Here is a 72089-nt window from a genome sequence, read left to right as displayed (position 1 = left end):
AACAGTGAGATGTTCACACAGTTCTCATTGGCATGCTGGGGCAGGGATCTAAAGCTACAATGTTAAAAGTGAGATGTTCACATGTTTCTCAGGGCATATGATGGCATGGATCTAACGCTACAATGTTAACAGTGAGATGTTCACACACTTCTCAGGGCATGTGATGGCACGGATCTAAAGCTACAATGTTAACAGTGAGATGTTAATACACTTCTCAGGGCATGTGATGGCATGCATTTAAAGCTACAATGTTAACAGTGAGATGTTCACACACTTCTCAGGGCATGTGATGGCACAGATCTAAATGTACAATGTTAACAGTGAGATGTTCACACAGTTCTCATGGCATGCTGAGGCATGGATCTAATGCTACAATGTTAACAGTGAGATGTTTACACACTTCTCAGGGCATGTGATGGCATGGACCTAAGGCTACAATGTTAACAGTGAGATTTTCACACACTTCTCAGGGCATGTGATGGCAAGGATCTAAAGCTACAATGTTAACAGTGAGATGTTCACACACTTCTCAGGGCATGTGATAGCACGTATCTAAAGCTACAATGTTAACAGTGAGATGTTTACATGCTTCTCAGGGCATGTGAAGGCATGGATCTAATGCTACAATGTTAACAGTGAGATGTTTACATGCTTCTCAGGGCATGTGAAGGCATGGACCTAAAGCTACAATGTTAACAGTGAGATGTTCACACACTTCTCAGGGCATGTGATGGCATGGACCTAAGGCTACAATGTTAACAGTGAGATGTTCACACACTTCTCAGGGCATGTGATGGCACGGATATAAAGCTACAATGTTAACAGTGAGATGTTCACACATTTCTCAGGGCATGTGATAGCACGTATCTAAAGCTACAATGTTAACAGTGAGATGTTTACATGCTTCTCAGGGCATGTGATGGCACGGATCTAAAGCTACAATGTTAACAGTGAGATGTTCACACACTTTTCAGGGCATGTGATGGCACGGATCTAAAGCTACAATGTTAACAGTGAGATGTTCACCCACTTCTCAGGGCATGTAATGGCACGGATCTAAAGCTACAATGTTAACAGTGAGATGTTTACACACTTCTCAGGGCATGTGATGGCACAGATCTAAATGTACAATGTTAACAGTGAGATGTTCACACAGTTCTCATGGCATGCTGGGGCAGGGATCTAAAGCTACAATGTTAAAAGTGAGATGTTCACATGTTTCTCAGGGCATATGATGGCATGGATCTAACGCTACAATGTTAACAGTGAGATGTTCACACACTTCTCAGGGCATGTGATGGCACGGATCTAAAGCTACAATGTTAACAGTGAGATGTTAACACACTTCTCAGGGCATGTGATGGCATGGATCTAAAGCTACAATGTTAACAGTGAGATGTTCACACACTTCTCAGGGCATGTGATGGCACAGATCTAAATGTACAATGTTAACAGTGAGATGTTCACACACTTCTCATGGCATGCTGAGGCATGGATCTAATGCTACAATGTTAACAGTGAGATGTTCACACACTTCTCAGGGCATGTGATAGCACGTATCTAAAGCTACAATGTTAAAAGTGAGATGTTTACATGCTTCTCAGGGCATGTGAAGGCATGGATCTAAAGCTACAATGTTAACAGTGAGATGTTTACATGCTTCTCAGGGCATGTGAAGGCATGGATATAAAGCTACAATGTTAACAGTGAGATGTTCACACACTTCTCATGGCATGTGATGGCACAGATCTAAATGTACAATGTTAACAGTGAGATGTTCACACAGTTCTCATGGCATGCTGGGGCAGGGATCTAAAGCTACAATGTTAAAAGTGAGATGTTCACATGTTTATCAGGGCATATGATGGCATGGATCTAACGCTACAATGTTAACAGTGAGATGTTCACACACTTCTCAGGGCATGTGATGGCACGGATCTAAAGCTACAATGTTAACAGTGAGATGTTCACACACTTCTCAGGGCATGTGATGGCACAGATCTAAATGTACAATGTTAACAGTGAGATGTTCACACAGTTCTCATGGCATGCTGGGGCAGGGATCTAAAGCTACAATGTTAAAAGTGAGATGTTTACACACTTCTCAGGGCATGTGATGGCACGGATCTAAAGCTACAATGTTAACAGCGAGATGTTTACACACTTCTCAGGGCATGTGATGGCATGGACCTAAGGCTACAATGTTAACAGTGAGATGTTCACACACTTCTCAGGGCATGTGATGGCACGGATATAAAGCTACAATGTTAACAGTGAGATGTTCACACATTTCTCAGGGCATGTGATTGCACGTATCTAAAGCTACAATGTTAACAGTGAGATGTTTACATGCTTCTCAGGGCATGTGAAGGCATGGATCTAAAGCTCCAATGTTAACAGTGAGATGTTTACATGCTTCTCAGGGCACGTGAAGGCATGGATCTAAAGCTACAATGTTAAGAGTGAGATGTTCACACACTTCTCAGGGCATGTGATGGCACAGATCTAAATGGACAATGTTAACAGTGAGATGTTCACACAGTTCTCATGGCATGCTGGGGCAGGGATCTAAAGCTACAATGTTAAAAGTGAGATGTTCACATGTTTCTCAGGGCATATGATGGCATGGATCTAACGCTACAATGTTAACAGTGAGATGTTCACACACTTCTCAGGGCATGTGATGGCACGGATCTAAAGCTACAATGTTAACAGTGAGATGTTCACACACTTTTCAGGGCATGTGATGGCATGGATCTAAAGCTACCATGTTAACAGTGAGATGTTCACACACTTCTCAGGGCATGTGATGGCACAGATCTAAATGTACAATGTTAACAGTGAGATGTTCACACAGTTCTCATGGCATGCTGAGGCATGGATCTAATGCTACAATGTTAACAGTGAGATGTTCACACACTTCTCAGGGCATGTGATGGCACAGATCTAAATGTACAATGTTAACAGTGAGATGTTCACACAGTTCTCATGGCATGCTGGGGCAGAGATCTAAAGCTAAAATGTTAACAGTGAGATTTTCACACGCTTCTCAGGGCATGCTGGGGCACAGACTTAAAGCAACACTGTTAGCAGTGAGATGTTAACAGGCTTCTCAGGGCATGCAGTGGGACGGATCAAAAGGTACAATGTTAACAGTGAGATGTTCACAAGTTTCTTGGGACATGTAATGGCACTGGTCTAAAGCAACAATGTGAGCAGTGAGATGTTCACACACTTCTCAGAACATGTGATAGCACAGAGCGAAAGCTACAATGTTACTAGTGAGATGTTCACATAATTCTCAGGGCATGTGAAGGCATGGATCTAAAGCTACAATGTTAACAGTGAGATGTTCACACACTTCTCAGGGCATAAGATGGCACAGATCTAAAGCTACAATGCTAACAGTGAGATGATCACACACTTCTCAGCTTATGTGATGGCACGGATCTAAAGCTACTATGTTAACAGTGAGATGTTCACACACTTCTCAGGGCATGTGATGGCACAGATCTAAAGCTACAATGCTAACAGTGAGATGTTCACACACTTCTCAGGGCATGTGATGGCACGGATCTAAAGCTACAATGTTAACAGTGAGATGTTTACATGCTTCTCAGGGCATGTGATGGCACAGATCTAAATGTACAATGTTAACAGTGAGATGTTCACACAGTTCTCAGGGCATGTGATGGCACGGATCTAAAGCTACAATGTTAACAGTGAGATGTTCACACACTTCTCAGGGCATGTGATGGCACAGATCTACATGTACAATGTTAACAGTGAGATGTTCACACAGTTTTCATGGCATGCTGGAGCAGGCATCTAAAGCTAAATTGTTAACAGTGAGATTTTCACACGCTTTTCAGGGCATGCTGGGGCACAGACCTAAAGCAACACTGTTAACAGTGAGATGTTAACAGGCTTCTCGGCATGCAGTCGGACGGATCTAAAGATACAATGTTAACAGGGAGATGTTCACATGTTTCTTGGGACATGTAATGGCACTGCTCTAAAGCAATAATTTGAGCAGTGAGATGTTTACACGCTTCTCAGAACATGTGATAGCACAGAGCGAAAGCTACAATGTTAACAGTGAGATGTTCACACACTTCTCAGGGCATGTGAAGGCATGGATCTAAAGCTACAATGTTAACAGTGAGATGTTCACACACTGTCAGGGCATGTGAATGCATGGATCTAAAGCTACAATGCTAACAGCGAGATGTTCACACACTTCACAGGGCATGTGACGGCACGGATCTAAAGCTACTATGTTGACAGTGAGATGTTCACACACTTCTGAGGGCATGCTAGGGCACAGATCTAAAGCTATAATGTTAACAGTGAGATGTTCACACACTTCTCATGGCATGGATCTAAAGCTACAAGGGTTACAATGAGATGCTCACGAGCCATAGGTTTTTGATAGAGTTCAGTATAGATTTGACCATCTTTAGGATAAAGAAGTAAATCCAAGAACGGTAGGGATTCTTTACTCGATTCATAAGTGAACTTCAGATAAATATTCAATGAATTCAGCCAGATGGAAAATCCATCCAGAGTATCTTGATCACCCAGCCGGATTAACAAAAGAGGAAGGTGGGGCCGGCATCGGCCCCGCTGCCATTATGGTGGTCGGCCGTGCCCCCGTCTCTCGGCCATCCCGATTGGCCCCCGCATTGCCGGGGGCCGTGCCCCGGAAGCGACTGTTCCCCATCTGGGTGGCATTGTTAGTCTGGCCGGAGCAACTGGGAAACAAAGCAGTTGTGTTCTGGTCCGACAACATGACAGTGGTGGAATGCATAAATAGCCAATCAGCAAAGTGTAAAATGATCTTACGTTTAATCAAGGAGATAGTTTTGAAATGCATGCAGTTAAATTTACAGTTTAGGGCAAGGCATTTCCCGGGGGTTTTGAACCACGCCGCTGACGCACTGTCTCGTTTCAAGATGGAGGTTTTCAGATCTCATCTCCCGGGAGCAGCACCACACCCAACGCCTTTCCCCGAGCATCTATGGCAGATTGGTGCCCCCACTTACCGGACTTGGTGGCAGCTAGCCTAGCGCCAGGAACAAGGAAGGCATATGAAGGGGCGTTTGGGGCATACTGCAATTTCTTGAGGGACATGGGGGGGGGGCACTGGGCGGGCTCGTCCGGAGTGTGCGCGTACTTGCAAACCTTGCGGGATGAAGGGCGGACAGTGGGGTCAGCTAGGAGACACAGGCAGCCATTTCATTCTTCGCTCAAATGAGCGGTAGGCGGGACCCCACCCAGGCATTTGTAGTGCGCAAGGCATTGAAAGGTTGGCAGCGTTTACAGGGTCCGCGCCCAACACTAGGCGCCCGATAGGTCTTGCTACCCTGGCATCAATTTTAGGTGCGCTAGAGCAGACTTGCACTACCAGGACGGAATGTCTATTATTCAAGGCAGCTTTCACTTTAGCTTTCTATGGTGCCTTTAGGATAGGGGAATTGGTGGCTAGGAATAAAGGGGACCTGGGGGGGGGGCCTGCAGCTCAGTGACATACGCGCCCATAACGATGCCCTGCAGGTTACCGTTCGGCGATCCAAGACGGACCAGGAAGGGAGGGGGCAGGTAGTGATCCTGCGACGGGCTGTGGGGAACCCATGCTGCCCGGTGTCCCATATGGAAGCTTTTCTGCCATACAGACCTAATATCAAGGGGGGCCCATTGTTAATGCACGCGGGGGGGAACCACTGACCAAATTTCAATTTAAACGGGTCTTGGATATGGCGGTAGGCAGGGCGGGGCTGGACCCTAGTGATTTAGGAACACATTCGTTCAGAATAGGGGCCGCCACCGAGGCAGTCACACGAGGCCTTGGGGACAGGGAGGTGCAGAAGATTGGGCGGTGGGCCTCCAACTGTTTTAAGCGCTACATGCGGGTGGATATGTTGTGACATTCCATGGCAATGGTACTGATGGCACTGTTTTCTTGTTTTATTGTCAGTTCCCTCGGCCTGTCACGCAGGAAGAGAGACAGCGACACCTCCCCAAGAAGAAGACACAACCAGGACAAAAGTGATTTCTCCGGCTGCAAAGAGGGAACGTCATGCTTGTGTTTTCGGTCTTTCGTATGTTTCCCGTCTAAATAACTTTTTTATTGCAGGTAACGGGGCAGCGCGCGCAAGGCGGTTAGGTTTCAGGGTCTCCTTTTTTGGGCACGGGGGGCTGCGTTTCGACAGGTTCAGGGAACAGATAGATCGTATGCTGGCTTCTTTGGGCACTCCCCCTGACGCTATCATTTTGCATCTCGTGGCAATGATCTGGTGCACCTAAATAGGAGGGTCCTGATTGAAACAGTGCTGTCGGAGTCAGCATGGCTGGCCAAGCGCTGCCCAGGTGCGGTTATTGTGTGGTCACACATGATACCAAGGCTACAGTGGCGGGGAGGGGAATCAGTGAAGGCCCTCAATCACTCGATTCAGAGGGTCAACAATAAGATAGACAAGCTGTTTAGGACCCCCAGATTACAAGTTATTGCTCATGGGTGCATAAAAGGGGATGTCTGCTACTTGCGAGATGGGGTGCATCTTTCACGTTTGGGGAACAAATTATTCCTGGGTGACATTTTAGCTTGGCTGGACCAATTTCAATGGTGAGTATGACCTGTTTTGGGGGGGGCCTGATAGTCTGTCTACTATGCAGGCCTGTGCGGTAAGGTCATCAGTTGGACAGACTAAATTTGACTAATCTTTCGGGGCGCCTTGTTAAGTGGGGCGCCCAGAGGGGAGGGACATGTGGCTCTTACCAGACTCCAGGGGCAGTTACAACCGGTTGGTTGGAACTGTGCGGGGCCAAAGGGGGGTTACGCTTTCCATTGGCTGGTTGGCCACCCCGCACGTGGGCGTAAGTAAGCTGTGCTGTCTGCATGGCCCCTTTATGGAGTAAGTCTTGAACGTATGAGGGTTGCCTGGTGGGAAGTACTTCCGGGTCAGCTGGGCCTCCTGCGCATGCGCACTCTGGTTAGGGTGCGCGGGACAATTTGGATTAAAGGGGGAGGGGCCAGCGTGTTGACCTTGCCGTAGGCCCAATGGAATACGCAGAAATGTGAACAGCAATATGCTTAGACTAGGATAGGAACATTATGTATTAGAGCTTTGTTAAAGCTAGGGATGAAAACAAATGTACCGGATCCTGTCTTGTCATTTCTGCGTAATTGTATATTTGTGTGCTAATATGTTATGTTGTTAATAAATACGATCGGGGGTCTACGACCCCCTAATCCAATCAAAAATGTTTAATTGGTTTCTGTCACAATTGAGGGGAGGAGGGGGCGGTAGGCCGTACCGGACCATATATCATCGATATACCTCTTCCACAGAACCACGTTTCTGTGGAAGGGGTTATTCGCATGATATATGAATGTCTCCTCGAACCAGCGGCATATAGAGATTCGCCATTGAAGGAGCACAGATACTGCCCATTGAAGTGCCAGACACCTGCCAATACAGTTGGTTCTCGAACGAAAAAAGATTCTCTCTCATGGCAAGGTTGGCACACTCCATAACAAATGATGTCGGCGTCTGATCCGATCGTGGATGTAAAGTCAGCAATTGTTCAATAGCCCTCAGGGTGTCTTCCTGAGGAATATTGGTATATAGTGCCTCAACATCAAAAGAGGCTAAAATGTGTTTGTCAGGATCAAATTGTATGGTCGTAAGAAAGGTAAGTACATGCTTCGTGTCCTGTAGGTATGATGGCATTTGTGCCGCTATTGGCCTCAGGAACCAGTCTACAAATTGGGACAAAGGCTCTAAAATAGAGCCAATGCCCGATACAATGGGCCTGCCCGGAGGGGGTTTTTGGTTCTTACGTATCTTGGGCAGGTTATAAAAGGCAGCAACTCTAGGCTGTTTCGTAATCAGAAATTCTGATTCCCCTTTTGTAAACCATCCGGATATGGCTGCTTTACTGACCATTGTACTAATCGTCCTTTGTAATCTCAAAGTTGGGTCTCGTGCAATGGGTTTATGGTATCTTCTGTCTTGTAGTTGGCGTAGGCATTCATTGCGGTACATAGTGGTATCCATCACCACTATGGCACCGGCTTTATCAGCTGGTTTCACAACAATATCAGGGTCTGAGTTTAATGCATGCACCGATTGAAATTCTTCTTTTGAAAAATTAAAGAAGGGGCGTTTGGCCGATTTCTTACTTTGAGTAAAATCTTTAATGACAGCCTGTCTTGTTGTTCCTGAGGCCAATAGTGGCACAAATGCTATCATACCTACTGGACACGAAGCATGTACTTACCTTTCTTACGACGATACAATTTGATTCTGACAAACACATTTTAGCCTCTTTTGATGTTGAGGCACTATATACCAATAATCCTCAGGAAGACACCCTGAGGGCTATTGAACAATTGCTGACTTTACATCCACGATCGGATCAGACGCCGACATCATTTGTTATGGAGTGTGCCAACCTTGCCATGAGAGAGAATCTTTTCTCTTTCGAGAACCAACTGTATTGGCAGGTGTCTGGCACTCCAATGGGCAGTATCTGTGCTCCTTCAGTGGCGAATCTCTATATACCGCTCGACAGACACAACAGTATCCTGCCTCATACGACGAGCTAACAAAAGGGCCAGAAATAATAACCGAGACGCTCTGTTAGAATCACGATCTAATCCCCCCTCAGACTAACTGGTCTGTGTGAGTACTTTTTGTCACTTGAGTGACATCATTAAGAAATCTGTCAATTCAAATTGGCAAATTCTTAATACAGGCAAAAAAAGCCGTAAGAAACCTTTATTTGCCTTTAAACGAGGCGCAAATCTAGGTGATATGTTAGTGCACACCAGACCCAGACAATCACGGAGCACAGATGTGCCTCGTGCTATCTGGACAGGACAAGCAGTACGTGGTCATTTTCCATGCGGTGCGTGTGTGGCAGACCATCTCACCACGCGCATGACTCAATTGGATCTAGGGCTGAAAACACCGTGGATTTTGTCTCGACATACAAACTGTAACTCAGAGGATTTAGTGTATCTTATCCAATGCCCGTGCATGTTAAAGTATGTTGGGATGACTACACGGAAAGTGAAAACACGAATGATAGAACATAAGAGCTCCATTAAACGCAAGAAATACAATACAAAACTGACAAGCCATTTCTTAGACACGGGTCATACAGAGGAAGACATGAGATGGGTTGTTTTAGATAAACCACATTACCATAGAGATATGGGACCTCTGGAAACAATCTCATTTCGTCGTGAACAACGATGGGTATTTAGACTGGCTAGTCACCATACTGGGTTGAATGATGAGATACCGTGGTGCAGTGTGTAACATATCTTTTGTCTTTAGAAACTAAAACAGGTTTGGAATAATAGAGATACACTTTGTTATCTGCTTTTTGACCAACTACTGTCTCCACGTTGTAGATAGACCAATACAACTATAATGGTTGTAAATACAGGCTGTACGCGTGCGTGGAAAGCACTCTTTTGTATATGGTGAATTATGATATCATCTTCGTGTACCACTGCTGAGTATTCTATACGCACATATTCGTGGAGATACTATAACATTTTGGTCATTTTGGACTATGACATCATCTCTATATACCACTGCCGAGTAGGCTATATCCACATATTCGTGGAGATACTATAACATACTATAACATTTTGGTCAGGAGAATCTGTACCTACCTGCGCCACACTAATATATTTTTATGGAGCATAGCCTACCTTTTTCTTGTTTGTATTTCTGACAAGAAGATACATTTGTTGATGAGTAATTTGCTCGGACTATATTTTTAGCGATATTTTTAGTGATGTTTGATGAAGTATTCTTTTTTCACCTCTCATAATTCATCTATGAAGTCATTGATTAGAAATCGCTATTCGCTGAAAATTACCATGGTTACTGTTCTAAACAATAATGACGATATATGCGTAACGTCTACCTTCTCTTCACGGTTCTGACGCATGCGCATGTCTAATATAAAACTCTATTTCCGTATTTAACGTCAGGGATCTTGTAGAAATCGCCACATTTTTTTAGAAATTACCATGGTTACCGTGTTTAATAGACAACAGTGACAACATATGCGCAGCGTCTACACGTTTTTTGACGTCTCTTGACGCATGCGCAGCGCTTGCATAGAACTCGACTTACGTAGTTAAATATCTGGCGTGGAGATCTGCATATTGCTCCCGTCCAGAGTCGAGGAAAGACGCGAGTTGCATTTACGCAGGTGAGCGAATTTGTTTAGACATCCTATACTGAAAAGCTATTAAAACTTTTAAAGTTGTCCTTTCCTAATCACTCTATTGAAGTATTGATTAGCACGTTTGTACGTCTATTGCTAGACGGGGAGGTAGCATTATGGTCTATACATTTTGGTCATAATGGTGACTAGCCAGTGCTGGATATTTGAAAATAGAGGTTGAAATAATGATTCTTAATCATGGGAATTGTTATAAATACTCAAATAAGTGGGGTACTACCTCAACTTTAATGAATCATTATATACATGGCTTGTATTATATGTCGTCTCAATAAACACCAGTAAAATATGTCTTTTTTACAAATAATTTTCTTACTTATTCATAAGATCGGCACACGATGCGACTCTGGATCTAGGTCGAGTCAATATACTAAACAGATACATTAGGTAAGAAATGATACCTTTGGGTGTAACACACTTGGTGGTGGTAGCCTTACATTGTATTGATTACACCTTTTGTTTTTGTTTCACTTTAGGATCTCTGACCTAACGAATTGAAGTACAATTGAAAAGTATGGTTGGTCCAGAATATTTTCCTAAATGTTTATATTTTGTTATTAGACACATGATTGAGCAGAGTGACTAGAGATTGGTCCTGATGAATGCCACTGAACATTGGATTGTCAACAAGGGCAGAAACATGTTGACCCACAGGGTAATATCCATAACCCTGTTTCACGTTGCCATTTTAATTTCTCCAAAAGGAAGGAAAAATTAAAAATGTGTTATTCCCATTGAGAGAATTTTATATTCCTGCACGTTTTCTTCTTTGTTTTTTTTTCTCACTCTGCCCCTCACTGACACTCATTGAGGCCATTATAACAAACGTGCTTATCTTGAGAACACTCCCGCTCCTTCCCGGCTGGGAAGTTGTAGCCCACATTGGGTACCTTGCGGACCCTTTGTGTTTGGAGGAACCCAATGATGAAGCATGTCACCCATGGGTGAGTGAGGGTTTTTATCCATATAAAGGCTATGCCCACCTATATATTTTTCTAGCAAAGCTGTCCTACACACAGTGTGAGTTAAATATTAGTGGATAAGTGTAGGTGAGCTGTAGTATCTGAGATGTATAGACTTCCCTTTTGACCCTTGTTGTGTGATATATTGCTGTACATGCTTAGACAGTGTGAAGTCTGGCATGTGTTATCAACAATCTCGGACATGCTTGGGCAGTGTGGCATCTGGCATGTTTTGTCAATGGTGCCTTTCAAACTTAGGCAGTGCGGAGTCTGGCATGCAATATTAATAGTCCTGTACATGGTTGGGTAATGTTTAGTCTGGCATGTATTATCAGTGTTGCTGTACATGCTTGGGCAGTGTCGAGTATAGCATCTGTTATCAATGATTGTGTACATGCTTGAGCATTGTTGGATCTGGCATGTGGTATAAATGCTGCCGTACATGCTTGGGTAGAGTGCATTTGTTATTCATTTTTCTGTTCATACTTAGGCGTGTGGGGTCTGGCTTGAGTTATCAATGGTACTGTACATGCTTGGGCAGTGTGGAGTCTAGCATGTGCTATCAACGGTGCCGTACATGCTTTGGCAGTGTGGAGTCTGGCATGAGGTATCAATGGTGGCTTACATGCTTGGGCAGTGTGGAGTCTGGCATGTGTTGTCAGTAGTGCTGTACGTGCTTGGGCACTGTGGAGTCTAGCATGTGTTATCCATACATGCTTGGGCAGCTTGGAGTCTGGCACGTTATCAATGGTGCTGTTCATTATTAGGCAGTGTGGGGTCTGGCATGTGTTATCAATGGTGCCATACATGCTTGGGTAGTGTGGGGTCTGGCATGTGTTATCAATGGTGTTGTACATGCTTTGGCAGTGTGGAGTCTGGCACATGTTATAAATGGTGCCGTACATGCTTAGACAGTGTTGAGTCTGGCATGTGTTATCAATGGTGCCGTACATGCTTGGGCAGTGTAGAGTCTAGCATGTTTCATCAATGGTTGCTCTACATGCTTGAGCAGTGTGCAGTCTGGCATGTGTTTTCAGTGGTGACGTACATGCTTGGGTAGTGTGGAGTCTGGCATGTGTTGTCAGTGGTGCCGTACATGCTTAGGCAGTGTGGAGTCTGGCATGTGTTTCCAATGGTAGTGTACATGCTTGGGCAGTGTGGAGTCTGGCATGTGTTTTCAATAGTACTGTACATGCTTAGACAGTGTGGAGTCTGGCATGTGTCATCAATGGTGCCGTACATGCTTGGGTAGTGTGGGGTCTGGCATGTGTTATCAATGGTGCTGTACGTGCTTAGACAGTGTTGAGTCTGGCATGTGTTATCAATGGTGCCGTTCATGCTTGGGCAGTGTGGAGTATGGAATGTTTCATCAATGGTGCTGTACATGCTTGAGCAGTGTGGAGTCTGGAATGTGTTTTCAGTGGTGACATACATGCTTGGGCAGTGTGGAGTCTGGCATGTGTTATTAATGGTGCCATACATGCTTGGGCAGTGTGGAGTCTGGCATGTGTTACCAATGATGCTGTATGTGCTTAGACAGTGTTGAGTCTGGCATGTGTTATCAATGGTGCCGTACATGCTTGTGCAGTGTCGAGTCTGGCATGTTTCATCAATGGTGCTGTACATGCTTCAGCAGTGTGGAGTCTGGCATGTGTTTTCAGTGGTGACGTACATGCTTGGGCAGTGTGGAGTCTGACATGTGTTATTAATGGTGCCATACATGCTTGAGCAGTGTGGAGTCTGGTATGTGTTATCAATGCTGCTGTACGTGCTTGGGCAGTGTGGAGTCTGGCATGTGTTGTCAGTGGTGCCGTACATGCTTGGGTAGTGTGGAGTCTGACATGTGTTGTCAATGGTGTTGTACATGCTTGGGCAGTGTCGTGTCTGGCATGTATTATCTATACTGCCGTACATGCTTGGTTAGTGTGGGGTCTGGCATGTGTTATCAATGTTGCCATACATGCTTGGGCAGTGTGGAGTCTGGCAAATGTTGTCATTGGTGCCATACATGCTTGGGCAGTGTGGAGTCTGCCATGTGTTGTCAGTGGTGCCATACATGCTTGGGAAGTGTGGAGTCTGGCATGTGTTATCAATGGTGCTGTAAATGCTTGGGCAGTGTGGAGTCTAGCATGTGTTATCAATGTTGCCATACATGCTTGGGCAGTGTGGAGTCTGGCAAATGCTGTCATTGGTGCCATACATGCTTGGGCAGTGTGGAGTCTGGCATGTGTTGTCAGTGGTGCCGTACATGCTTGGGAAGTGTGGAGTCTGGCATGTGTTATCAATGGTGCTGTAAATGCTTGGGCAGTGTGGAGTCTAGCATGTGTTATCAATGGTGCTGTACATGTTTAGACAGTGTGGAGTCTGGCATGTGTTATCGAAGGTGCTGTACATGGTTGGGCAGTGTGGAGTCTGGCATGAGTTATCAATGGTGCTATACATGCTTGGGCAGTGTAGAGTCTAGCATGTATTATCAATGGTGCTGTACATGCTTGGGCAGTGTGGTGTCTGGCATGTGTTAGCAGTGGTACCGTACATGCTTGGGCAGTGTGGGATCTGGCATGTGTTATCAATAGTGCCATTCATGCTTGAGCAGTGTTGGGTCTGTCATGTATTATCCATGCTGCCGTACATGCTTGGGCAGTGTGGAGTCTAGCATGTGTTGTCAGTGGTGCTGTACATGTTTGGGCAGTGTGGGGTCGGGCATGTGTTATCAATGCTGCCGTACATGCTTGGGCTGTGTGGGGTGTGGCATGTATTATCCGTACTGCCGTACATGCTTGGGCATTGTGGCATCTGGCATGTTTTATCAATGGTGCCGTACATGCTTGGGCAGTGTGGAGTCTGGCATGGGTCATGTATGGTGCCGTACTTGCTTGGACAGTGTGGAGTGTGGCATGTGTTATCAATGGTGCTGTACATGCTTGGGCAGTGTGGAGTCTGGCATGTGTTGTCAGTGGTGCCGTACATGCTTGGGCAATGTGGAGTCTGGCATGCTTTTATCAATGGTGCTGTACATGCTTGGGCAGTGTGGAGTCTAGCATGTGTTATCATTGGTGCTGTACATGCTGATAGACAGTGTGGAGTCTGGCATTTTTTATCAATGGTGCTGTACATGCTTGGGCAGTGTGAAGTCTGGCATGTGTTATCAAGCATGCTGTACATGCTTGGGCAGTGTGGAGTCTGGCATGTGTTTTCAGTGGTGCCGTACATGCTTGGGCAATGTGGAGTCTGGCATACTTTATCAATGGTGCTGTACATGCTTGGGCAGTGTGGAGTCTAGCATGTGTTATCAATGGTGCTGTACATGCTTGGGCAGTGTGGAGTCTGGCATGTGTTATCAAGCATGCTGTACATGCTTGGGCAGTGTGGTGTCTAGCATGTGTTATTAATGGTGCTGCACATGCTTGGGCAGTGTGGAGTCTGGCATATGTTATCAGCGGTACTGTACATGCTTGGGTAGTGTGGAGTCTGGCATGTGTTATCAACAATCCCGTACATGCTTGAGCAGTGAGGGATCTGGAATATATTATCCAAGCTGCCGTACATGCTTGGGCAGTGTGGAGTCTGGCATGTGTTATCAATCGTGCTGTACATGTTTGGGCAGTGTGGGGTCTGGCATGTGTTATCAATGGTGCTGTACATGCTTGGGCAGTGTGGGGTCTGGCATGTGTTGATAGTGGTGCCATACATGCTTGGGTAGTGTGGTGTCTGGCATGTGTTGTCAGTGGTGCCATACATGCTTGGGTAGTGTGGAGTCTGACATGTGTTGATAGTGGTGCCATACATGCTTGGGCAGTGTTGAGTCTGACATGTGTTGATAGTGGTGCCGTACATGCTTGGGTAGTGTGGAGTCTGACATGTGTTGTTAGTGATGCCTTCCGTGCTAGGGCAGTGTGAAGTCTGGCATGTGTTGATAGTGGTGCCATACATGCTTGGGCAGCATCGGGTCTGGCATGTGTTGATAGTGGTGCCATACATGCTTGGGTAGTGTGGAGTCTGGCATGTGTTGTCTGTGGTGCTGTACATGCTTGGGCAGTGTGGAGTCTGGATTGTGTTGATAGTGGTGCCATACATGTTTGGGTAGTGTGGCGTCTGGCATGTGTTGTCAGTGGTGCCGTACATGGTTGGGTAATGTGGCGCTGACATGTGTTGTCAGTGGTGCTGTACATGCTTGGGCAGTGTGGAGTCTGACATGTGTTGTCAGTGGTGCCATACATGCTTGGGTAGTGTGGAGTCTGACATGTGTTGATGGTGATGCCGGACATGCCTGAGCAGCGTGGGATCTGGCATGTGTTGATAGTGGTGCCGTACATGCTTGGGCAGCGTGGAGTCTGGCATGTGTTGATGGTGATGCCGTACATGCTTGGGCACCGTGGAGTCTGACATGTGTTGATGGTGATGCCGTACATGCTTGGGCAGCATGGAGTTTGACATGTGTTGATGGTGATGCCGTACATGCTTGGGCAGCGTGGAGTCTGACATATGTTGATGGTGATGCCGTACATGCTTGGGCAGTGTGGAGTCTGACATGTGTTGATGGTGATGCCGTACATGCTTGGGCAGTGTGGAGTCTGACATGTGTTGATGGTGATGCCGCACATACTTGGGCAGTGTGGAGTCTGTCATGTGTTGATGGTGATGCCGGTATGTATTAATATATGTAAAATGCCAATAAATGTAAATCTCAACGGTGCTTTTGAAGCCCTGGCAGCGCCAATGCTTGTTTGCAGTGGTGGTTTCCATTCTGGGTCGGTTTTAGTTTCTGGCATGACGTTGGCACAGTATAAACTGCACAGAGTAGCTTGCCCATCTCCAGACTGTGTTGTTCATCTCTGGTACTGTAGAAGCTGCCATGCAATGTGGGGGTTTTATATTGGACAATTAGGACATCATGGCGACAACATAACACCTGGGGTTTGAAGTAATAGGTGCCCTGCACCAGCCCTGTATCCAGAGCCTCACCTCTGGCCCTCCTAAAACCCCAGGGCCTGTGGGAGGCACCGTGCCATGCTGGACACAGCTGCCCTGCTGTACCCTCACCCATCACTCCTGACCTCTGAAGGGCTCAGGTGCCCTGCACCAGCCCTGTATCCAGAGCCTCACCTCTGGCCCTCCTAAAACCCCAGGGCCTGTGGGAGGCACCGTGCCATGCTGGACACAGCTGCCCTGCTGTACCCTCACCCATCACTCCTGACCTCTGAAGGGCTCAGGTGCCCTGCACCAGCCCTGTATCCAGAGCCTCACCTCTGGCCCTCCTAAAACCCCAGGGCCTGTGGGAGGCACCGTGCCATGCTGGACACAGCTGCCCTGCTGTAACATCACCCATCACTCCTGACCTCTGAAGGGCTCAGGTGCCCTGCACCAGCCCTGTATCTAGAGCCTCACCTCTGGCCCTCCTCAAACCCCAGGGCCTGTGGGAGGCACCGTGCCATGCTGGACACAGCTGCCCTGCTGTATCATCACCCATCACTCCTGACCTCTGAAGGGCTCCGGTGCCCTGCACCAGCCCTGTATCCATAGCCTCACCTCTGGCCCTCCTCAAACCCCAGGGCCTGTGGGAGGCACCGTGCCATGCTGGACACAGCTGCCCTGCTGTATCGTCACCCATCACTCCTGACCTCTGAAGGGCTCAGGTGCCCTGCACCAGCCCTGTATCCAGAGCCTCACCTCTGGCCCTCCTCAAACCCCAGGGCCTGTGGGAGGCACCGTGCCATGCTGGACACAGCTGCCCTGCTGTATCATCACCCATCACTCCTGACCTCTGAAGGGCTCAGGTGCCCTGCACCAGCCCTGTATCCAGAGCCTCACCTTTGCCCCCCCAAAACCCCAGGGCCTGTGGGAGGCACCGTGCCATGCTGGACACAGCTGCCCTGCTGTATCATCACCGATCACTCCTGACCTCTGAAGGGCTCAGGTGCCCTGCACCAGCCCTGTATCCAGAGCCTCACCTCTGGCCCTCCTAAAACCCCAGGGCCTGTGGGAGGCACCGTGCCATGCTGGACACAGCTGCCCTGCTGTATCATCACTCATCACTCCTGACCTCTGAAGGGCTCAGGTGCCCTGCACCAGCCCTGTATCCAGAGCCTCACCTCTGCCCCCCCAAAAACCCCAGGGCCTGTGGGAGGCACCGTGCCATGCTGGACACAGCTGCCCTGCTGTATCATCACCCATCACTCCTGACCTCTGAAGGAGCAGCCATGTGGCAGACTCGATTATTTAGCATCACATTCTTGGAACTGCAGCATACATGTTGGACAGTTTACTGGCAGCAGACTGGTGGTGAGCCTTATGTAAACTGGTGCTTTCTGTCGGCGTGTGGTTTTGTGTAAGCGTGTATTGATTGGGGTGCACTGTGTGTGGGGGGTCTGGTACAACACAAACATCTGCCTGCTGTGTATCCCTGTTGTTTGCACCTGGTGAATGCACATGTCCTAAACAAAGAAGTGGGTGGAGTAACCAAGTTAGGCAGTATGCAAGCGTCATCAAGGCACGTGACATCTGAATCCGTGACATCACTGTGTGTTACATTGCATGTGGCATCACAGGATGTGACATCACAGGAAGTGGCATCACGACTCATGACCTTACAGCAAGTGACATCACAAGAATTGACATCAGATCTTAAGACCTCACACATATCTAGAAGTTCTACGGTGAGTACATTTCAGCACATTACGAGATTTAACAAATGAGATTTTGCATCGGGGTTGTACCATAAAAGGCACGCAACCCCAACACAAAATCTGAGCCTCAACTTATATATTTAATTTTTTTTAACTGTGCCACAATGAAACTGGCAACAAGCAGGAGCGTGATAGTATATCTGTTCTGCTTAATTGGCTGAAAAAGTCTGCATTTTAAAATACCTCATGGGGCTAAGGCACCGCCTGCGGTGATCTTTGTATGCCAGCGAAATCTCAGGGAATAAAAAGAATGTAAGATAACTCCGGTGGTGTACACATTTGCTGGCGGGATCTGTGTTTTGTCTAGTCTCAGTTGTGAATCAAAGTAGCAGAGAGGGTTAATGAGTCCCCTGAAGAGCACATCATGTAACATGCAGATGGCAGATTTTCATTTTCTGTAGCTAGGGGAGTGAGTTACTGCTTTTAGCACAGAGATCCTTTAGTTACTCGCAGTTCATGAAATATGAAATAGGAAATCCTTCTATATAGCACAGTGAGCTATGAACGACATCTGACTGCCACACCTCGTGGCCCTCACTGTCTCATGTAGCACATCCTGTACATTGATTTACACACTTAGATGATTTATTGCCAATGTATAATGTGTACATGTGATGTAAAGCGCACTGATAGCCTGAGCTGGGATGAGTAGCGCTATAAAACAATGACAACTAAAGAGTGGCAGTTCGATCGGTATGTGTGTAAACAGGAGAAAGACCAACACGTCTGACATCCTTACAGAGCATGAGTATCTCTTATATACAAGGACTGACCAAAGTCTAAACCAGGCCTCTGGTAAGTACCTGTAAAGTCATAACAAGCCTTTGTTTCCCTTCATTGCATTTGCATCAAGGTGTGAGGCTCCAGATAGCAGATACAGAAACAAAAGGAGTCTTAATGGCCCCTTAAATCCGGCCTTTGTTTTGAGTCCAGCAGGAATTTAACCTAAGAAAGCCTCCATGTTTCTGCTGGGACCCAAAGAAGACTGCGTGCTGAATGTGTCCTGGTGTCTGGACATTACACCGGGAGGAGTTCAGAACATTTCAGTGGGGCCAAACTTCTTGGCAGGGTGGACAGCGCCCACCCCGTGAAAAATAGTGGATGGATGCGGTCTACCAGCATGTACCCCCGACTTGTGCCCTGTACTTGGCAGCTCATGTCATTGGAGGCACAAAGAGGATTTTCCACTTTGTAGGAATACTGCACTTGAACACTCCGGCAGATCTCAAAGTGTTGGAATATTTCAGTAGTATGGTGCTCACTACACAGATACTTTTCTAACACTTCTTTGGGGTGAAGCCCCTCTGAACGCGCTCTTGGAGAGGGTCACGTTTGCTGGCTGTGCTCACTTGCTCCGTACAAGGGCTAAGTCTGAGGTCCATCAGCCCTTGGAGGCGAAGCAGTCGCCGGACCACGACACAGGATGGACGACCACAAGAATAAGAGGGAATGGAGTGCACAACAAGGAAGGTAACACTACATCACCGGTGACGTGGAAGAGAATGACACATACAAAGACCAACAGCAGTACTACACAGAAGATGCAGAAGACGATGAGGTGGAAGAGACCGATACAGAAAAGAATGACAGATGAGCTGGACATTAGGTGGTGATGGGTAAGAAGGACATCATGGAAGATGAGGAGATGGAAGAAGACAAGGCAGAAGAGGGTACAGTGGAAGAAGACAACAGAGACAAAGACAACACAGAAGAGGACGCATACGAGGACAATACACTAGCCTTCGACATATATGAGGGCAGCACAATCGTGGAGACACATGAAAAGGTAACACAGACATTGATGATGAGGTCAACATAGAAGAGAACCACACAGAAGAGGGAAATATGGAAAAGGACAAAATGGTGGAAGTCCTTCTGGAAGGGGATCATTGGGCGAGGGATACGAACAGCAAAAAAGAGGAGAATAAAGGGGAGGACAATGTGGAAGAGGGTGAAAGAGAAGGGGACAACAGTGAGGAAGACAACATAAAGGATGACACGGAAGATGACCAACATGGAAGAGAAGGATCCAGGAGAGGACAGTGAGGAAGAGAACAAAATTGAAGAGGAGAACACAAACGAGGTGACATGAACAAGGATGACGAGTAAGACACAGAAGAGCAGGAAATCAAGAGGACAAGTCAGAAGAAGGTCACTAGACAGAAGATGAAGAAGGATGAACTAGGAGAGACGATGGATCACAGCATCACCATCATGTATGGTCTGGAAGAGAATGACGAGGACAAATTCACACAACAGGACAACACAGAAGAAAGCAGTGCAGAAGAGAACAATGCGGAGCTGGGTAACATGAAAAAGGATGATGAAAAAGAAGACAAATGAGGTGAACTTGGATAGAGAAGATATCATGGAAGAGAAGGCAGAAGAGAATGAAGTGAAAAAAGAACAACAGAGACGAAACAACACAAAAGATGATGGCACGGAAAAGGAAAACACCATAGAGGACACAGAAGAGCACAATGTAGAGGACAGCGCAGACCAGCCTTGGAAAAGACTCACAGAAGGAAGATGATATTGACGTAAAAGAGAACAGCACTGAAGCGGAAAACGTAGAAATGGAAGCAGATGTAAATGAAGAGTATGATGCAGGTGAGGATGGCATAGACAAGAATAGCAAAGAGGAGAATAACATGGGAGAGACTGATGCAGAGAAGTATGACGACGACAACCCAGAAGAAGAGGACAGAGAAGAGGACACAGCAAAACTAGATTAAACAGAGCAAGCAAGGTGATGCCAACAAGGATTTCAGAGACACCATGAAAGAGGAGAGCAAAGAGAAGAACTATTTAGTGGAAGCAGAAAACAGAGAAGAAAACAAAGAGGATGGCATGGAAGAAGACAGCATGGAAGAGAGGACACAGGAGAGGACACTGTGGAAGAGAACAAAATGCAAAAAGAGAACTCATGAGGTGGAAATGGAAAAGGTTGAGATGAACAAAGATGACAAGGATGACAAGAGTAAAACAAGTGGAAAAGCCAGACGAAGATGAAGTGAAGAAAATGACATGAAAAAAGTTGAAACAGAAAGGATGGCATGGGCAAGGACTAGATGGAAGAGAAGATGTGAGGAAGACATGGAAAAAGATGAGACATAAAGGACGCAACGAACAAGGGCAACAAGGAAGAGGAGAACACAAGAGGTGGACATGGAAGAGGATGAGACAGAAAGGACGGCATGGACGAGGACAAGATGGAAGAGGAGAAAACAAGAGACACAAGAGACAGACATGGAAGAGGATGAGACAGAAAGGACGGCATGGACGAGGACACGATGGAAGAGGAGAACACAAGAGACACAAGAGACAGATATGGTAGAGGATGAGACAGAACGGATGGCATGGACTAGAACAAAAATGAAGAGGAGAAGATATGAGGTGGATATGGAAGATGAAGAGACAGAAAGGACGGCATGGACGAGGACAAGATGGAAGAGGAGAACACAAGAGACACAAGAGACAGACATGGAAGAGGATGAGACAGAAAGGACGGCATGGACGAGGGCAAGATGGAAGAGGAGAACACAAGAGACACAAGAGACAGACATGGAAGGGGATGAGACAGAAAGGACGGCATGGACGAGGACAAGATGGAAGAGAACACAAGAGACAGACATGGAAGGGGATGAGACAGAAAGGATGGCATGGACGAGGACAAGATGGAAGAGAACACAAGAGACACAAGAGACAGACATGGAAGAGGATGAGACAGAACAGACGGCATGGACGAGGACAACAATGAAGAGGAGAAGATAAGAGGTGGACACGGAAGGGGATGAGACTGAAAGGACGGCATGGACGAGGACAAAATGGAAGAGAACACAAGAGACACAAGAGACAGACATGGAAGAGGATGAGACAGAAAGGACGGCATGGACGAGGACAAGATGGAAGAGGAGAACACAAGAGACACAAGAGACAGACATGGAAGAGGATGAGACAGAAAGGACGGCATGGACGAGGACAAGATGGAAGAGAACGCAAGAGACACAAGAGACAGACATGGAAGAGGAGGAGACAGAAAGGACGGCATGGACGAGGACAAGATGGAAGAGGAGAACACAAGAGACACAAGAGACAGACATGGAAGAGGATGAGACAGAAAGGACGGCATGGACGAGGACAAGATGGAAGAGAACGCAAGAGACACAAGAGACAGACATGGAAGAGGATGAGACAGAAAGGACGGCATGGACGAGGACAAGATGGAGGAGGAGAACACAAGAAACAGACATGGAAGAGGATGAGACAGAAAGGATGGCATGGACGAGGACAAGATGGAAGAGAACACAAGAGACACAAGAAACAGACATGGAAGAGGATGAGACAGAAAGGACGGCATGGACGAGGACAAGATGGAAGAGTAGAACACAAGAGACAGACATGGAAGAGGATGAGACAGAAAGGACGGCATGGACGAGGATAAGATGGAAGAGGAGAACACAAGAGACAGACATGGAAGAGGATGAGACAGAAAGAACGGCATGGACGAGGACAAGATGGAAGAGGAGAACACAAGAGACACAAGAGACAAACATGGAAGAGGATGAGACAGAAAGGACGGCATGGACGAGGACCACAATGAAGAGGAGAAGATAAGAGGTGGACATGGAAGGGGATGAGACAGAAAGGATGGCATGGACGAGGACAAGATGGAAGAGGAGAACCCAAGAGACACAAGAGACAGACATGGAAGAGGATGAGACAGAAAGGACGGCATGGACGAGGACAAGATGGAAGAGAACACAAGAGACAGACATGGAAGGGGATGAGACAGAAAGGACGGCATGGACGAGGACAAGATGGAAGAGGAGAACACAAGAGACAGACATGGAAGAGGATGAGACCGAAAGGACGGCATGGACGAGGAAAAGATGGAAGAGGAGAACACAAGAGACAGACATGGAAGAGGATGAGACAGAAAGGACGGCATGGACGAGGACAAGATGGAAGAGGAGAACACAAGAGACACAAGAGACAGACATGGAAGAGGATGAGACAGAAAGGACGGCATGGACGAGGACAACAATGAAGAGGAGAAGATAAGAGGTGGACATGGAAGGGGATGAGACAGAAAGGATGGCATGGACGAGGACAAGATGGAAGAGGAGAACACAAGAGACACAAGAGACAGACATGGAAGAGGATGAGACAGCAAGGACGGCATGGACGAGGACAAGATGGAAGAGGAGAACACAAGAGACAGACATTGAAGAGGATGAGACAGAAAGGACGGCATGGACTAGAACAAAAATGAAGAGGAGAAGATATGAGGTGGATATGGAAGAGGATGAGACAGAAAGGACGGCATGGACGAGGACAAGATGGAAGAGAACACAAGAGACAGACATGGAAGGGGATGAGACAGAAAGGATGGCCTGGACGAGGACAAGATGGAAGAGAACACAAGAGACACAAGTGACAGACATGGAAGAGGATGACACAGAAAGGACGGCATGGACGAGGACAAGATGGAAGAGGAGAACACAAGAGACAGACATGGAAGAGGATGAGACAGAAAGGACGGCATGGACGAGGACAAGATGGAAGAGGAGAACACAAGAGACAGACATGGAAGAGGATGAGACAGAAAGGACGGCATGGACGAGGATAAGATGGAAGAGGAGAACACAAGAGACAGACATGGAAGAGGATGAGACAGAAAGGACGGCATGGACGAGGACAAGATGGAAGAGGAGAACACAAGAGACACAAGAGACAAACATGGAAGAGGATGAGACAGAAAGGACGGCATGGAGGAGGACAACAATGAAGAGGAGAAGATAAGAGGTGGACATGGAAGGGGATGAGACAGAAAGGATGGCATGGATGAGGACAAGATGGAAGAGGAGAACCCAAGAGACACAAGAGACAGACATGGAAGAGGATGAGACAGAAAGGACGGCATGGACGAGGACAAGATGGAAGAGGAGAACACAAGAGACAGACATGGCAGAGGATGAGACAGAAAGGACGGCATGGACAAGGACAAGATGGAAGAGGAGAACACAAGAGACAGACATGGAAGAGGATGAGACAGAAAGGACGGCATGGACGAGGAAAAGATGGAAGAGGCGAACGCAAGAGACAGACATGGAAGAGGATGAGACAGAAAGGATGGTATGGACGAGGACAAGATGGAAGAGGAGAACACAAGAGACACAAGAGACAGACATGGAAGAGGATGAGACAGAAAGGACGGCATGGACGAGGACAAGATGGAAGAGAACGCAAGAGACACAAGAGACAGACATGGAAGAGGAGGAGACAGAAAGGACGGCATGGACGAGGACAAGATGGAAGAGGAGAACACAAGAGACACAAGAGACAGACATGGAAGAGGATGAGACAGAAAGGACGGCATGGACGAGGACAAGATGGAAGAGAACGCAAGAGACACAAGAGACAGACATGGAAGAGGATGAGACAGAAAGGACGGCATGGACGAGGACAAGATGGAGGAGGAGAACACAAGAAACAGACATGGAAGAGGATGAGACAGAAAGGATGGCATGGACGAGGACAAGATGGAAGAGAACACAAGAGACACAAGAAACAGACATGGAAGAGGATGAGACAGAAAGGACGGCATGGACGAGGACAAGATGGAAGAGTAGAACACAAGAGACAGACATGGAAGAGGATGAGACAGAAAGGACGGCATGGACGAGGATAAGATGGAAGAGGAGAACACAAGAGACAGACATGGAAGAGGATGAGACAGAAAGGACGGCATGGACGAGGACAAGATGGAAGAGGAGAACACAAGAGACACAAGAGACAAACATGGAAGAGGATGAGACAGAAAGGACGGCATGGACGAGGACCACAATGAAGAGGAGAAGATAAGAGGTGGACATGGAAGGGGATGAGACAGAAAGGATGGCATGGACGAGGACAAGATGGAAGAGGAGAACACAAGAGACACAAGAGACAGACATGGAAGAGGATGAGACAGCAAGGACGGCATGGACGAGGACAAGATGGAAGAGGAGAACACAAGAGACAGACATGGAAGAGGATGAGACAGAAAGGATGGCATGGACGAGGACAAGATGAAAGAGGAGAACACAAGAGACAGACATGGAAGAGGATGAGACAGAAAGGACGGCATGGACGAGGACAAGATGGAAGAGAACACAAGAGACAGACATGGAAGAGGATGAGACGGAAAGGACGGCATGGACGAGGACAAGATGGAAGACGAGAACACAAGAGACACAAGAGACAGACATGGAAGAGGATGAGACAGAAAGGACGGCATGGACGAGGACAACAATGTAGAGGAGAAGTTAAGAGGTGGACATGGAAGGGGATGAGACAGAAAGGATGGCATGGACGAGGACAAGATGGAAGAGGAGAACACAAGAGACACAAGAGACAGACATGGAAGAGGATGAGACAGAAAGGACGGCATGGACGAGGACAAGATGGAAGAGGAGAACACAAGAGACAGACATGGAAGAGGATGAGACAGAAAGGACGGCATGGACGAGGACAAGATGGAAGAGGAGAACAGAAGAGACAGACATGGAAGAGGATGAGATCGAAAGGACGGCATGGACGAGGGCAAGATGGAAGAGAACACAAGAGACAGACATGGAAGAGGATGAGACAGAAAGGACAGCATGGACAAGGACAAGATGGAAGAGGAGAACACAAGAGACAGACATGGAAGAGGATGAGACAGAAAGGACGGCATGGACTAGAACAAAAATAAAGAGGAGAAGATATGAGGTGGATATGGAAGAGGATGAGACAGAAAGGACGGCATGGACGAGGACAAGATGGAAGAGGAGAACACAAGAGACAGACATGGAAGTGGATGAGACAGAAAGGACGGCATGGACGAGGACAACAATGAAGAGGAGAAGATATGAGGTGGACATGGAAGGGGATGAGACAGAAAGGATGGCATGGACGAGGACAAGATGGAAGAGAACACAAGAGACACAAGAGACAGACATGGAAGAGGATGAGACACAAAGGATGGCATGGACGAGGACAAGATGGAAGAGGAGAACACAAGAGACACAAGAGACAGACATGGAAGAGGATGAGACAGAAAGGACGTCATGGACGAGGACAAGATGGAAGAGGAGAACACAAGAGACAGACATGGAAGAGGATGAGACAGAAAGGACGGCATGGACGAGGACAAGATGGAAGAGAACACACGAGACAGACATGGAAGAGGATGAGACAGAAAGGACGGCATGGACGAGGACAAGATGGAAGAGGAGAACACAAGAGACAGACATGGAAGAGGATGAGACAGAAAGGACGGCATGGACAAGGACAAGATGGAAGAGGAGAACACAAGAGACACAAGAGACAGACATGAAGACGATGAGACAGAAAGGATGGCATGGACAAGGACAAGATGGAAGAGGAGAACACAAGAGACAGACATGGAAGAGGATGAAACAGAAAGGACGGCATGGACAAGGACAAGATGGAAGAGGAGAACACAAGAGACACAAGAGACAGACATGGAAGAGGATGAGACAGAAAGGATGGCATGGACAAGGACAAGATGGAAGAGGAGAACACAAGAGACAGACATGGAAGAGGATGAGACAGAAAGGACGGCATGGACGAGGAGAAGATGGAAGAGGAGAACACAAGAGACACAAGAGACAGACATGGAAGAGGATGAGACAGAAAGGACGGCATGGACGAGGACAAGATGGAAGAGAACACAAGAGAACACAAGAGACAGACATGGAAGAGGATGAGACAGAAAGGACGGCATGGACAAGGACAAGATGGAAGAGGAGAACACAAGAGACAGACATGGAAGAGGATGAGACAGAAAGGACGGCATGGACAAGGACAAGATGGAAGAGGAGAACACAAGAGACACAAGAGACAGACATGGAAGAGGATGAGACAGAAAGGACGGCATGGACGAGGACAAGATGGAAGAGGAGAACACAAGAGACAGACATGGAAGAGGATGAGACAGAAAGGACGGCATGGACGAGGACAAGATGGAAGAGGAGAACACAAGAGACACAAGAGACAGACATGGAAGAGGATGAGACAGAAAGGACGGCATGGACGAGGACAAGATGGAAGAGAACACAAGAGACAGACATGGAAGAGGATGAGACAGAAAGGACAGCATGGACAAGGACAAGATGGAAGAGGAGAACACATGAGACACAAGAGACAGACATGGAAGAGGATGAGACAGAAAGGCCGGCATGGACGAGGACAACAATGAAGAGGAGAAGATATGAGGTGGACATGGAAGGGGATGAGACAGAAAGGACGGCAAGGACGAGGACAAGATGGAAGAGGAGAACACAAGAGACACAAGAGACAGACATGGAAGAGGATGAGGCAGAAAGGACGGCATGGACGAGGACAACAATGAAGAGGAGAAGATATGAGGTGGACATGGAAGGGCATGAGAAAAGGTGGCATGGACACACAAAACATAGAAAAGGAATGTTAAGAAGAAGACAATCAGGGACAGGATGAAACACAAGAGGATGAGGCTGACAAAGATGGCCCGGACAGCACAGGAATGGAGGAGACAGAAGAGGACAACGTGGAAAGGTTGACTCATAAATGTGTGATACCTCAGTGGGTGCCAAGTGGAGGGAATGCACAAAAAAACACAACACAACAGGAGTGTTTCATTTGACAAATCTTTATTGACAGCCACTAGTGGAGTTGGCAGATAGCAGCAGATTGGGGGTTCACTACAAGAGGTTGGCGCAATGGTTGTGAGATACTGGCAGGTGGGGAGAGCCAAGAGCCTTCAGAAGCTTCAGAACTTGGTTGAACCCTGGCAGGATGAGGGTGTTGTCTTAAAAGGGCAAGCTCCTTTTCCCTTTTGGTGGACCAGAGCTGCCTGCTTGTGGGTCTTTTGTAATGGCTTTGGGCTGGAGATCTGATGCCCTCTGCCAATTCAATACCACACGCCCCTTCACTTCCTAGACAATGTACAGAGAGGACTGTGGTTCATCACCCACATACCTCTATCCTACAGCCCCCCTAATGTGCTTCCTCTTTCCATAGAGTTTTTTTTCTGGAGGTAGCAATCCTACAACTGCTGAGTGTCCTGGGGATTCCACCTTCCTGCTAACCGGTCAACATTTTTGTAGGCCACTTTTCAGGCCTACCCTCATGATGTATATAAAACCCCACCTCATTTGAAGCTTCCAAGGTGGCCCCGGACTGCTCCCCGTCTCTGCCCAACTCCACCCAGCTGCCCCTTTCCACAAAAGAACACGCAAAATACACCCCTGCCCCTATCCCTGGCCTGTCGCTCATCTTCCATCACGTCTCGGAGGTGGGAGTGGTGATCTACTCTGCCTAAGAGGATTGGGCAGAGGTGGGCTTCTCCTCTCGCGATACAGGTATGGGCCTCTCGCCGTGGCTGGAGTCCAAGCTAGACTGCATCTTGGTGCCCGAGAAGGTCATCATGCCATCAGTGGATAGGGAGCAGGTGATGGAGGACTGGTCCACGCTGGCGGGCAGGCGATAGCGGCGGTGGAACTCTCGCGAGACATACCCATGATCATCCTGGAGAAGAAGAGACAGTGTGTCAGAGGTGGTAGAAAGAGTATGAAGGAGACAAATGGTCGGAGTGCAACCATGAGAAAGGTCAGACAAGTCAAAAATCACTACAGAGGTCGAGGTGTAAAGAACGCTTTTGCTCAGCACCCTAGCCTCTTACTTGTTACTTGCTGTGATTACTGCACTTGCTCAGCAGCGTGCCTTCCATCAGTACACTTGCTGTGCTTGCTCAGCGGCCTAACCTCCAGCTTGTCACTATCTGTGCTCACTGAGCTTGCTCAACAGCCAGACCTCTAGCCTGTCTTTTGCTGCGCTTGCAGTGAATGCTGCGTTTGCTCAGCTGCCTGGCCTCTTGCGTGCCACTCACTGTGCTTACCGCACTACCTGGTGCTCTGCGATTTCCATGGATCTCTACCTGTGGCTGGTGTGTCCTCCTTCCTGTCACTTGAGACCCCTGGTAAGGGACCTAGACTTCTACCTGCCACTCGTTGCTCTTGCTGCACATGCTCAGGGGTGTGGCCTCCCACCAGTCACTCAATGTGCTTACTGCGCTCGCTCAGAGGCGTGGCCTCCAACCAGTCACTCAATGTGCTTACTGCGCTCGCTTAGAGGCGTGGCCTCCCACCTGTTACTCAACGTGCTTACTGTGCTCGCTCAGAGGGTGGTCTCTGCCCTGTCACTCATTGTGCTTATTGCGTTTGATCAGAAGTGTGGCCTCTGGCCTGACACTCAATGTGCTTACTGTGCTCGCTCAGAGGGTGGTCTCTGCCCTGTCACTCATTGTGCTTATTGCGTTTGATCAGAAGTGTGGCCTCTGGCCTGACACTCAACGTGCTTACTGTGCTCGCTCAGAGGGTGGTCTCTGGCCTGTCACTCATTGTGCTTATTGCGTTTGATCAGAAGTGTGGCCTCTGGCCTGACAATCATTGTGCTTACTGCGCTCGCTCAGAGGCGTGGCCTCTGGCCTGACACTCATTGTGCTTACTGCGCTCGCTCAGAGGTGTGGCCTCTGGCCTGTCACTCATTGTGCTTACTGCGCTCGCTCAGAGGTGTGGCCTCTGGCCTGTCACTCATTGTGCTTACTGCGCTCGCTCAGAGGCGTGGCCTTTGGCCTGTCACTCATTGTGCTTACTGCGCTCGCTCAGAGGCGTGGCCTCTGGCCTGACACTCATTGTGCTTACTGCGCTCGCTCAGAGGTGTGGCCTCTGGCCTGTCACTCATTGTGCTTACTGCGCTCGCTCAGAGGTGTGGCCTCTGGCCTTTCACTCATTGTGCTTACTGCGCTCGCTCAGAGGCGTGGCCTTTGGCCTGTCACTCATTGTGCTTACTGCGCTCGCTCAGAGGCGTGGCCTTCGGCCTGTCACTCAGTGTGCTAACTGCGCTTGCTCAGAGGCGTGGCCTCTGGCCTGTCACTCATTGTGCTTGCTGCGCTCACTCAGAGGCATGGTCTCCTACCTGCCGGTCGCTGTGCTTTCCATGGATTTCCACGTAGTCATCCAGGATCTTGACACTTAGGTCTTCTGGCGAGAAGTGCTTGACATCCAGGTAGATCTGAAACTTGTCGCGGTCAGACCTCACCTGCAGGTTCAAGATGACAGTAGAGGTTCAGAACCCATCATGACGTCACTCTGCTGACACCAGTGCCAATGACAGACGAGGTACTTTATAAACATTGAGTAAATGACACATGTTCCAAAGTTGTTGCCTGACTTCAGGGTGCAGAGTGGAGCGGCCTGACTACCTTGCCCAGAGCGTTTATGGAAGTTTGGAAGGGGGGAGAGAGTCAGGCAAATATGAGCTCCTGTCTGACATGGGACCATTCCTGCTGTCAAGTTCTGACCGACTTTTCCTCAGCCCTCAGGTAGGGCCTAAGGGTGGGACATACATGGGTCCTCAGGTGGACCCTAAGGGAGGAACACAAGTAACGGGCCCTCAGCTAGAACCTAACTAGGACCCACAGCTACAGCTTAAGGTGGAACATGTGTGACCAGGGACCTCAGGTAGAGCCCAAGGGTGGAACATGCATGACCAGGGACCTCAGGTAGAGCCCAAGGGTGGAACATGCATGACCAGGGACCTTAGGCAGAGCCCTAGGTTGGAACATGCGTGACCAGGGACCTCAGGTAGAGCCCAAGGGTGGAAGATGCATGACCAGGGACAGCAGGTAGAGCCCAAGGGTGGAACATATATGACCAGGGACCTCAGGTAGAGCCCAAGGGTGAAACATGCATGACCAGGGACCTCAGGTAGAGCCCAAGGGTGGAACATACATGACTAGAGCCCTCAGCTACAGCCCAAGGGTGGAACACACGTGATCATGGACCTCAGCTAAAGCCCAAGGGTGGAACATACATGACTGGAGCCATCAGCTAGAGGCTAAGGGTGGGACATACATGGGTCCTCAGGTGGACCCTAAGTGAGGAACATAACTAAAGTAACAGGGCCCTCAGCTAGAACCTAACTGGGGTCCATAGCTATAGCTTAAGGTGGAACATACGTGACCGGGGACCTCAGGTAGAGCCCAAGGGTGGAACATGCATGACCAGGGACTTCAGGTAGAGCCCAAGGGTGGAACATACATGACTAGAGCCCTCAGCTACAGCCCAAGGGTGGACACGCGTGACCATGGACCTCAGCTAGAGCCCAAGGGTGGAACATACATGGCCTGGATGCTCACCTACATTCTAAGGGTGGAACACATGTCACCAAAATCCCAACTGGAGCCTAAGGATGGAACATACATAACTATGGGCACTCAGCTAGAGCCTAAGTGTGGAACATATGGGACCAGGGACCTCATGGAACATATGTGACCAGGGACATCAGCTAGAGCCTGAGAGTAAAGCATACATGACCCGGGCACTCAGCTAGACCCTACGGATGGCACATACATGACTATGGGCACTCAATTAGACCCTAAGGGTGGAACATATGTGACCAGGGGCCCCCAGCATAGGGGCCAAGCCTAGGAATGGAATGTATGCACGCAGAGGCCCAGAGTGGCCTTGCAATGGAACATATGGGACCAAGAGCACTGACCACGGGAACCTGGCCTAGAGGGGGTGCAGTGACACCCTGGTGCCCCCAGAGTAGGGACAAAGCAGCCCTCAGTGCAAGGGCCAAATATATATACATAACATATGTCTCCAGGCACCAACAGGACAAGTAGGAAACTATGCATAGAAAACGCCCACCCAGGGATCCTCTGTGTGAACATAAATCCTACGGGTTGGATTAAACACGTCCTGGTACTGTCAGTGAAGGGGCCATGGGTCGGGATGGGACATTAATGCCCTAAAGACCCTCAGTGTAGGGACCAGGCCCAGGGGTGGAGCAAAGACATCTAGGGGCCCTCACTGGAGGGACAACTTTAAAGAGGTAATCTATGTCAGAGGCCCTCAGGGTAGGAGGCCAAGTGTAGGGATGGAACATATGTCCCCAGGCGCCCTCAGTGTATGACTGATTGATTCCTTGCATTTTTACTGCGCTCACTGGACCAGGTCTAGAGCCGGACCATTGGCAAACTGAACCTGTGCATGGCACCGCTTACAACCACCACAGACAGCAAAAGTATTGTGCTAAAGTCTATGTAAACACTACACATGCTCCAAGCAAGCATGCTAACATACTCATATAAGAACAGAACCACAGCATGACTCAGAATCTTGACACCCTCGCCTCTCCTCGCACCATACAGGAAAGATCAAGAAAGACCTCTCAGGGGTACCTGCAGGTCACCACGCAAGGTCAAACCCTGAGAGCAGCCGAGTGAAGATGCAGGAAGAGGAAGGGCCCACCTCTGGACACCCTGTAGAAAGTATTTTAAGTTAAACACCCTTTCCGTCAAAACAGATGATGCCCAATCAGACATTACTCCAACATTTAATGTACAGCTGCATACCTGAGGACCACAAGCAACTGTCCCACTTCCTCGAGGAGAACAACATCCTGGACCCGTCCCAATCAGAATTCCGCAGCAAGCATAGCACCAAAAACTGCCCTCATTGCGGCCACTGATGACATCAGGACCATGCCGGACAACGGCGAAACCACAGCCCTCATCCTCCTGGACCTCTCGGCCGCCTTCGACACCGTCTGACACCACACTCTCTGCACACGCCTCCATGACGCAGGAATCAGCAACAAGGCCCTGGGCTGGATCACCTCCTTCCTCACCGACAGAACCCAGAGAGTCCGCCTCCCTCCATTCCGCTCAGAAGCCACCAAGATCATCTGCGGCGTGCCCCAAGGATCATCCCTCAGCCCTACCCTTTTCAATGTCTACATGGCTCCACTCGACAACATCGCCCGCTCGCACAACCTCAACATCGTCTCCTACGCCGACGACACCCAGCTGATCCTCTCACTCACCAAGGACCCCGCCACCGCCAAAACGAACCTCCACAAAGGACTGAAGGCCGTCGCCGACTGGATGGAGATCAGTCACCTGAAACTGAACTCAGACAAGACAGAGGTCCTCATCCTTGGCTCCTCCCCCTCTGCCTGGGACGATTCCTGGTGGTCAGCCGCCCTGGGAGTCGCACCGATGCCCACCGACCACGCACGCAACCTGGGATTCATCCTGAACTCATCACTCTCAATGACCCAACAAGTCAACGCCGTCTCCTCCTCCTGCTTCAACACTCTCCGCATGCTTCGCAAAATCTACAGATGGATCCCCACCAGAACCAGAAAGACGGTCACCCACGCCCTTGTGAGCAGCAGACTGGACTACGGCAACGCCCTCTACACTGGAACCTCGGCCAAACTCCAGAAAAGACTGCAACGTATACAGAACGCCTCCGCATGCCTCGTCCACGGCATCCCCCGCCACTCCCACATCACTGCCCACCTGAAGGACCTGCACTGGCTCCCCGTCAACAAGAGGATCACCTTCAAGCTCCTCACCCATGCTCACAAAGCACTCCACAACGCCGGACCAGCATACCTCAACAAGCGTCTCACCTTCTACACCCCAAATCGCCAGCTTCGCTCCGCCGACCTCGCACTCGCCACCGTCCCACGCATACACAGAACTACCACCGGCGGCAGATCCTTCTCCTACCTCACCACTAAGATGTGGAACACCCTCCCCACCCATCTGCGTCAGACCCAGGACCTGCTGACCTTCAGGAGACACCTCAAGACCTGGCTGTTCGAGCAGTAGCTGCTTCCCCCCCCTCAATGCCTTGAGACTCTCACGGGTGAGTAGTGCTCGATACAAATGGCTGATTGATTGATTGATTGACTAAACCACAGGCATTAGTGAGTCTGCACTTCTAATCTCCACCAATTAGAAGTGGGAAAGATGTAGCCAGGCTGAAGCTAGATGCCTGGCTCTGGCTGAGCTCGAAGTCCTCTTGGAACCTTTAGCCCAAAGCGAGTCGAGCCTATCGTGTGTCTTCTGCCTGCACCCACATTCTAACCTCATGCACTAAGAATTAAAAACAAAACAGTAACCTTTGATGTAATTGTAATTGTAAATGTATTTACATAGTGCTTACTACCTCTGATGAGGTATTGAAGTTATTTTTGCCAAGTAGCACACTAATCGGAACCCAAAAAGGAAAAGTGGTGGATTAGTAGAGAGAAATACAAATTTGTAATTTGGGTGGTAGACATATGCGTCTGTTAGTTGGATTTAAAAGGATAAAGGAGGGCTAGAGGAGGGAGGAGTCCTGAAAGTGTTATTTGGGTGATCACAGTAGTAAGATGAGGTTTGGTATGAGTCAAAGGAGGGATGCAGGAGGGAAGAGTCTAGAAAGGGTTATTAGAAAGATCATAATAGTAAAATGAGGTTTGGGAAGAATCAAGGAAGGGATACAGGAGGGAAAAGTCTAGGAAGTGTTATTTGGGAGCTCGTAGTAAGATGAGGTTGGGGATGAGTCAAAGGAGGGCTAGAAGCGGGAAGAGTCTAGAAAGGGGTATCTGGGAGCTCATAGTAGTAAGTAAGATGAGGTTGGGGATGAGTCAAAGGAGGGCTAGAAGCAGGAAGAGTCTAGAAAGGGTTATCTGGGAGCTCATAGTAGTACGATGAGGTTGGGGATGAGTTGAAGGAGGGCTAGAAGCAGGGAGAGTCTAGAAAGGGTTATCTGGGAGCTCATAGTAGTACGATGAGGTTGGGGATGAGTCAAAGGAGGGCTAGAAGCGGGAAGAGTCTAGAATGGGTTATCTGGGAGCTCATAGTAGTACGATGAGGTTGGGGATGAGTCAAAGGAGGGCTAGAAGTGGGAGGAGTCTAGAAAGGGTTATCTGGGAGCTCATAGTAGTAAGATGAGGTTGGGGATGAGTCAAAGGAGGGATACAGGAGGGAACAGTCTAGGAAGTGTTATTTGGGAGCTCGTAGTAAGATGAGGTTGGGGATGAGTCAAAGGAGGGCTAGAAGCAGGGACGAGTCTAGAAAGGGTTATCTGGGAGCTCATAGTAGTACGATGAGGTTGGGGATGAGTCAAAGGAGGGCTAGAAGCGGGAAGAGTCTAGAAAGGGTTATCTGGGAGATCATAGTAGTAAGATGAGGTTGGGGATGAGTCAAAGGACGGCTAGAAGTGGGAGGAGTCTAGAAAGGGTTATTTGGGAGCTCATAGTAGTAAGATGAGGTTGGGGATGAGTCAAAGGAGGGCTAGAAGCGGGAAGAGTCTAGAAAGGGTTATCTGGGAGCTCATAGTAGTACGATGAGGTTGGGGATGAGTCAAAGGAGGGCTAGAAGTGGGAGGAGTCTAGAAAGGGTTATCTGGGAAATCATAGCAGTAAGATGAGGTTGGGGATGAGTCAAAGGAGGGCTAGAACCAGGGAGAGTCTAGAAAGGGTTATCTGGGAGATCATAGTAGTAAGATGAGGTTGGGGATGAGTCAAAGGAGGGCTAGAAGTGGGAGGAGTCTAGAAAGGGTTATCTGGGAGATCATAGCAGTAAGATGAGGTTGGGGATGAGTCAAAGGAGGGCTAGAACCAGGGAGAGTCTAGAAAGGGTTATCTGGGAGATCATAGTAGTAAGATGAGGTTGGGGATGAGTCAAAGGAGGGCTAGAAGCAGGGAGAGTCCAGAAAGGGTTATCTGGGAGCTCATAGTAGTACGATGAGGTTGGGGATGAACCAAAGGAGGGCTAGAAGCAGGGAGAGTCTAGAAGGGGTTATCTGGGAGATCATAGTAGTAAGATGAGGTTGGGGATGAGTCAAAGGAGGGCTAGAAGCAGGGAGAGTCTAGAAAGGGTTATCTGTGAGCTCATAGTAGTAAGATGAGGTTGGGGATGAGTCAAAGGAGGGCTAGAAGCAGGGAGAGTCTAGAAAGGGTTATCTGGGAGCTAATAGTAGTAAGATGAGGTTGGGGATGAGTCAAAGGAGGGCTAGAAGCAGGGAGAGTCCAGAAAGGGTTATCTGGGAGATCATAGTAGTAAGATGAGGTTGGGGATGAGTCAAAGGATGGCTAGAAGCAGGGTGAGTCTAGAAAGGGTTATCTGGGAGCTCATAGTAGTAAGATGAGGTTGGGGATGAGTCAAAGGAGGGCTAGAAGCAGGGAGAGTCTACAAAGGGTTATCTGGGAGCTCATAGTAGTAAGATGAGGCTGGGGATGAGTCAAAGGAGGGCTAGAAGCGGGAAGAGTCTAGAAAGGGTTATCTGGGAGCTCATAGTAGTGAGACGAGGTTGGGGATGAGTCAAAGGAGGGCTAGAAGCAGGGAGAGTCTACAAAGGGTTATCTGAGAGCTCATAGTAGTAAGATGAGGTTGGGGATGAATCAAGGAAGGATAAAGGATGGAAGAATCTCGAAAAGGTTATTTCAAAGGCCCTAGAAAGAGATATTCATTTAGCAGTTGAGCTACAAAATGAGGAACCAGAAAACCTGGGATCAAACCCGGCTTCGCCACGTACCTAAATTGTGTGATCCTTCACTAATATTTTATTTCACGAGCCTCCTTTTTCTTCATTATCACATATGAGAGTATCTTCGAACATGTGTCCAGTATGTGCGCTGCACATAATCCTTGTGTGTTTTGTTTAATAGACCGTAGTGTTGCTCGGTCTGTAATAAAAATGTACACCAAATATCGGGTCCACATAACAGCGGACTGACCTGTTAGTTAATTTTTGGCATTGTGAAGAGGGCAGGGCAGGAATCTTTTTAAATTGATGTGTAAACATTTTAAATGATAATAAATAGTTCTGAATGCAGTGATATAATCTGATGTACTGAGGTTCCGCCTGTAAACGAAATATATATGTTTTAATTTTGAAGAGATTTCATTGTATTTTACATTGTTTGCATCACTTACATGGCAACTGTTTTCAGGGCTCGACTCCTGCACAGGCTCTTAGAGCCAAGGTAGACCCTTGGCTCGGCTCTGGCTCGGCTCTCCCTGTAAAACCTGTTGGCTCACCCACCTCTACTGTGCGCAAGGCACAGTCACACGGATGTCAGTCGATGGGACTTAGATGCTTTGAGGAGGTGACCCTGAGTAATACATTCCTAACAATGCCCAGAGGGAGAGAGAAAGGAAGTGACATTTAGGCCCAAGGGCCTTCTGGGAGTGTGCATCAACCAACAAAGATGTTTCTCAACTACAATCACTAAATATTCCACTTTCAAGGTCTCCAATCCCAGATTGCGTTAACTCCTTGTTTTCCCCCACGCGAGGAAGTGGTGCAGATTTCCGGCACAGGTCTTAAACTTGCAGCGAGGTCAATACATTCTGGATAGAGGCATGATGCCATTGGTAAAAGCATTGATCTAGGTGTAAATTCAGCTCATTGGTGTATCTTCTGGTTGTGGAGGAGCAGATTCTAAAATGATACGGGGTTTGTGGACCTGTTACCGAATGTGAAGCGAGTTGATTACCCTATTAATACATGGGATTCTGCAATACTCAGAGTTCCATAACTTTATAAAGGAACTCAGCCTTTGGCCCTGTTCCTCTATATGGTCATTGACAGGGGTATAGTTTAGTCATTGAGATATGCGGGGGTGAATCTCAAATTTCCCAACTAACAAAACTGCAGGTTGTGAGGTGGAGGGGTGGAGGGGTGAAATGACCCAGGTTTGGGATGGACTGTTTGCATTAGGAGGGCCTCTGTCTAGAGTGGCACAGTGGGCCAAAAGGGATGGGTTGGCATGCTACCTGAGAGAATGCCACTGGTTAAACTATTTGCAAGAATTCATCCCATCCCCCTCTGGGGGTTTGATTGCCAGTAGTGTGCCTCGAAGCCTACTGCTGCCAACGTTTGTTAGTTCCAAAAAGCAGTAAATTTGCTCCCTTCAAGGAGTGCTTTGATGGATACAGATTTATAATTTTTTAGAGACCAGTCACTTTATACATACAGATTTCCACTGCAAAAAATGAACAAGTTAAAATCTTTTAGCAAAATAAGAATGTTGATAGAAACCGACAAACACACAGCAAATCCGACTCAGGTCACTCAGACCCAACTACCAATTCAATAATGTATTTGGGGGTGTCACACCCCAACGCCCCCTCCTGCTATGTCCCTGCTTGTCCCACCTGGGCCTGGTAGGTCTCCCTGAGAACTCATCACTACGGTCATGTGCAGCAAAATGGCCTACATTTCCTGTCCTGGTATCACTTATTTTAAATAAACTTCATTGCATGCACTCTTCGTTGCCTCTGCTACGAGAAGCCTTGAGGGTAGAGTCGTCAAATCGGTGTCTGTTACAAGGCTCCATATTTCTAGTCCTCGCCTTTTACAAATCATTTTATCAAGTGACTGACGGCCCTATGTACTAAGGTGGGTGTACCAGCAAATCAAACGGGCGAGCCGAGCCAAGGGTCAGGCTTGGCTTTGTGTGTCTTTGGATGAGCCACGGGTCGGGCTCGGCTCCGTGAGTCTATGGACGAGCCACGGGTCGGGCTTGGCCCTGTGAGTCTATGGACAAGCCACGGGTCGGGCTTGGCTCTGTGAGTCTATGGATGAGCCAAGGGTCGGGCTTGGCCCTGTGAGTCTATGGACAAGCCACGGGTCGGGCTTGGCTCTGTGAGTCTATGGACGAGCCACGGTTCGGGCTTGGCTCTGTGAGTCTATGGATGAGCCAAGGGTCGGGCTTGGCTCTGTGAGTCTATGGATGAGCCACGGGTCAGGCTTGGCTCTGTGAGTCTATGGATGAGCCAAGGGTCGGGCTTGGCTCTGTGAGTCTATGGACGAGCCAATGGTTGAGTTTGGCTCTTTGAGTCTAGGGATGAGCCAAGGGTCAGGCTTGGCTCTGTGAGTCTGGGGATGAGCCACGGGTCGGGCTTGGCTCTGTGAGTCTATGGACGAGCCACGGTTCGGGCTAGGCTCTGTGAGTCTATGGACGAGCCACGGGTCGGGCTTGGCTCTGTGTGTCTTTGGATGAGCCACGGGTCGGGCTTGGCTCTGTGAGTCTATGGACGAGCCACGGGTCGGGCTTGGCCCTGTGAGTCTATGGATGAGCCAAGGGTTGAGTTTGGCTCTGTGAGTCTATGGACGAGCCAAGGGTTGAGTTTGGCTCTTTGAGTCTAGGGATGAGCCAAGGGTCAGGCTTGGCTCTGTGAGTCTGGGGATGAGCCACGGGTCGGGCTTGGCTCTGTGAGTCTATGGACGAGCCACGGGTCGGGCTTGGCTCTGTGAGTCTATGGATGAGCCAAGGGTCGGGCTTGGCCCTGTGAGTCTATGGACAAGCCACGGGTCGGGCTTGGCTCTGTGAGTCTATGGACGAGCCAAGGGTCGGGCTTGGCTCTGTGAGTCTAGGGATGAGCCAAGGGTCAGGCTTGGCTCTGTGAGTCTAGGGATGAGCCACGGGTCGGGCTTGGCTCTGTGAGTCTATGGACGAGCCAAGGGTCGGGCTTGGCTCTTTAAGTCTAGGGATGAGCCAAGGGTCGGGCTTGGCTCTTTAAGTCTAGGGATGAGCCAAGGGTCAGGCTTGGCTCTGTGAGTCTAGGGATGAGCCACGGGTCAGGCTTGGCTCTGTGAGTCTATGGATGAGCCAAGGGTCGGGCTTGGCTCTGTGAGTCTATGGACGAGCCAAGGGTCGGGCTTGGCTCTGTGAGTCTATGGATGAGCCACGGGTCGGGCTTGGCTCTGTGAGTCTATGGATGAGCCACGGGTTAGGCTTGGCTCTGTGAGTCTAGGGATGAGCCACGGGTCAGGCTTGGCTCTGTGAGTCTAGGGATGAGCCACGGGTCAGGCTTGGCTCTGTGAGTCTATGGACGAGCCAAGGGTCCATAGTGACGAGTCAAGGGTCGGGCTTGGCCCTGTGAGTGTATGGATGAGCCATGGGTCAGGCTTGGCTCTGTGTGTCTATAGACGAGTCAAGGGTCAGGATTGGCCCTGTGAGTGTATGGATGAGCCATGGGTCAGGCTTGGCTCTGTGTGTCTATAGACGAGTCAAGGGTCAGGCTTGGCCCTGTGAGTGTATGGATGAGCCATGGGTCAGGCTTGGCTCTGTGTGTCTATAGACGAGTCAAGGGTCAGGCTTGGCTCAGTGAGTGTCTGGACGAGCCACAGGTTGGGCTTGGCTCTTTGAGTCTAGGGATGAGACACGGGTCAGGCTTGGCTCTGTGTGTTTATGGATGAGCCACGGGTCGGGCTTGGCTCTGTTAGTGTATGGATGAGCCAAGGGTCGGGCTTGGCTCTTTGAGTCTATGGACGAGCCAAGGGTTGAGTTTGGCTCTGTGAGTCTAGGGATGAGCCACGGGTCAGGCTTGGCTCTGTGAGTCTATGGACGAGCCAAGGGTCCATAGTGGCTCTGTGAGTTTATGGACGAGTCAAGGGTCGGGCTTGGCCCTGTGAGTGTATGGATGAGCCACGGGTCAGGCTTGGCTCTGTGTGTCTATAGACGAGTCAAGGGACAGGCTTGGCTCTGTGAGTGTCTGGACGAGCCACAGGTTGGGCTTGGCTCTTTAAGTCTAGGGATGAGCCACGGGTCAGGCTTGGCTCTGTGTGTTTATGGATGAGCCACGGGTCAGGCTTGGCTCTGTGAGTCTAGGGATGAGCCACGGGTCAGGCTTGGCTCTGTGTGTTTATGGATGAGCCACGGGTCGGGCTTGGCTCTGTGATTGTATGGATGAGCCAAGGATCGGGCTTGGCTCTTTGAGTCTATGGACGAGCCAAGGGTTGAGTTTGGCTCTGTGAGTCTAGGGATGAGCCACGGGTCAGGCTTGGCTCTGTGAGTCTAGGGATGAGCCATGGGTCAGGCTTGGCTCTGTGAGTCTATGGACGAGCCAAGGGTCCATAGTGGCTCTGTGAGTTTATGGACGAGTCAAGGGTCGGGCTTGGCCCTGTGAGTGTATGGATGAGCCACGGGTCAGGCTTGGCTCTGTGTGTCTATAGACGAGTCAAGGGACAGGCTTGGCTCTGTGAGTGTCTGGACGAGCCACAGGTCGGGCTTGGCTCTTTAAGTCTAGGGATGAGCCACGGGTCAGGCTTGGCTCTGTGTGTTTATGGATGAGCCACGGGTCAGGCTTGGCTCTGTGAGTCTAGGGATGAGCCACGGGTCAGGCTTGGCTCTGTGTGTTTATGGATGAGCCACGGGTCGGGCTTGGCTCTGTGATTGTATGGATGAGCCAAGGATCGGGCTTGGCTCTTTGAGTCTATGGACGAGCCAAGGGTTGAGTTTGGCTCTGTGAGTCTAGGGATGAGCCACGGGTCAGGCTTGGCTCTGTGAGTCTAGGGATGAGCCATGGGTCAGGCTTGGCTCTGTGAGTGTAGGGATGAGCCACGGGTCGGGCTTGGCTCCGTGAGTCTATGGACGAGCCACGGGTCGGGCTTGGCTCTTTGAGTCTATAGATGAGTCAAGGGTCAGGCTAGGCTCTGTGAGTGTATGGACGAGCCAAGCCAGCAAAACATTTGGCATGTAGATTGTGCAACGAATATAATGTAAAAAATGATAGATACAGTTTCTTTCAAATTCAAAACAGTGTATTTCTTTAACATGCAGAAGCACTTTACCTCAGTACATCAGATGTGATCACTGCATAGACAGACATTTATTAAAAGTGATAGTTTTTCAGCATAAACTTAGAGACATTAATGCCTCGCCGACAATTCCATTATTGAACTAAGATACATGTCAGTAGCCGTGAAAACCCTCAACATGACCTAGATTTTTATTATGGATGGAGTAACATTATACTTCTTTCAATCAAACACATGAGCTGCCTGTACGGAGCACAGCCTGAACTCAAGCCTTTAAAGTGCCATCATATGTGAAAATAAAGAGGTTCAGTGAAATAAAATGTTTTCCTAGGCTCACACAATTTGTAGAAGCAGGGAAGCCGGTATTGACTCCTGGTTCTCTGGTTTCACATTTTGAAATCCAGCCATCAGATCTACATCGCTGCCTCTCTCTTCTGTTTTACACCAAAGATCACCGTTTTGTCTTTTATTCTTGGTGCACGGTGAGAAAAATGGACACAGACACTGCTGACCCGACTCAGGGCCCACCGACCCAACTAACAAGCCAAGAACGTTGGTTTCATCACATCTGCCTGGCATGTGACCGACATGCCAGGCAGATGGGTGCCCCAGCCCTACCCACCTTGCATGTGTGTCTGCCAGAGGTCTTTCAGCACACGGAAGTGCTCTGAAGTGGTGGTTCCTAGCCTATTGACTTCTTGGGGCCCACTCTTAATCATTAAGGTCCTAATTATTATTGGAATCCCAGCATTGACAGCATGTCTCCCAGGCTCCCCAGGGCACCAGCACTCACAATGTGCAACCTTCATCGACAGGATGTCTCCAAGTCACTCCCCTCCCCGGACACCGTCCTTCTCTACAACCCTCATCTTGTCAGAAAGACTAGCCGGGTCCCAACCTGGCCTGCCATCCTTGCACTGAAGGTCGCTTGGCATGGACTGTCCACCCTAGTCTAGGCTGCTCGTACTAGGAACACAACCCTGGTCGTCAGATGGCTGCTTCCCTCCGCAGGCAGTCTCCCTAGACCACCCTCCATGTCTACCTTCACTGGCGGCAAAATTCTATTGGTTCTCTCCTTGGCCACTGTCTTTGATCGGGTGTCTCTAGGTTCTGCCTCTGTCCTGTCATGAAGTCTCCAAGTTCCCCGAAGGCCTGCCTACCCTCACAGAAAGCCTTCCAGTTCCTCTCTTAATCAATCAAACATTTATAGAGCGCTGCAACCCACCTGTGGGCTCTCTGGTCATCCACCCGTGCAAGAAGTCCACCAGATCTATCGGGCGACCTTATGATTCCCTCGCCGTCTGCCATCTTGACTTCAAGCCTCTCTGTTAAGCACCCTAGCTTCACCATCCTACATAGGAAGTCAACATGCTCCCTCCTGGACCCACTGTCCCTGACAGAAAGCCGCTCCTGTTCTCTGCTTTACTCACCAGTCTTGAGGAATTAGGTCTCCAGGTTTTCTCTCTAGACCCACTGTCATTGACAGGACCTGTATTGTCTCAGGCCCACGGTCCTCACTTGAACCAGCTTTGACAGGAAGCCTTCCCGTTCCCCCATCTGCGCGTCCTTTAGGTAGGACCTCTCCCACTTCCTAGGTCGGTCCACCACCCTTGAGATAGGAAGTCTCCGCCCATGAGGTTGGAGGAGTCTTGGACGTCTCCCAGTTTATTGGTAGGGCCGCCACACTTAAGATCGGAAGTCACCTAGTTCCACCACCCATGACGTAGAAAGTCTTCAAGTTCCTTGGTAGGGCCTGCCACTGTAAAGGTAGGAAGTCTCTCCATTTATCCGGAGACCCAACACCGTTGAGGTAGGAAGTCTCCCAGTTCGTTCTTTGTACTGCCCTTCGGGTAGTTTCCCAGTTCTCTGGTAGGCTCACCACCATTGAGGTAGGAAGTCTTCCAGTTCCTTTGTAGGCCCACAACACTTGAGGTAGGACGTCACCCAGTTCTCCAGTAGACACACCACCCTTGAGGTAGGGAGTCTTCCAGATCCCTGGTAGGTCCGCCACCCGTGAGGAAGGATGTCTCCTAGTTCTCCAATAGACACACCACCCTTGAGGTAGGAAGTCTCCCAGTTCTCTGGTCTACAGTAGACACACCACCCTTAAGGAAGGAAGCCTCCTAGTTCTCTGATAGGTCCACCACCCTTGAGGAAAGAAGTCTCCCAGTTCTCTGGTAGGTCCAGCACCCTGAAGGTAGGATGTTTCCCAGTTCCCTTGTTGGCCCACCACCCTTGAGGTAGGATGCTTCCCAGTTCTCCAGGAGACACACCACCCTTGAGGTAGGATGTCTCCCAGTTTCCTGGAAGGCCCAGCACCCTTGAGGCAGGACGTCTCCCAGTTCTCCAGAAGGCACACCACCCTTGAGGCAGAAAGTCTCCCAGATCCCTGGTAGGTCCACCACCCGTGAGGAAGGATGTCTCCTAGTTCTCCAATAGACACACCACCCTTGTTGTAGGATGTCTTCCAGTTCTTCAGCAGACACACCACCCTAGAGGAAGGAAGTCTCCCAGTTCTCTGGTCTACCGTAGGCACACCACCCTTGAGGAAGGAAGTCTCCTAGCTCTCTGGTAGGTTCACTACCCTGGAGGTAGGATGTCTCCCAATTCTCTGGTAGGTCCACCACCCTTGAAGTAGGAAGTCTCCCAGTTCTCTGGTAGGTCCACCACCCTGGAGGTAGGATATCTCCCAGTTCTCTTGTAGGTCCATCACCCTGGAGGTAGGATGTCTCCCAGTTCCCTGGTAGGTCCACCACCCTTGAGGAAGGAAGTCTCCTAGTTCTCTGGTAGGTCCACCACTCTGGAGGTAGGATGTCTCCTTAGTTCTCTGGTAGGTCCACCACCCTTGAGGAAAGAAGTCTTCTAGATCACTTGTAGGTCCACCACCCTTGAGGAAGGAAGTCTCCCAGTTCTCTGGTAGGTCCACCACACTGGAGGTAGGAAGTCTCCCAGTTCTCTGGTAGGTCCACTACCCTGGAGGTAGGAGACTGTCTCCCAGTTCCCTGGTAGGTCCACCACCCTGGAGGTAGGATGTCTCCCAGTTCCCTGGTAGGTCCACCACCCTCCACCCTGGAGGTAAGAAGTCTCCCAGTTCTCTGGTAGGTCCACCACCCTAGAGGTAGGAAGTCTCCCAGTTCCCTGGTAGGTCCACCACCCTCCACCCTGGAGGTAGGAAGTCTCCCAGTTCTCCGGTAGGTCCACCACCCTGGAGGTAGGAAGTCTCCCAGTTCTCTGGTAGCTCCACCACCCTGGAGGTAGGATGTCTCCCAGTTCTCTGGTAGGTCCACCACCCTTGAGGTAGGATGTCTCCCAGTTCTCTGGTAGGTCCACCACCCTTGAGGTAGGAAGTCTCCCAGTTCTCTGGTAGGTCCACCACCCTGGAGGTAGGAAGTCTCCCAGTTCCCTGGTAGGTCCACCACCCTCCACCCTGGAGGTAGGAAGTCTCCCAGTTCTCTGGTAGGTCCACCACCCTGTAGGTAGGAAGTCTCCCAGTTCTCTGGTAGGTCCACCACCCTGGAGGTAGGAAGTCTCCCAGTTCCCTGGTAGGTCCACCACCCTGGAGGTAGGAAGTCTCCCAGTTCCCTGGTAGGTCCACCACCCTCCACCCTGGAGGTAGGAAGTCTCCCAGTTCTCTGGTAGGTCCACCACCCTGTAGGTAGGAAGTCTCCCAGTTCTCTGGTAGGTCCACCACCCTGGAGGTAGGAAGTCTCCCAGTTCCCTGGTAGGTCCACCACCCTGGAGGTATGAAGTCTCCCAGTTCCCTGGTAGGTCCACCACCCTCCACCCTGGAGGTAGGAAGTCTCCCAGTTCTCTGGTAGGTCCACCACCCTGGAGGTAGGAAGTCTCCCAGTTCCCTGGTAGGTCCACCACCCTCCACCCTGTAGGTAAGAAGTCTCCCAGTTCTCTGGTAGGTCCACCCCCCTGTAGGTAGGAAGTCTCCCAGTTCTCTGGTAGGTCCACCACCCTCCACCCTGGAGGTAGGAAGTCTCCCAGTTCTCTGGTAGGTCCACCACCCTGTAGGTAGGAAGTCTCCCAGTTCTCTGGTAGGTCCACCACCCTGTAGGTGGGAAGTCTCCCAGTTCTCTGGTAGGTCCACCCCCCTGTAGGTAGGAAGTCTCCATGTTCTCTGGTAGGTCCACCACCCTGGAGGTAGGAAGTCTCCCAGTTCTCTGGTAGGTCCACCACCCTGGAGGTAGGATGTCTCCCAGTTCCCTGGTAGGTCCACCACCCTCCACCCTGGAGGTAGGAAGTCTCCCAGTTCTCTGGTAGGTCCACCACCCTTAAAGTAATAAGTCTCTAAGTTCCAACCCGAAGCTTCTCTTCCCCAGAGCGGGAGAAGGCCCCATCACTCACCTCGGATATGCCAGAGTCAAGGTAGTTGCGGAACATGGACTGGCGGTAGTAGGGACTGACGGTGGAGGAGAAGAAGGGAAGGAGCTCGTAGTCGAAGAGGCCATCCCCGAAGAACTGGTCGAAGAGTCGGCCAGGGTAGAAGGGTCCCAGTGTCCGCTTGAACCATGGGTGCTGGATGGTGACGTCCATACTAGCAGCTAGAGGCGAGGGAGCGTGTGCGGTCACCAGAGGAGGGTCGAGGCTTGGGCTGAGGGCTGCAGGGAGCTGGGGCCTGGATGAGGGCTGCAGGGTGCTGAGGCCTGGGCTGAGGGCTGCACGGTGCTGAGGCCTGGGCTGCCGTGCCGAAGCCCGTAGGGGCCTGTATTTATACGGAGCCCTTTGAAAGGGGGCATTAGCCGAAGCTTCTGGAAAGCCATGATCTCACGGCTCGGCGGTCGGTCAGCAGAAATGCAGACCTGACCTGGGGGGCCGTCTGCGGGCCCGGAGCCAGGCCTGGCGTGCTGCCTGCTGCTGCCATCCTCAGCTCACCCCGGGGGCTGGGCAGGAGCAGGGGCAGGGGAGGGCAGGGGCAGACCTCGCCTCACCTCGTGTCCAGTCTCTCGCACAGCTCTCTTTCACACCCCCGGCACACCCACCCTCCAGAAACCTCCTTCAGACATCCCTTCAGACACCTCTTTACACATCTGTCGTTCCCCCAGCCACCACCCCCTTCACACCATCCAAGTACCCGTTTACACACCCCCTTCATACACCCCCCTTCACACACCCCTTCAGACACCTGTCATTCCCTATCCACCACACCCTTCACACCATCCAAGCACCCCTTTACACTCCCTGTTCCACACACCCATCATTCTAAACACTCCCTTCACACACATTCACAGCTCCATCCACACACACACCCTAACACTCCCATCCAGACACCCTATTCAGAAAACCCCTTATCAAAGCGCTACATTTAGAATGGTGGGTGATATCAGAACCGAAGCCCAACCCTGTAACCTCCAAAGAGCACCCCTAAAACCATAGGGAGTTTATTGTATTGAGCGGGAAAGGCGAGGTCCCGAGCTGTGGAAGCTTTTGGGCTCAGAAGGGGTCCTTCTTTTTCGGATATAAATACAGAGAAAGCAGTATGGCAGACTAAAATCCACTGATTGCCCCAACTCCTTAGGGAAGGAGGGGGGGGGGGGGGGGCTGGAAAAACCAGGGGGGGGGGGGGGTGTCTCCTAACCCTAACCAAAGCGGGAGAAACTCTCGCACTCTGCTTCCGGCAGGGCCGGCGCATGGAGCCGGTTATAAAGGGGAGGCCCCAAAACTGCCCTTTTCTTCGTAGATGGGGAGCGCACCAGCAGCAAAATTGTGTTTACCTCAGTGACGCGCATCCTTGTACGTTCCTTGTCTTATGACAGTCTTGTCGACAAACACACTGCAACGGGTTTAATGGTGCACGCTAAGTCACAGTTTCGGCTGAGCTTGGAATCCCTGTGCTGTATAAGTCTATGGGGCATAAACACGTGACAGCAACTTTTTACTTATCTACGGAGCAGGTGGTGGGACCTTTACACAGAGAAAATGTAAGACGTCCCTGAAACTAATATAACATACATGGACCCAGACAGACATCTGTAACATACATCCCCTACGCGATCATGCACTTCACGGCCACGTCATGGAACGTTCATGGCCTCTTGCACCGTATCTAAAGGACCGCGGCTCTCCGGTGCGCCAAACGCTCCATGCCCCTGTCCCTATGCGGCAGGAGGCACACCTGAGCCCACTGCCCCTTTCTAAAACACTCCATGCCTCCTGTCTCTATGCCGCAGGAGACACACCTGCGCCCACTGCCCCTTTCTAAAACACTCCATGCCTCCTGTCCCTATGCTGCAGGAGAGACACCTGATGGGAGCCCACTGCCCCTTTCTAAAAAGCTCCATGCACCCTGTCCCTATGCTGCAGGAGGCACTCTTGAGCCCACTGCCCCTTTCTAAAACACTCCATGCACCCTGTCCCTATGCTGCAGGAGACACACCTGAGCCCACTGTCCCTTTCTAAAACACCTAAATATAACAAGATTAGGGAGTGTAGAGGTAGGGCCTACGTAGGCGCTAAGGTGGATACGTCCTCCACTTTAGTATCAGTTATAAACAAAAGGATCCACCTTGAAAAGAAGGTACTGGGGAAACTGAAAAAAAGGGGGGATAATGGTAAGTGAGTGTCCCTAAATGTGTTAGGGCACACTCAGTGTTGTTTAAATACCCCTCACACACCAAGAATGGCCCATGGTGTCATGCTTCATCATAGGGGTCTTCCCGTCCCGCTGCGGGACGGGGCGTGCTGCGACCTACGACTACGTGGGAGCACTTTTGATGAAGTACTAAGTGTGGTGTAAAGGGAGGGTCTATTGTAGTTGTGAATATATGTGTGTTAAAAAGCAACTGGCCCAAGGAGACTGAAAAAAACTTTAATTAGTCCCAAGAGGGCTGGAGCTATTAAAAACAAAAGTGCGGAGTTTGCCTACGTAATGTGTGGTTACTCCTTGTGGGTCAACATGTTTCGATGCGGAGCATCTTCATCAGGACAGGACAAAAAGATCCCTCCCAAATAGGAGCGTGTGCTTAGTAATATACAAAAGTGAAACAGATGCAATAAATGGTGCACGTATATACAATACCTAATCGTATGTATGTGAATCTGCAAAACAAGGAAAAAAAGGAATACTGAATAAAGTTCCTTAGTAGGAGATCGTAGTACCTGTAAATATAGAAAAACATAAAAACTGCGCAATGTGACTTAGATTGCGTGCTTCAGCTGTAATATTAGCGTTATCTGGAAGGGGTGCAGTGACCTGTAAAAGGAAGGACAGTACAAGACACTACAGAACAGAAAACACACACTCTATGCCTAATCGTGAAAAGTTAATAGTATTCCAAGTGAGAAAAGTGGTTGAAAAACGAAAGACATGTTGACCCACAAGGAGTAACCACACATTACGTAGGCAAACTCCGCACTTTTGTTTTTAATAGCTCCAGCCCTCTTGGGACTAATTAAAGTTTTTTTCAGTCTCCTTGGGCCAGTTGCTTTTTAACACACATATATTCACAACTACAATAGACCCTCCCTTTACACCACACATAGTACTTCATCAAAAGTGCTCCCACGTAGTCGTAGGTCGCAGCACGCCCCGTCCCGCAGCGGGACGGGAAGACCCCTATGATGAAGCATGACACTGTTAGAAAAGGTAGACGGACCGGGAGGGTCGGCCGGGGTCAGGAGGAGAGGTCTCCGGGGAGAGCCGTCTCCAGCGATCGTACAGACAAGTAACTTCCCCCCCACAGACAAATACCACACACGGATAAGGTTCAGTGATCTTTATAGGCACTTATTTAAGGTACGGTAAAATGGTACAAGGAGGTCTGGACTCAGGGGTCCCCTCGATTAGAGTCTCGTAAGGTAGGGAAGGGGGTAGCGGGACAGTCTATTTACCAATCAGGTAATTCGGATGAGATGGTGATGAGCTCACAATCCTCGAGCTTGGTGGTTAGGTGGTATGGGCCGCGGCAGCGCCAGCAGGTCCCGGTGCGGATGGTCGATACAACGGGCCGCGGCAGCACCAGCAGGTCCCGGTGAGGATGGTCATTACAACGGGCCGCGGCAGCGCCAGCAGGTCCCAGGAAGATGAAGGTTGCAGAGGGCCGCGGCAGCGCCAGCAGGTCCCGGTGAGGGTGGTCGGTACAACGGGCCGCGGCAGCGCCAGCAGGTCCCAGGAAGGTGAAGGTTGCAGAAGGCCGCGGCAGCGCCAGCAGGCAGGGCGATGGTTCACAAGAGCGGGCTACGGCAGCGCCAGTAGACCGTCAGGGTTGAGTTCACTCGGTGTCTCTCGACTCCAGGATACAACTGCCTTCCTGCTCCGGAGCTGCCCCAGTTATAGGTCTGGCGCCCTTTGATGTCCGGACCCTCGCACTTGGAGGTCGGAGGGTCCGGGATGAAGGTGTCCAGACACCCAGCAGGGGGTGGAGCCAGTGCCTGGGGGAGCTGGGAGCGATCGGCACCTGGCGGGGGAGAGCCCTTGACACTTCGGTCTCCCATTGACCTGCCAAGTGGTCCGCTCACCTCCTGGGTGGATAGTGGTGCCGGGATGTCGGGGCCGGCCAGGCCCGGGGTTAGGGTCGAGGGGAGGCCAGGCGGCCGCGTGGTACAGGGTCCAAGATGGCGGCTTGACCCGGCCGGGAAAGCCGGTGGGGCTGGACCCCGTGATGAGTAGGGGTCCGAGGGCAGAGGGTCCGTCGGGGGACAGGGTACAGGTGCTGGTCGCGGGGTTATGCCAGGTGGCCCGGAGTCCTGGCCTTGTCGAGCGGGGAGGGCGCGAGCCGTCTGTGAGGCCTGTCCAACATGCGTCCCCCCCAGCTGAAGGCGGGGAGAGTCACCCATCCCCTTGGGGACTCTCTTCGTCGAGGCGGAAAAAGCGGGACAGGCCATCCGCGTTGGCGTGGTCTCGGCCCGGTCGGTGCTCCACAGTGAAGTCCATTCCCTGCAGGGAAATGGACCAGCGCAAGAGTTTTGGGTTCTCCCCCCGCATCTGCATCAGCCATTGCAGGGGTCGATGGTCGGTCTGTACCCGGAAGTGGGTACCGAAGAGATAGGGCCGGAGCTTTTTGAGGGCCCACACCACTGCGAAGGCTTCCCTCTCGATGGTGCTCCAACGCTGTTCTCGGGCCAGGAGACGTCGACTGATGAAGGCCACCGGCTGGTCCTGACCTTCGGGGTTCAACTGAGAGAGGACGGCTCCGATGCCGTGGTCGGAGGCGTCGGTCTGCACCACAAACTCCCGACTGTAATCGGGGGCCTGGAGCACCGGGGCGGTGCACAGGGCGGCCTTCAACTCCTCGAAGGCCGCTTGACAGTCAGGAGTCCAATTGACCCGCTTTGGCTGGTTCTTGGATGTGAGACCCGTGAGGGGCCCCACGATGCTGCCGTATTCCTTCACGAACCGCCGGTAGTAGCCGGTGAGCCCCAAGAAGGCTCGGACCTCGGTCTGGGTGACGGGGGGCTGCCAGGACTGGATGGCAGCAATCTTAAGTTGTAGGGGGGCCACCAGCCCGCTCCCCACTTGGTGCCCAAGGTAGGTCACAGACCCTTGGCCAATCTGGCACTTGCCGGCCTTAATGGTGAGGCCGGCCCGCTGGAGGGCTTGTAGGACCTCTTGGAGGTGACGGAGGTGGTCGGACCAGTGGCGGCTGTACACAGCGATATCGTCCAGGTAGGCAGCGCTGAATTCTTCAAGCCCCGCCAAGACCTGGTTCACAAGGCGTTGGAACGTGGCGGGGGCATTCTTCATGCCAAAGGGCATGACCTTAAATTGATAGTGGCCATCGGGGGTGGAGAAGGCCGACCGTTCCTGAGCCCTGGGTGTGAGGCCGATTTGCCAGTAGCCCGCCGTTAGGTCGAAGATACTAAGGTAGCGGGCGGCCCCCAGCCGGTCGATCAGCTCGTCTGCTCGGGGGATGGGATGAGCGTCGGTCCGGGTGACAGCGTTCAAGCCCCGGTAGTCGACGCAGAATCTCAGTTCAGGTGCGGTGCCGGGGGCAGCGGCTTTGGGGACTAGTACGACCGGACTGGACCAGGGACTGTCCGAGGGCTCGATGACCCCGATCGTGAGCATCTTGGCCACTTCCTCCTGTATGCAGGCCCGTACCCGATCTGGTACGCGGTAGGCCCGGTGCCGGACAGGGGGACTGTCCCCGGTGTCTACGTCGTGCAAACACCAGGGGGTGACCCCGGGGGTGAGGGAGAACAGGGCAGCGAACTGCAGCAGGAGGTCCCGGCAGTCCTGTCGTTGCTCCGTAGTGAGGGCGTCAGAGAGCCGGACCCCATCCACGGACCCGTCCTTCTCTTGAGTCTGCAGGAGATCCGGGAGGGGCTCGGAGTCTTCTTCTGTGCCACTGTCCGTAGCCATCAAGAGGCTTAGTTCGGAGCGCACAAAGTGCGGTTTGAGCCGGTTGGTGTGGAGGACCCGAAGGGGGTTCCGGGAGGTCCCCAGGTCGATGAGATAAGTGACGGGGCTTTTGCGCTCGACCACTTTGAAGGGCCCCGTCCACTTATCTTGCAGGGCACACGGTTCGGTGGGGGACATTACCCATACTTGCTGCCCCGGCTCGAATTCCACGGAGGAGGCATTGTGGTCATACCACCTCTTCATGTCTTCCTGGCTGGCCTCGAGGTTCGCCTTGGCAATCTCCCTGAAGCGCCGGGTCTGGTTTCGTAAGGCCAGGAGGTATTTGAAGACGTCTGGAGGGGTCGTTAGGGGGGCCAACTCCCAGCCCTCCTTCACGAGGCTGAGGGGCCCTCGCACAGGGTGTCCGTATAGGAGTTCAAAGGGGCTAAAGCCGAGGGACTTCTGGGGTACTTCTCGGTAGGCGAAGAGGAGGCACGGGAGCAGTACATCCCACTGGCGACGGAGAGGCTCTTCCAATCCCCCAATCATCCCTTTGAGAGTGCGGTTGAACCGCTCCACTAGTCCGTTTCCTTGGGGGTGATAGGGGGTCGTGAATCTGTAGGTGACCCCGCATTGTTGCCAGAGGGACTTCATGTACTTCGATATGAAGTTCGTACCTCGGTCGCTGACGACTTCTCGGGGGAAGCCTACCCGGGAGAAGATCCCCATCAGGGCCCGGCCAACCACTGGAGCGGTTACGGTCCGTAGGGGCACCGCCTCGGGATAGCGGGTGGCATGGTCCACTAGTACCAAGATGAACCTGTGTCCTTGTGCCGTGCGAGGGTCCAGCGGCCCCACAATGTCTATCCCCACCCTCTCGAACGGGGTGGTGACCACCGGGAAGGGTTGTAGAGGAGCCTTAAGCTTCCGGCCACTCTTCCCGCTTGCTTGGCATGTGGGGCACGATCGGCAGTGGTTCAGGACGTCATTCCTCATTTTTGGCCAGAAAAAGTGGGTCACCAGTCGACTGTACGTTTTATCTTGGCCCAGGTGCCCAGCCAGGGGGACATCGTGGGCTAGGTTGAGTAGAAAGTCTCGGAAGCGGAGCGGTACCACCAGAACTCGACTGGCCCCCAGCTCGGCGATTCTTTGCTCGCTGTAGAGCAGGTCGTTATCCCAGTAGACCCAGTGGGTTCCGGTGGTGTCCCCGGCGGCTTGGGTGCTGGCTTGTTGGCGAAGTCCCTCGAGGGAGGGACAGGTCTTTTGCTCCTGGCGGAACTGTTCTTGGGTGGGCCCCCCTTCTTGCCGCCACTGAGCCAGATCCGGAAGGTCCTGGGGTTGCGCGTTTTCTTCGGGGGCCGGGTCTGGGAGGTCGGCCTCGCCGTTGTCCTCTACGGGGGCAACCGGGGGCGGAGGTGCCGGCCATTCGGTTTCTTCTGATCGGGGGGCGGCCCGGCCGGCCATGGATCGGGTGGTTATGCAGGCCCAGTCCGGGAGGCCCAGCATCCCCAAGTGCTCTCTTCTCTCGACGGTGGCCCACGGGGAACTCTCGAGGTCATTCCCCAGGAGGCAGTCCACGGGGGCATCGTCCCGGACCGTCACTTTCAGTAGGCCGGAGACCCCTCCCCATTCAAACGGGACGCAGGCCATCTTGCACATGCTTTCAGAGTTATCTGCCGAGCGGACGGGGCAGAGAATGTTCGGCAAGATCTGCTCGGGCTTCACCAGGTGACAGCGGACGGCCGTCACGCTGGCGCCGGTGTCGCGCAAGGCCTCAGCTCTCTGTCCATTAATGGTCACCCACTGACCGTATTTCCTGGTGTTGGCGGGTAGGGGAGCCCGCGGAACCATGTCTCTTCCCCCTAAGCATGCCAGGACCATGGCGGCCGGTTCCCACCCTTGCTGGTCTGGCTCACACTCCTCGGGACCCTCCAACGACTGCTCCTCCCCCAGGGCAGCGGCAGCTACCTGGCGGGGCTTGGGCGTTTGGTTCAGCGGGCAGTTCGGATCGTTGGCGTAGTGGCCTAGTCGCTGGCATCTGTGGCACGTGACGTTGGCTCGGTACCCAGGCCGCAACGGGGGGTTGCCCCGGCCGGCCGGCGGCGGGGTGCTGGCCACGGTTGTTGCTGGTAAGGCGTCTCTCCCCCGCCCTTGGCCTCCTCCTCCTCCCCGAGGACGGTGCTGGCCTTGGTTGCTTCTGTTCTGGTCGTGTGGCCCTTTCCGGCCCACTCGGGTGCTCTCCCACCGGTCAGCTTCGGCGGCGAGCTGCCGGGGGTCAGTCAGCTTACTGTCGAGTAGGTGCTGCCGGAGCTCGACGAAGCAGTTGTTTGACAGGTGTTCCCATACCATGAGGTTGAAGAGCTGTTCGTAGGTGGTGACCTGACTTCCCTTGATCCAACCCTCGAAGGCCCGGCTGAAATAGTTCACGTATTCCACCCAAGTGGTACCTGGGATCCGGGTGCAATCCCTGAACCTCTGGCGGTACATCTCGGGCGTGAGGCCGTAGCGGGTGAGGAGGGCAGCCTTCATGTGGTCGTAGGACGACATTTGGTGATCGGGGAGCTGCAGCAGGGCATCGCGACCCTCGTTGATAAATCTCCCCCAAAGTCCGGCTCCCCAATCACTCCGGTCGATCCGGTGGGAGGTCATTGCGATCTCATAGGCCTTAAACCATTGTTGTATGTCGTCTTCTCGGACATACTCGCGGACCACATCCTTGGGGATGTGAACTTTTTTCTCAGTTGGTCCCGGGGTGTGTGGTCTTTCAGGCACCCCCAAGTCCTTATGCTGTTTGCGCAGTTCTATCTCTGCCAATTGGCGCTCGTGCTCGAGCGTTATCTTTTTCTCTTCCAGCTCTCTCTGTCTCTGTTTTTCTTCTCGCTCCTCTCGAATCCGCATATGCTCGAGGTTGAGTTTCTGTTCAGCTAACTTGAGCTCCCCATCCATTTTGAGTCGTGCCATCTCTAATTCGTGCAGTCTGACTCTGTCTCTTTCTCGTATCTCCTCCGGTGAGAGGCCCGTTCCCCGCTCCTCGGGAGTCGTGGCGTTCCCCTCTGGTGTAACGCTGTTTTGGTCTGGTGTGACGCTGCTTTGGTCGGAGGGTCTTGCGACCCCCGTTTCTGTCCACGACTCAAGGGCGTGCTTTAGGTCATCCTTGGTACTCAGGCCAGTGGTAGCAATGCCAAGTTCTATGCAAAATTGTCTCAGTTCGCGGTGGTTGTACTCCTCTAGTTTCTCCATTTGGAACTTCTCGGTGGGGCTGCTATCTTTGGTCGACATCGTGCTTTGTCGTGGGGTGAGCTACTCTCTGTACGATTACGCGTTGATTCGGATCCCGCCGCTGGCCACCAATGTTAGAAAAGGTAGACGGACCGGGAGGGTCGGCCGGGGTCAGGAGGAGAGGTCTCCGGGGAGAGCCGTCTCCAGCGATCGTACAGACAAGTAACTTCCCCCCCACAGACAAATACCACACACGGATAAGGTTCAGTGATCTTTATAGGCACTTATTTAAGGTACGGTAAAATGGTACAAGGAGGTCTGGACTCAGGGGTCCCCTCGATTAGAGTCTCGTAAGGTAGGGAAGGGGGTAGCGGGACAGTCTATTTACCGAGCGATCGGCACCTGGCGGGGGAGAGCCCTTGACACTTCGGTCTCCCATTGACCTGCCAAGTGGTCCGCTCACCTCCTGGGTGGATAGTGGTGCCGGGATGTCGGGGCCGGCCAGGCCCGGGGTTAGGGTCGAGGGGAGGCCAGGCGGCCGCGTGGTACAGGGTCCAAGATGGCGGCTTGACCCGGCCGGGAAAGCCGGTGGGGCTGGACCCCGTGATGAGTAGGGGTCCGAGGGCAGAGGGTCCGTCGGGGGACAGGGTACAGGTGCTGGTCGCGGGGTTATGCCAGGTGGCCCGGAGTCCTGGCCTTGTCGAGCGGGGAGGGCGCGAGCCGTCTGTGAGGCCTGTCCAACAGACACCATGGGCCATTCTTGGTGTGTGAGGGGTATTTAAACAACACTGAGTGTGCCCTAACACATTTAGGGACACTCACTTACCATTATCCCCCCTTTTTTTCAGTTTCCCCAGTACCTTCTTTTCAAGGTGGAACCTTTCTAAAACACTCCATGCACCCTGTCCCTATGCTGCAGGAGACACACCTGAGCCCACTGTCCCCTTCTAAAACACTCCATGCACCCTGTCCCTATGCTGCAGGAGACACACCTGAGCCCACTGTCCCTTTCTAAAGCACTCCATGCACCCTGTCCATATGCTGCAGGAGAGACACCTGATGGGAGCCCACTGCCCCTTTCTAAAATGCTCCATGCACCCTGTCCCTATGCTGCAGGAGACACACCTGCGCCCACTGCCCCTTTCTAAAGCACTCCATGCACCCTGTCCCTATGCTGCAGGAGAGACACCTGATGGGAGCCCACTGCCCCTTTCTAAAATGCTCCATGCACCCTGTCCCTATGCTGCAGGAGGCACTCTTGAGCCCACTGCCCCTTTCTAAAACACTCCATGCACCCTGTCCCTATGCTGCAGGAGACACACCTGAGCCCACTGTCCCTTTCTAAAACACTCCATGCACCCTGTCCCTATGCTGCAGGAGACACACCTGAGCCCACTGCCCCTTTCTAAAACACTCCATGCACCCTGTCCCTATGCTGCAGGAGGCACTCTTGAGCCCACTGCCCCTTTCTAAAAAACCCCATGCCTCCTGTCCCTATGCTGCAGGAGACACACCTGAGCCCACTGCCCCTTTCTAAAATGCTCCATGCACCCTGTCCCTATGCTGCAGGAGACACACCTGAGCCCACTGCCCCTTTCTAAAACACTCCATGCCCCCTGTCCCTATGCCGCAGGAGACACACCTGCGCCCACTGCCCCTTTCTAAAACACTTCATGCCTCCTGTCCCTATGCTGCAGGAGGCACACCTGAGCCCACTGCCCCTTTCTAAAACACTCCATGCACCCTGTCCCTATGCCATAGGAGACACACCTGAACCCACTGCCCCTTTCTAAAATGCTCCATGCACCCTGTCCCTATGCTGCAGGAGACACACCTGAGCCCACTGTCCCTTTCTAAAACACTTCATGCCTCCTGTCCCTATGCTGCAGGAGGCACACCTGAGCCCACTGCCCCTTTCTAAAACGCTCCATGCCTCCTGTCTCTATGCTGCAGGAGGCACACCTGCTCCCACTGCCCCTTTCTAAAGCACTCCATGCACCCTGTCCCTATGCGGCAGGAGACACACCTGAGCCCACTGCCCCTTTCTAAAACACTCCATGCACCCTGTCCCTATGCCGCAGGAGACACACCTGAGCCCACTGCCCCTTTCTACAACACTCCATGCCCCCTGTGCCTATGCCGCAGGACACACACCTGCGCCCACTGTCCCTTTCTAAAACACTCCATGCACCCTGTCCCTATGCGCCAAGAGACACACCTGAGCCCACTGCCCCCTTCGTAAATGTGAGACCGGCCTCACGGCGTATGCCCTCCCGATCATTCAGCCAACCTGCAACCACCCCCAAGACACGGCATCTCCGACTCCGGCCGCCCCAGCCACACAAACCCAAGTGCCGGCCAGAGCCCCCGACAGACTCAACACCCTATCACGCATGTCCGACCGAGGGAGCGGGAACCCCCGAGCCAGACCCAGAGGCGCCAGCCCAGTCACACCTCGGGTCGCCTTCCCCCGGGAGGACTCGATCGGCCACCAGGCCCCTGGGGAGCAGGCGCCTCGCCTGCCGAGCGTCTGGGGTCCCTCCCAGACCCACCTGAAAAGACCAAAGAAACGAGCGGCAGGAAATCCCGCCGAACCCCCGCAGTCTCCCAAGGCCCCTCTCTGCGAGGACTCCGGACTTCAAAGGGCAGGGGGAGTATAATAAGGGGTGCCGGAGGAACGAATGGCAGAGAAGACCTGGAACCATCGAAGCCTGCTGACGCTGTCGCGGCCCCCGAACACCGAACCACCTGGGCCTGCTGAGTGACTCGCGGCCCCCAGCCATTGAACCATCTGAGCCCTGCTGACGAGATCGCGGCTCCAGAACTCTGAACCACCTGGGCCTGCTGAGTGACTCGCGGCCCCCAGCCATTGAACCATCTGAGCCCTGCTGATAAGATCGCGGCTTCCGAACTCCGACTACCTGTGCCTGCTGAGTGACTCGCGGCTCTCCCCTCGAGGACAAATTGGCAAGAGATCGCCCAGAGAAACAACACCCTCCGGCTCGAGGATTGTGAGCTATCCGCAGGGTACTTCGCAGAGACACTACCACCAAAGACTGTCCCGCTACCCCCATTCCCCTACCACCGATTTGTAGACTCTTGTGCCGCTGATGTACTCCTTACGCTTTGGATCATTAAGATCCCTTGAAACCTTCGATAATAGAACCTATCGTCCTACAAAGAATACGTGTGGTGTCACTCTGTTCGTAGTGTAAGCTCAGGGTGTGCGCGCCTGGTTCGGCCTACTTGGGAGAGGTGGGTCAAAGGGGTGGGCAAGACGTGCATCGAACCCCCCTCCGGCGAACGCCTTTCCAACATTTGGTGGCAGACGGCGGGATCCGAGCCGACACCAGAAGAGAGCGTGCAGTGAACGACTGACGCACTACCAAACAGAGATGGAAGGAGAAACCTCCCTGGGTGCCGCAGGTGCCGAAATGAGCTCGACGTTCCGAAAGGATCAATTGGACTATTATACGCATAGAGAATGAAAACAATTTTGCAAAGACCTTGGAATCGCTACCACCGGATTAAGCACAAAGGAAGACTTCCAAAAAGTATTGAAGACCTGGGTCGAGACGGGGGCGCCCCCGGCCCAAACGGAAGGAGACTCCGCCCATGAACCACAAAGCTTCCCGGTGAGAAACAGCGGGCCAGAGGGGAACCTGTCCCCCGAGGAACTAGCAGACCGAGAGAGAGGCTGCAACCACGAACTTGAACTGGCCAAGCTGAAAATCGAGGGAGAACTAAAACTGGCCGAGAAAAAGCTAGCCGTCGAGCAGTTACGGCTACAAGGGGAACTCGAGGAAAAGAGACGCCAAAGAGACCACGACGAAAAGAAACTCCAGCTGGAACATGAACGCAGCCTGAAAGAGATCGAGTTGAGGGCTAAAAGCGAAGAGTCACGACCTTCCGGGAATCTACCATCCGCTTCCACCGTGGAAGCCAAAGTCCACATCCCCAAGGATGTAGTAAAGGAGTATTACAAAAACAACGATATCCAGCAGTGGTTTAAGGCCTACGAAGTCGCCATGACCTCTCACCGAGTCCCGCAGAAGGATTGGGGGGCTGGGCTATGGGGCCGGTTCTTAAGCGAAGGAAGAGATACCTTGCTGGATCTGCCCTCCACGGTCATGAACTCCTACAGCCACATGAAAGAAGCCCTCGTGGGCCGGTATGGACTCACTCCCGAGATGTACCGGCAACGGTTCCGAGATTGCAAAAAGATACCGGGCACCACGTGGGTAGAATACGTGAACTTTTACAGCCGGGCCTTGGATGGGTGGATCAAGGGCAGCAAGGTCTCCACCTTCGAAGAGCTGTTTGATCTGATCGCCTGGGAACATTTAGCGGCCAATTGCTTTGTAGAACTGCGCCAACATCTCCTGGACAGTAAACTCACCGACCCTCGGAAGCTGGCCGCCGAGGCTGACCGTTGGGTGAACACCCGGGCCACCCGAGGCCCCGTGGGAGACTACGGTCGCCACAGTCAAGGACCCCCCCGCCAGAGGGGCGGAGGAAACCACGGCCGACCGAGAGACTTCCCAGGGGGGCCCCCGCACAGCCCTCCCAGCAGCCCACCAGCGGCAGGTCCAGCTCCGCCCCCAGCCAACACCGGAGCCCCGGGGCGGCTAGGGCCACGAACCAGGATCACCTGCTTCCGCTGCCAACAGCCCGGACACTACGCCAATGACCCCCAGTGTCCCCAGTATCAACGAACCGCAACGACCAACCCCCCGGCCCGGCAGATGGCCTCCGTGGCCCTAGGGGAAGAGATCGAGGACTCCGAAGAGTGGGAACCAGCTGCCATGGCCCTGGTCTCCCTTGGTGATCGAGAGATGGTCCCCGGGACACCCTTGCCCGCCAACACGAAGAAGTACCGACAGCAGGTGACCATCAACGGCCACCGAGTCGAGGGCCTCCGCGATACCGGGGCAAGTGTCACCGCGGTCCACCGCAACCTAATCTCGGAAGACCAGATCCTACCCGATACCCTCTGTCCGGTCATATCCTCCGACAATTCTGAGAGCCTCTGCCAGATGGCTCTGGTGCCCTTCGAGTGGGGAGGAGTCTTCGGAGTATTGAAGGTAGCCGTCCGAACGTCACAGCCCGTAGACTGCCTCCTGGGCAACGACCTTGAGAGTTCCCCGTGGGGGCAAGTGGAACGAAGAGCCCATCTCGAGATGATGGGCCTACCCGAATGGGTCTGCGCCACCACGCGCTCCATGACCGCGCGATTGCCCCTCTCCGAGGGCGGTGAGGCCCTCCCACCGAATACTGACCCCGAGAACCGGGGCACCCTGCCAGAAACGGACAACCCTCCTTCGGAAGGAGAAGAAGACACTAACCCGGGAGAAGGGCCGGAACCTTCCGCCCCTGAGGCGCTGACGGAGCTCGGAGAACTGCCCGAGATGGCCCAGTGGCGCTGTGAGGGAGGTCCCTCCCGTGAAGAGTTCTGCCAGGAACAGGCCACCTGCCCTTCCCTCGTGGGACTCCGACAACAAGCAGAAGCACAGACCGCCGGTGACCGGACCGGAACCCATTGGGTCTATTGGGACAATGGCCTCCTATACAGTGAACAAAAGTCAGCCGAGCTAGGCGCAGCCCGAGTACTGGTAGTACCTCTGCGCTTCCGAAGCCTCCTCCTGGGCCTGGCCCACGATGTACCCTTGGCAGGACACTTAGGCCAAGACAAGACATATCAGCGATTAGTTACCCACTTCTATTGGCCCAAGATGCGAGCAAATGTAGAAGTCCACTGTAAATCCTGCCTCATGTGCCAGGGCAGTGGGAAAAGTGGCGGAAAGCGCAAGGCTCCATTACAACCCTTTCCCGTTGTGAGTACCCCGTTTGAGCGGGTCGGCATCGACATCGTGGGACCCCTGGATCCGAAGACCGCCCAGGGCCACAGATTCATCCTCGTCCTGGTGGACCATGCCACCCGCTACCCCGAGGCCATTCCCCTCCGCACCGTGACGGCTCCCGTGGTGGGCCGGGCTCTCATGGGGATCTTCTCCCGTGTCGGATTCCCTCGCGAGGTGGTGAGTGATCGCGGCACTAACTTCATTTCCCGCTACATGAAGTCCCTGTGGCAGCAGTGCGGAGTAACATATAAGTTCACGACCCCCTACCACCCCCAGGGCAACGGCCTGGTGGAACGCTTCAACCGAACCCTGAAGGGGATGATCCTGGGCCTCGAGGAGCCCCTACGCCGAAGATGGGACGTCCTCCTCCCTTGCCTCCTGTTCGCGTACCGGGAAGTTCCCCAAAAGTCCCTGGGGTTCAGCCCATTCGAACTACTATACGGACACCCCGTCCGGGGGCCCCTGAGCCTGGTCAAGGAGGGCTGGGAGACAAGACCCGGGGGACCCCTCCTGATGTGTTCGGCTACATCCTGGCGCTCCGCAACCAGACACGGAAGTTCCGAGAACTGGCAGAGGCTAACCTCGAGGCCAGCCAAGAAGAAATGAAGCGCTGGTATGACCAGAACGCAACTCTGGTCGAGTTCCAGCCGGGCCAGCAGGTTTGGGTCATGGCCCCGGTGAAACCCTGCGCCCTACAGGACAAATGGACTGGCCCCTTCAAGGTGATCGAGCGAAAGAGTCAGGTCACGTACCTGATCGATGTACAGTCCCCACGGAACCCCCTCCGGGTTCTCCACGTGAACCGTCTCAAGCCCCACTTTGTGAGAACGGAGTTGAGTTTGCTACTGGCCACCGATGATGGGGCGGAAGAAGACACGGAACCCCTGCCCGACCCCCTGTGCGCTAAAGAACTGGATGGTTCCGTGGAGGGAGTGAAACTGTCGACCACCTTCACTCCCCAACAGTCCGACGACTCGCCAGCTGCTCAGACAATTCGCAGACCTCTTCTCCCTCATCCCAAGAGTCACCGACTGGTGTGTCCACGACGTGGACACCGGCGACAGCCCACCTGTGAGACACCGAGCCTACCGGGTGCCTGACCGGGTCCGCACCTGCATCAAGACCGAAGTACAGAAGATGTTAACCCTTGGAGTGATCGAACCCTCCGATAGCCCCTGGGCCAGCCCGGTAGTCCTGGTCCCGAAAGCGGCCGCCCCTGGGGTCGCCCCCGAACTAAGATTCTGTGTGGACTACCGGGGGCTCAATGCGGTCACCCGAGCGGACGCTCATCCTATCCCCCGCGCCGACGAGCTCATCGACCGCCTTGGGGCCGCTCGTTTCCTCAGCACCTTCGACCTGACCTGCGGTTACTGGCAGATCGCGCTCACGGAGGGAGCAAAAGAACGCTCCGCCTTCTCCACACCCGATGGACACTACCGCTTCAGGGTCATGCCGTTCGGGATGAAAAATGCCCCGGCCACTTTCCAGCGGTTGGTAAACAAGGTCCTGGCCGGACTCGAGGAGTTCAGCGCAGCGTACCTTGACGACATAGCCGTATTCAGCTCTCAATGGCACGAGCATCTCCAGCACCTCCGGCAAGTACTGCTGGCCCTGCGCCAAGCCGGCCTAACAGTGAAAGCCAGCAAATGGCAGCTCGGGCAAGGCTCCGTGGTCTACCTGGGGCATCAGGTGGGCAGCGGGCAGGTCGCCCCCCTCCAGCCAAAGATCGACGCCATCAAGTCCTGGGAGCCCCCCACCACTCAGACGGAAGTCCGGGCCTTCCTGGGCCTCACAGGATACTACCGGAGGTTCATTAAAAACTATGGTAGCCTCGCAGGGCCTCTCACGGAGTTGACCTCCAAAAAACTCCCGAAGAAGGTGCAGTGGACCCCCCGTGCCAACAGGCGTTCGACGCCTTTAAAACCGCCATGTGCACCGCACCAGTACTCAAGGCCCCCGACTACTCCCAAGAGTTTGTGGTCCAGACCGACGCATCCGAACACGGCATCGGAGCCGTCCTCTCGCAGTTCAACGACAAAGGCATAGATCAGCCCATAGCCTTCATCAGCCGAAGGCTGCTGCCTCGCGAACAGCGTTGGAGTACCATAGAACGAGAGACCTTCGCCGTAGTCTGGGCCCTCAAGAAACTACGGCCCTACTTGTTCGGAACCCACTTCCGAGTGCAGACGGACCACCGGCCCTTGCGGTGGCTGATGCAGATGAGGGGAGAGAACCCCAAGCTATTACGATGGTCCATCTCCCTCCAAGGGATGGACTTCACTGTCGAGCATCGCCCCGGAATGGATCATGCCAACGCCGACGGCCTGTCCCGGTTCTTCCGCTTCGGCGAGGAGAACCCCCCAGTGGATGGGTAGTTCTCCACGCCTTTCAGCTGGGGGGGACGCGTGTGAGACCGGCCTCACGGCGTATGCCCTCCCGATCATTCAGCCAACCTGCAACCACCCCCAAGACACGGCATCTCCGACTCCGGCCGCCCCAGCCACACAAACCCAAGGGCCGGCCAGAGCCCCCGACAGACTCAACACCCTATCACGCATGTCTGACCGAGGGAGCGGGAACCCCCGAGCCAGACCCAGAGGCGCCAGCCCAGTCACACCTCGGGTCGCCTTCCCCCGGGAGGACTCGATCGGCCACCAGGCCCCTGGGGAGCAGGCGCCTCGCCTGCCGAGCGTCTGGGGTCCCTCCCAGACCCACCTGAAAAGACCAAAGAAACGAGCGGCAGGAAATCCCGCCGAACCCCCGCAGTCTCCCAAGGCCCCTCTCTGCGAGGACTCCGGACTTCAAAGGGCAGGGGGAGTATAATAAGGGGTGCCGGAGGAACGAATGGCAGAGAAGACCTGGAACCATCGAAGCCTGCTGACGCTGTCGCGGCTCCCGAACACCGAACCACCTGGGCCTGCTGAGTGACTCGCGGCCCCCAGCCATTGAACCATCTGAGCCGTGCTGACGAGATCGCGGCTCCCGAACTCTGAACCACCTGGGCCTGCTGAGTGACTCGCGGCCCCCAGCCATTGAACCATCTGAGCCCTGCTGATAAGATCGCGGCTCCCGAACTCCGACTACCTGTGCCTGCTGAGTGACTCGCGGCTCTCCCCTCGAGGACAAATTGGCAAGAGATCGCCCAGAGAAACAACACCCTCCGGCTCGAGGATTGTGAGCTATCCGCAGGGTACTTCGCAGAGACACTACCACCAAAGACTGTCCCGCTACCCCCATTCCCTTACCACCGATTTGTAGACTCTTGTGCCGCTGATGTACTCCTTACGCTTTGGATCATAAAGATCTCTTGAAACCTTCGATAAAAGAACCTATCGTCCTACAAAGAATACGTGTGGTGTCACTCTGTTCGTAGTGTAAGCTCAGGGTGTGCGCGCCTGGTTCGGCCTACTTGGGAGAGGTGGGTCAAAGGGGTGGGCAAGACGTGCATCGAACCCCCCTCCGGCGAACGCCTTTCCAACATTTTATATACAAGGGGAGAGGGTGGAGGCTGATTAGGACCGCACCAAACAAATATTAGTGGTTAACGTAAACAATTCAAATAGTGCACGAAACCAGAGAGTACTACCCTCTTTACTCTCAATAATGTGGGACAAAGTCCTACAATAACATATAAATGCACAGGAGGTTCAGCACTATGTACTATGGTTAGCATGGTTACATTGGAAGCAGTATACGCAGTTTGAAACTGCGTATACAAGAACATGCAAGAGCCATAAAAAATGGCAATGATAAATATCCAGTCTCAATACATGTTCAATGTGAACATCCCAATGACAAAAATTTCAAATTCATTGGTATTGATCATGTGAAGATGCCAGAACGTGGAGGTAATAGACAATTGATTTTGCGACAACGGGAGGCGTCATGGATATGCCGTCTTAGAACTGTGCAGTTTGGTCTTAACATCTATGATGAGATGCATCATTTTTTATAATCTAATTGTTAAAGAGAACGACCTTCACATGTCAGAATTATCTATTGCCACTTTCTTCTAACTTGAATGTGGTATAAAAAACAATGCCATGAAAATGAACTTATATGACATTACTGTGAACAATTTCTTTATTTCCATTTTGACAGGTTGACCCTTTAAAGACACTTTATGAGCACTGTCGTATATACGTTGTCTTTAATACATGTATTGCTCAATATATTTGTTTCAGTACATGTGCATAATCCACTACTGCACATTAGACATGTTGTTCTCATTAAAGGGATTGGCCTTCATTAAAGGGATCGGCCTTCATCAACCAACCACAAATGTCCGTTTTAATGATATCAAGCCATTTTTCACCATCCAAACATGGCCGCGCCAGTGGTTCCGACAGCGTTGTCAATATGAATCTGATGTCACTTGATACACGTGACATGAATGGAATCTAGCTGTTGGGCCCACATTGTCACAAAATACATTAGATATGTTATTTTCAATAAAGGGATTGGCTTTCATCAACCAATCACAAATGTCAGTTTTAATGATATCAAATCATTTCTCAACATTCAAAGATGGCCGCGCGAGCGGTTCCGACAGCGTTGCCAATATGAATTTGATGTCACTTGATACACGTGACATGAATGGAATTTAGCTGTTGGTCCCATATTGTCATAAAATACATTTTAGGGAATTAAACATCTAAATCTAATAATCAGATAAGGTCCCCTGAATTAAAAGACTGATTAGAATATTGCGTTTAGTTTTCATCTATAAACTCTAATTGATCGTGTTTATAACTAATGTGCTTTTAACCTTTCCAAGATGGCCGACGGATTTGTAATAACATCTTTAACAAACTTTCTGAAAGAGACATAGGTCATGTGACTACGACATCACCTGGCGCGGGGTTTAAAAAGCCGTAATTAATGTGTACACGGCTTCGCTGAAATGATGTCCGAAGTCGGTGGTTACTAGATCGCTGCAAGTAAGTTAATCAGATAGAGATTATTTATTTGAATTGTAATGCTATATGGGCTTGATATATTTGCAGGTCCTAAAGAGGAGACGCTCTCCTGTACTTGTTCGAACGCACGCATGCGGTGTCTGTCCCCTAAAATATGGTTGAGGTGGGATGTAAACGGAACATTTGCTTGTTCAATTTGAATGTAACATGGACTTGATATAATAGCAGGCCTCAAATATCAGAACCGCATATACATATACGGTTTCTGTTGTTTTTAAATAAATGCGACCAATATTGTGAGCACTCTTAACCGGTACGACGCTGGGCGGGGAGTAGATACTAGATGCACGCTTTCTATGTTTGTTCGTATGCTCATGAGTCCCCGCAACACGCTCTTATACTCTACTGTTGTTTACATGAAAAAAATGATGGTATTGTCTAGCGCATGCGAATATTATTCGTATTGAGTGAGGAAATGAAAAATGTCCCCCCTCTTTTGTTCATTTTATAAATTAATGTGATTGAGGAGTAATGTCTCATTGTCATTTTGCTAGAAACAGTCTGAAAATATCATGAGTCCACAATGTAATGACGGCATCGCTCATCATAATAGGCTAGGTATTACAGCTTTTTAGATAGAATTGATGTTTTTATATTTTTCTAAACAGTAGAACCACATGACTATGTGGTATGTTTTATCTTCTAAATGAATTCAGTGTGTCATCAAGTATGACTTGAATATTGAAAGACTCTATAGATATACTCATTTTAGACTATTTTGTTATTTATGATCAAACAAAATGGACAAGTTTCATGACTTAAAGCAAACTTTTTTCGCTGTCATTATGGGAAACAATTTTGAAAGGAGAGAGAGCACAACTGCTGTGTAGGAAACCCCTCACCCACCTACCTAGTAGGTGGCATGCTTCATCATCGGGGCCCAACTGGATTGTCTAGCACAATCCAGTTGTGCTACAACGCCTGAGATACAGCGGAGCAGGGTTATGAGCAGTGAGTGAAGTGCTATGTGAAGTGATTTAAGAGTTAAAAAGTCTCTGGGAAATGCCCTTTGCAAAAACTTTAATTTTAAGGGTCCCAGGACTAGTGTAAAAAAGAGAAGGGGATATGGTTAGGAATGTTATTTTCCTTGTATCCCTAGAAACTTAGGTCAACTAGTTTCAGCCTTCATTATAGTTCTAGAGGCTTTCGTCAGGACCAACCAGAATTGAAGTAAAAGTAATTTTGGTGAATGGCCGTAAAAATAATATATAGGCCAAGTGTAATTATCAGCACACACCCTAAAGTGTGCTGTGAGTGTGGTGATGAGGTACTCACAGTAACTCCGTTCGCGGTTACCTGTAAATGAAGAGTTAATTTAAAAGTGGGGAGCAGTTGTAAATCATGCATATATATTAAATGCATGCTCCTTTCGATTAGAAGGCTAGTGGTATCGAACTAGACTACTATGGTGAGGGTGTATGACCTCGCTATAGGCACGCAAAAAATGGATAACGATTATGCGCACCATGTGCCCCAATACTACAATAATCACTCACCTACGGATCTCGAGGGGCACATTGTAGCCACGCAAGCCTCTATAGTGTTCGTACACCCTCACCATAGTAGTCTAGTTCGATACCACTAGCCTTCTAATCGAAAGGAGCATGCATTTAATATATATGCATGATTTACAACTGCTCCCCACTTTTAAATTAACTCTTCATTTACAGGTAACCGCGAACGGAGTTACTGTGAGTACCTCATCACCACACTCACAGCACACTTTAGGGCGTGTGCTGATAATTACACTTGGCCTATATATTATTTTTACGGCCATTCACCAAAATTACTTTTACTTCAATTCTGGTTGGTCCTGACGAAAGCCTCTAGAACTATAATGAAGGCTGAAACTAGTTGACCTAAGTTTCTAGGGATACAAGGAAAATAACATTCCTAACCATATCCCCTTCTCTTTTTTACACTAGTCCTGGGACCCTTAAAATTAAAGTTTTTGCAAAGGGCATTTCCCAGAGACTTTTTAACTCTTAAATCACTTCACATAGCACTTCACTCACTGCTCATAACCCTGCTCCGCTGTATCTCAGGCGTTGTAGCACAACTGGATTGTGCTAGACAATCCAGTTGGGCCCCGATGATGAAGCATGCCACCTACTAGGTAGGTGGGTGAGGGGTTTCCTACACAGCAGTTGTGCTCTCTCTCCTTTCAAAATTGTTTCCCATAATGACAGCGAAAAAAGTTTGCTTTAAGTCATGAAACTTGTCCATTTTGTTTGATCATATTGTTCTGGGGAAGAGGACAAGTTTTCTTTTTCCTCGCTCTCTTGTTGTTCTTATTTATTTTTTATTTATTTTGTTATTTAGACAATACTAGAATTTTGGAAACCATACCCTAAAGAACGACACGATAAAAAGGAATTAGATTCACCATATCATTGAGGTATGTTAAGTAAATATGATTTTAAAAAATAGTATATAACAGTGATGCGAAGGCCTACTCATGACTGTTAATTAAGATATAAATTGAGCACAGAATATTGACAATGAGGATGTGAATTTGTATCACGATAAAATTATGTATTGTATATTTTTAAGTGAAGCCTTTTTGTAACCCTAAAGTACCTGACCACTATGTGGTCTTTAGGTAAAAAGAATGTCATATACTTGCAAATCAAATAACTTAGATGTTAAAAAAGACATGACATGCATTGAGCTAATTATCAATTCAGACGACAACTGAATACTTAAAAATAATAACACTGATGCTGTCTAATGTTTTTATAGACCAGGTCCTTTGTCTGTGTATGCAAAATGCTTTATGAATGATATGGTCAGTGAATATTTATATGGAGCTGATATACTTTCACCAGCAAAGATTTGTAGGTAAAGGAATTAAAATATGTTTTTTAAAAAAATGCTTAGAAATGTTTAGATTGAATTCTAAAAACCCTTTCGTGTATGCTCTTTTGATAGCCCTGAAGAAGTCTCATGGGAGACGAAACGCGTTGGCTATGAAAATGTGAAATATGACATGGAAGAAATCTTCATACAAAATCAATAAAGAAGAAAAAAAGAAAAAAAACTTATATGTTTAATGTGTCGTGTGCTTCATCAGAATTTTACTCGTTTACTGTTAACGATACAAAAGAATTTAGGTACTTGGAGATCTAACCATAGTACATAGTGCTGAACCTCCTGTGCATTTATATGCCTTTCCAACATTTGGTGGCAGACGGCGGGATCCGAGCCGATACCAGAAGAGAGCGTGCAGTGAACGACTGACGCACTACCAAACAGAGATGGAAGGAGAAACCTCCCTGGGTGCCGCAGGTACCGAAATGAGCTCGACGTTCCGAAAGGATCAATTGGACTATTATACGCATAGAGAATTAAAACAATTTTGCAAAGACCTTGGAATCGCTACCACCGGATTAAGCACAAAGGAAGACTGCCAAAAAGTATTGAAGACCTGGGTCGAGACGGGGGCGCCCCCGGCCCAAACGGAAGGAGACTCCGCCCATGAACCACAAAGCATCCCGGTGAGAAACAGCGGGCCAGAGGGGAACCTGTCCCCCGAGGAACTAGCAGACCGAGAGAGAGGCCGCAACCACGAACTTGAACTGGCCAAGCTGAAAATCGAGGGAGAACTAAAACTGGCCGAGAAAAAGCTAGCCGTCGAGCAGTTACGGCTACAAGGGGAACTCGAGGAAAAGAGACGCCAAAGAGAGCACGACGAAAAGAAACTCCAGCTGGAACATGAACGCAGCCTGAAAGAGATCGAGTTGAGGGCTAAAAGCGAAGAGTCACGACCTTCCGGGAATCTACCATTCGCTTCCACCGTGGAAGCCAAAGTCCACATCCCCAAGGATGTAGTAAAGGAGTATTACAAAAACAACGATATCCAGCAGTGGTTTAAGGCCTACGAAGTCGCCATGACCTCTCACCGAGTCCTGCAGAAGGATTGGGGGGCTGGGCTATGGGGCCGGTTCTTAAGCGAAGGAAGAGATACCTTGCTGGATCTGCCCTCCACGGTCATGAACTCCTACAGCCACATGAAAGAAGCCCTCGTGGGCCGGTATGGACTCACTCCCGAGATGTACCGGCAACGGTTCCGAGATTGCAAAAAGATACCGGGCACCACGTGGGTAGAATACGTGAACTTTTACAGCCGGGCCTTGGACGGGTGGATCAAGGGCAGCAAGGTCTCCACCTTCGAAGAGCTGTTTGATCTGATCGCCTGGGAACATTTAGCGGCCAATTGCTTTGTAGAACTGCGCCAACATCTCCTGGACAGTAAACTCACCGACCCTCGGAAGCTGGCCGCCGAGGCTGACCGTTGGGTGAACACCCGGGCCACCCGAGGCCCCGTGGGAGACTACGGTCGCCACAGTCAAGGACCCCCCCGCCAGAGGGGCGGAGGAAACCACGGCCGACCGAGAGACTTCCCAGGGGGCCCCCCGCACAGCCCTCCCAGCAGCCCACCAGCGGCAGGTCCAGCTCCGCCCCCAGCCAACACCGGAGCCCCGGGGCGGCTAGGGCCACGAACCAGGATCACCTGCTTCCGCTGCCAACAGCCCGGACACTACGCCAATGACCCCCAGTGTCCCCAGTATCAACGAACCGCAACGACCAACCCCCCGGCCCGGCAGATGGCCTCCGTGGCCCTAGGGGAAGAGATCGAGGACTCCGAAGAGTGGGAACCAGCTGCCATGGCCCTGGTCTCCCTTGGTGATCGAGAGATGGTCCCCGGGACACCCTTGCCCGCCAACACGAAGAAGTACCGACAGCAGGTGACCATCAACGGCCACCGAGTCGAGGGCCTCCGCGATACCGGGGCAAGTGTCACCACGGTCCACCGCAACCTAATCTCGGAAGACCAGATCCTACCCGATGCCCTCTGTCCGGTCATATCCTCCGACAATTCCGAGAGCCTCTGCCAGATGGCTCTGGTGCCCTTCGAGTGGGGAGGAGTCTCCGGAGTATTGAAGGTAGCCGTCCGAACGTCACAGCCCGTAGACTGCCTCCTGGGCAACGACCTTGAGAGTTCCCCGTGGGGGCAAGTGGAACGAAGAGCCCATCTCGAGATGATGGGCCTACCCGAATGGGTCTGCGCCACCACGCGCTCCATGACCGCGCGATTGCCCCTCTCCGAGGGCGGTGAGGCCCTCCCACCGAACACTGACCCCGAGAACCGGGGCACCCTGCCAGAAACGGACATCCCTCCTTCGGAAGGAGAAGAAGACACTAACCCGGGAGAAGGGCCGGAACCTTCCGCCCCTGAGGCGCTGACGGAGCTCGGAGAACTGCCCGAGATGGCCCAGTGGCGCTGTGAGGGAGGTCCCTCCCGTGAAGAGTTCTGCCAGGAACAGGCCACCTGCCCTTCCCTCGTGGGACTCCGACAACAAGCAGAAGCACAGACCGCCGGTGACCGGACCGGAACCCATTGGGTCTATTGGGACAATGGCCTCCTATACAGTGAACAAAAGTCAGCCGAGCTAGGCGCAGCCCGAGCACTGGTAGTACCCCTGCGCTTCCGAAGCCTCCTCCTGGGCCTGGCCCACGATGTACCCTTGGCAGGACACTTAGACCAAGACAAGACATATCAGCGATTAGTTACCCACTTCTATTGGCCCAAGATGCGAGCAAATGTAGAAGTCCACTGTAAATCCTGCCTCACGTGCCAGGGCAGTGGGAAAAGAGGCGGAAAGCGCAAGGCTCCATTACAACCCTTTCCCGTTGTGAGTACCCCGTTTGAGCGGGTCGGCATCGACATCGTGGGACCCCTGGATCCGAAGACCGCCCAGGGCCACAGATTCATCCTCGTCCTGGTGGACCATGCCACCCGCTACCCCGAGGCCATTCCCCTCCGCACCGTGACGGCTCCCGTGGTGGGCCGGGCTCTCATGGGGATCTTCTCCCGTGTCGGATTCCCTCGCGAGGTTGTGAGTGATCGCGGCACTAACTTCATATCCCGCTACATGAAGTCCCTGTGGCAGCAGTGCGGAGTAACATATAAGTTCACGACCCCCTACAACCCCCAGGGCAACGGCCTGGTGGAACCCTTCAACCGAACCCTGAAGGGGATGATCCTGGGCCTCGAGGAGCCCCTACGCCGAAGATGGGACGTCCTCCTCCCTTGCCTCCTGTTCGCGTACCGGGAAGTTCCCCAAAAGTCCCTGGGGTTCAGCCCATTCGAACTACTATACGGACACCCCGTCCGGGGGCCCCTGAGCCTGGTCAAGGAGGGCTGGGAGACAAGCCCCCGGGGGACCCCTCCTGATGTGTTCCGCTACATCCTGGCGCTCCGCAACCAGACCCGTAAGTTCCGAGAACTGGCAGAGGCTAACCTCGAGGCCAGCCAAGAAGAAATGAAGCGCTGGTATGACCAGAACGCAACTCTGGTCGAGTTCCAGCCGGGCCAGCAGGTTTGGGTCATGGCCC

At 51.4% G+C, this 72089-nt stretch overlaps 1 protein-coding gene across 1 annotated transcript; it reads right to left on the bottom strand.

The window, feature by feature from the left end:
• Positions 1-27583: 27583 nt before the first annotated feature.
• Positions 27584-46049, bottom strand: CRYAA (crystallin alpha A). Its single transcript, XM_085620775.1, has 3 exons — positions 45700-46049; positions 29927-30049; positions 27584-28477 (listed from the first exon to the last, which is right to left on the bottom strand). The coding sequence occupies exons 1-3, from the start codon at positions 45886-45888 to the stop codon at positions 28268-28270; spliced, it is 522 nt and encodes a 173-aa protein (XP_085476901.1). The 5' UTR covers positions 45889-46049; the 3' UTR covers positions 27584-28267.
• Positions 46050-72089: the final 26040 nt, after the last annotated feature.

The sequence above is a fragment of the Triturus cristatus genome, chromosome 8, assembly GCF_964204655.1.
Source record: "Triturus cristatus chromosome 8, aTriCri1.1, whole genome shotgun sequence".
In the NCBI taxonomy this organism is placed as follows: Eukaryota; Metazoa; Chordata; class Amphibia; order Caudata; family Salamandridae; genus Triturus; species Triturus cristatus.
Note: the sequence above shows the minus strand (reverse complement) of the source record. Positions and strands in the feature narration are given on the sequence as shown.

Coding starts and splice junctions, on each gene's coding strand:
- CRYAA (XM_085620775.1), bottom strand. CDS start 45,888: ATGGACGTCACCATCCAGCACCCATGGTTCAAGCGGACACTGGGACCC. Junction 30,050..45,699: donor TTGACTCTGGCATATCCGAG/GTGAGTGATGGG, acceptor TTGAACCTGCAG/GTGAGGTCTGACCGCGACAA. Junction 28,478..29,926: donor GAAAGCACAGCGACCGGCAG/GTAGGAGACCAT, acceptor CTTCTTCTCCAG/GATGATCATGGGTATGTCTC.